This window comes from Pezoporus wallicus, unplaced genomic scaffold (genome assembly GCF_028554395.1).
Source record: "Pezoporus wallicus isolate ANWC-B61680 ecotype Strahan unplaced genomic scaffold, APGP_CSIRO_Pwel_v1 contig_7011, whole genome shotgun sequence".
Lineage (NCBI taxonomy): Eukaryota > Metazoa > Chordata > Aves > Psittaciformes > Psittacidae > Pezoporus > Pezoporus wallicus.
In genome coordinates, this window is record NW_026638234.1 from 1,171,743 (window position 1) to 1,233,113 (window position 61,371).

The following is a 61,371-nucleotide window of genomic DNA, read 5'->3' on the forward strand; positions in this document are numbered from 1 at the left end:
GTGTCTCTTTCAGATGAGTCCATGGAGAGCACGATGAGGAGGTAAACCCCTGCTGCTGCAGTAAGATGTGCCTTGTCTCAGGTGCCATTTGTAAATTCACACTTACGTTTGCCGAGTGACATATTTTAGCACAGAGTGTACTTGACTAAGGATCTGTTCTTGGGTTCTTCACTTTCGGATGGCTGTAACAAAATTCCTTCCATCCTGTGCCTCGGTTTCTGCATCTGCAAATCGGTAGTGACACTGACCTCCTTTGAGCTCCATTGATGAAAAGGTCCACAGAGAGAAAGTTGTTGTTATTGTTGTCTGCAGTTTAAAAACATGCTCATAAATCATATTCTAGGGATGGTGAAGCAGGTTTCATTGGCTCTGGAGCTGGGTGACTGAACAGAGAAGAATTTCCTTCTTTGGCATTTTCCCCTAGTTTTAATAACTTTGAACTCTTGCTTTAGATCTTGTTTACATTAGGCTGGTTTAGTAACTGTGTATTTCCCTCCAGCAATTGTCTCCTTCTTCCCCACCTTCCTCAGGTATTTGGTTTAGGTACCAAACATCTGACTCAGGTCTTCCTGGAGAACGGCTGAGCAGGGGTGGATGGAAGAAGGAATCATTTTTCCTTGTTGGTGAGTAGAGGGACTTAACGGGGAAAGAGGTGGAGGCCATGACTGTCATGGACACGGGCCCTGGAAACAAAAATCCAGGCTGTTACCACACCCATTTTGCCTCTCGATGAAATATTGAACACAAACTGTACGGATGGCCTGCGCTAGAAATGTTCAGGTCAGAGAACTGTAATGGGTCCTTCCAAGCTTTATGAGGCTGCGATGCCTGCCTTTTGGGGCAGGGAAGGGACGGGAAGCTTCTTGGAAAGCAGCAGGTCTCTCACAGCTAACACTGCGCTAACACTGAGCTATACAAGTGCATTTATGATAGTGTGGCGCACAGAACTCGATCCCCACCAGAACAGCTTAGCTGCTTCTTGTGCGGTTCGCTTTGAGAGGCGCTGGCAAGCTAAGGGGGTGGTCAGAGCCCGGCTCGACCTGCCCCGCCAGAGCACAGCCTCTGCTCCCGAGAGGCGCACCAAAGGCGCCGGCCTGAGCCGGGACCCCGGGGTTTCGGAGCAGGTAGGGAGGGCCCCTGCTGCAACGGGCGCTCCCCCACCTCAGTCACGCTGGGCGCCCGGAGGGCGCTGCCAGCCCCGACCCGGCCCCGCTGCAGGCGCCGAGGCTGCTCTCCCGCAGCCCTTACGGTCCCCAGCGGCCCCCGCCCGTCCGCAGCCCCGGCTGAGGGAAGGGGCCGTACACACGGAGCCGAGGCACAGGCCGCTAGAGGGCCGCCGCTGCTAACTGCAGTGCTGCTGGCGGCGGGACGGCCCCGCACGCAGCGCGGCTGAGCTGCCGGGGGAGTGCCGGTGTGAGGCTGGCGGCCGGGCCGGAGAGGGACTTTTTGTGAGGGTGTGTAGGAATAGGGCAAGGGAGGATGGCTTTAAACTGACAGAGGGGAGATTGAGATTAGATAATAGGAAACGTTCTTCCCTGTGAGGGTGCTGAGGCACTGGCACAGGTTGCCCACAGAAGCTGTGGCTGCCTCATCCCCGACAGTGTTCAAGGCCGGTTTGGATGGGGCTTTGATCAACCTGGTCTAGTGGAAGGTGTCCCTGCCCGTGGCAGGGGGTTGAAACTGGGTGATCTTAAGGTCCCTTCAACCCAAACAAGTCTATGATTCTATGAAAGAAAGCTTTGTAAAATGATGGTGTTGTCTACCCTGGGTGTTCGCAGAGCCCTGCATCCATGGGTGAGGCTTCCCCCAAGCGTGGTAGCTGCTGACCTCTCCAGCGTTTCACTCCCTCTCTTCTTCCAGCGGGAAGCGCTGTGTGATCAGCGGGGCTGGAAGGTGCCAGGGGTCCAGGTTTATGATTCATTCTTCGGCTGCCCTTTCGAAGAATTATCACCCTCAATGGGAAGCTGCAGCATGACAGCCGCTCAGAGCAACAAGAAACTGGGATTAAACTAATACAGGTAATTGTCAGGCATTAAACCTAGCAGTGCCTGAAGGCTGAGCCCCCACAGCATCGGTCTCCTGTTTGTCAGGGATGTGAAAGCTGTTTGATACACTGTTAAATCAATAAAGGGAGCATTTTCAAAATTTGGTGTCTGTGAGCTTAGCAGGCAGTTTCTCAGTTCACATGGTGGTGGCTTGCTGGGTTTAAACTGAGAAGAACACTATATGAAGTAGTAACTAGGTGCCAGGCTGGAGGGGAAGAACATGGGCAGGAAGGTGAAAGGGCTCTGCCATTCACTGGGTCCCACAGCAGAGCCGGGGTAGCCCTTCAGCTCAGCAAGGCTGCAACCAGGCACCACTGGGAGGAATGGATATACATTAGCAGTACCTGTAGGAAGAATAACAACATGCTTTTCCTTCTCACAGAAGGGAAATTTTAAAAAGCTATTGATCTTGTCTGCAAGACATTTTCACCTACTGTGTTCATTGCTGCTGGATGAGATTTTCAAAGCTGTGCCAAGGGCGTATGTAGCTACATATCTTCTGTGCAAATGAATGGAATACATCCATCTGGAGCTTCTTTCCAAGTTTCAGCCACGGATCCTCTCCTCCCTTCTTCATCAGGAAAAAAGTCTTGTCGCTCACTCTGCCACAGCGTGAGGGACTTCAGCAGTATGAGTCAAGGGAAGGACGGCCTGGAGCAGCCTGAAACACAGCATTGCAAGGAGAAGGGGCAGTAAAATCTGAGGAAGAAAAGGTTCAAGCATACAACTAAGATGATAAAGATTTTTCTAAAGCTTCTGACAATTGCAGATCTCTTAAAAAGAGAAAAAAAAAACAAACAAACCAAACAAAAACAACTGTTTTCCTAGAAGAGGCTTTTCTAATTAACTGAATGCAAACCTGAAGGGCAGGTAAACAGTACAGTATCTCTAGGCTTGGGTCTTCTATTTCTGGCCCATTCAGGGAGAAATCCTGACCTTTCCAGGCAGATGGGCTAGCTGCGAATGTGCTGATCAGACAACCAGGCAGATCCATAAATGCTAATGTGGAATAAATTTCAAGAAGTCTTGATCAAAACTGTCAGGAGCCATAAACACATCCAGATGGGAAATAGCTCAGAAGAACTTCCCATTGCCACATCAGAGACCTGGAAGCTTGGAAAATGTTGAAAGTCGACTGTAATACGAGGTTCAAAGCTAAGAGTCTGGGTTGTTTGCAGTATTGTGTTATGGCTGTAATCTCAGCAATGTATCAGGCACCCTGGCTGGCTGATAGGGAGACTTTGACTCCTGAGCCAGGCCAATTCCTATTCCTTTAACAATATGCAGAATATTAGTGCTCATTGCTTGCCTTCCATTCTTTCACATCCAGACTTTTGGAGTGCCAAACACTTTGCTGTCCTGGATCTGTGAGACAGCTTGAGCCCTGTGACAGCATGTTTCCAGTCACATATGATGAGCTGTCCCTGAGATTTTTGGCTTTTTTCAGGAGAGTCCACACTGATCCAAAAATCATGAGAAAGTACCAGATAACAAACCAGATTGTTCAGATGTGTTTCTTTGCTTTATTGATATTGTGTCATCTACATGTTTAGCTTCACTTCAAAAATAAATGATTAGGTAGATTGAGATTAGATATTAGGAAGGTTACAGGCTCTTTAGGAAAGACAGGCCTGGCAGGCGGGGAGGGGGAGTTGCCCTTTATGTTAGGGATAGGCTGGAGAGTATGAAACTCTGTTTGAGGACAGGTGAGCACTCCACAGAGAGTTTGTGGGTCAGGGTTAAAGGGAATATAGCTATGGGAGACATTACTGTGGGCATCTGTTACAGACTGCCTGATCAAGGAGAACCTGCAGATGAGGCACTCTATAGACAGATAGGAAAAGCCTCACGCTCGCAGGCCCTTGTTCTCACGGGTGACTTCAACCACCCTGATGTCTGTTGGAAGGACGGTACGGCCTGGCATAAGCAATCCAGGAGGTTCCTCGATTGTGTGGAAGACAACTTCCTTCTGCAAGTAATAGAGGAGCCAACAAGGAGAGGTGCCATGCTTGACCTTGTGCTCACCAATAGGGAAGGGCTCATTGGAAATGTGACTCTCCAGGGCAGCCTTGGATGCAGCGATCATGAGATGCTTGAATTTGAGATCCTCAGGACAGTGAGAAGAGCGTGCAGCAAGCTCACTGCCCTAGACTTCAAAAGAGCAGACTTTGGCCTCTTCAGGAACCTGCTTCGGAAGGTTCCATGGGATACAGCCCTAGAGGGCAGAGGGGCCCAAGCTGTTGGTTGATATTCAAGTATCACCTGCTACAAGCTCAGGAGTGTTGCATCCCAACCAGAAGGAAGTGCAGCAGGAGGGCCAGGAGACCTCCTTGGATGGATAAGGAGCTCCTGAGGAAAATTCAATTGAAAAAAGAGGCTTATAAGTGGAAGCAAGGACAGGCGGCATGGGAAGAGTACAGGGATGCTGTCCGGGAAGCTAGGGACCAGGTTAGGAAAGCTAAGGCACAGTTAGAATTAAACTTAGCTAGAGGTATTAAAGATAACAGGAAGGGATTCTACAGGTACATAGCTAATAAAAAACAGACTAGGGAGAATGTAGGCCCCCTCAGGAAGCTCTCGGGAGAACTGGCTACACAGGCTTTGGAGAAGGCTGAGGTTCTGAATGACTTCTTTGCCTCAATTTTCACTGGCAAAGGCTCTGACCACACCACCCAAGTCTTGGAAGGCAGATGCAGGGACTGTGAGAATGAAGACCTTGCGCCCACTGTATGAGAGGATCTGGTTCAAGACCATCTTTAAAATCTGAACGTGCACAAGTCCATGGGACCTGATGAAATCCATCTGTGGGTCCTGAAGGAGCTGGCAAATGAAGTTGCGAAGCCACTGGCCATCATAATTGGGAAATCCTGGCAGTCAGGTGAAGTTCCCAACGACTGGAAAAAGGGAAATATAACCCCCATTTTCAAGAAGGGGGAAATGGATGACCTGGGGAATTACAGACCAGTCAGTCTCACCTCTGTGCCTGGCAAAATCTTGGAGCAGATTCTCCTGGAAGGCATGCTAAGGCACATGAAAAACAACAAGGTGCTTGGTGACAGCCAGCATGGCTTCACTAAGGGGAAATCCTGCCTGACCAATTTGGTGGCCTTCTATGATGGGGCTACAGAACTGATGGACAGGGGTAGAGCAGTTGATGTCATCTACCTGGACTTGTGCAAAGTATTCAACACTGTCCCACACAACATCCTTGTCTCTAAATTGGAGAGACATCAGTTTGATGGATGGACCACTTGGTGGATAAAGAACTGGCTGGATGGCCACATGTAAAGAGTTGTCAATGGCTCAGTGTCCGGCTGGAGACCAGTAACGAGTGGTGTCCCTCAGGGATTGGTGCTGGGACCAGTCTTGTTTAACATCTTTGTCAGTGACATGGACAGTGAGATTGAGTGCGCCCTCAGCAAGTTTGCTGATGACACCAAGCTGTGTGGTTCAGTTGATACGCTGGAGGGAAGGAATGCCATCCAGAGGGACCTTGACATGCTTGTGAGGTGGGCTGATGACAACCTCATGAGGTTTAACCATGCCAAGTGCAAGGTCCTACACCTGGGTCAGAGCATTCCCAGGCACATCTACAGGTTGGGCAGAGAAGAGATTCAAAGCAGCCCTGCGGAGAAGGACTTGGGGGTGTTGGTTGATGAGAAAATGAACATGAGCTGGCAGTGTGCACTTGCAGCCCAGAAAGCCAACTGTATCCTGGGCTGCATCAAAAGGAGTGTGACCAGCAGGCTGAAGGAGGTGATCCTGCCCCTCTACTCTGCTCTTGTGAGACCTCACCTGGAGTATTGTGTGCAGTTCTGGTGTCCTCAACATGAAAAGGGCATGGAACTGTTGGAACAAGTCCAGGGGAGGGCCACGAGGATGATCAGGGGACTGGAGCACCTCCTGTATGAAGGGAGGCTGAGGAAGTTGGGGCTGTTCAGCCTGGAGAAGAGAAGGCTGAATGGAGACCTCTTAGCAGCCTTCCAGTATCTGAAGGGGGCCTATAGGGATGCTGGGGAGGGACTCTTCATTACAGACTGTCGTGACAGGACAAGGGGTAACGGGTTAAAACTTAAACAGGGGAAGTTTAGGTTGGATGTAAGGAAGAAATTCTTTCCTGTTAGGGTGGTGAGGCACTGGAATGGGTTACCCAGGGAGGCTGTGAATGCTCCATCCCTGGCAGTGTTCAAGGCCAGGCTGGATGAGGCCTTGGGTGATATGATTTAGTGTAAGGCGTCCCTGCCCATGGCAGGGGGGTTGGAACTAGATGATCTTAAGGTCCTTTCCAACCCTAACGGTTCTATGATTCTATGATTCTAAGAGATTCTGTACTATGAGGGTGGTGAGACACTCGAACTGATTGCCCAGAGAAGCTGTGGATGCCCCATCCCTGGCAGTGTTCAAGGCCAGGTTGGATGGGGCTTTGCACAACCTGATGTAGTGGAGAGTGTCTCTCCCATGGCAGGCGGGTTGGAACTAGGTATCTTTAAGGACCTTTCAAACCCAAAACAATCACGATTCTATGATAATTCTATGATATGCTGAAGAATTTAATAGAGCTACATGGTGATAATAATAGCATTGTAATGAAAGAAAGTTGTGATCTCAGGTCAACATGGTTTGTCAGGTTGGAGTGGGAAATAAAATAGCCATGTATCCCAAATTACATGTCATTGTTTTTGTAGTGCAATAGAAAGACCCATGAAGTTAGCCTTTAATACTCAGCGGAACCTATGTAAAACAAGCACTGAGATCTTGTCATCCAGTTTCCCAAGAGCCTTGCTTTGCCATTTAGTTTGAAGGAGTATGCCTAGAGGTAGCCGTCAATGTTGTTTCTGTTAAACTTGCACTAAAAAAAGGCAGGATCAACTACTTCTGTTCTTGGAGGAGCTGGCAGGGTGCCTACAGAAATGAATAAGAAAACCCTACGGGGGTTCTTACTGAACCCCTTATGTCCCATGTCTGAATCCTTGGTACAGACCTAATCCTCCAAAGCAGCATGCCAACACCCTGCCAGTCAGTACATAAGGTACACTGCTGGGATGCTGTGCTTCATTGCCATGCTTAACTTTTAGCACCAAACTTTTCCAAACAGAGGTGTAGTCTGACTAATAGTGTTTGCATGAAAGTATGTGTGTGTTCTTTGGCTTGGTGCACACCTTGAAAAAGAAGCTCTACAGTAAAGTATAAGACAAGTGCATTTCCACAAGTTCACATGTTTTCACAGAAAAATATATTTTTATGGTAGAAATAAAATAACAGGCAAAGATTTACATACTTACTGCAAACTGAAATTCCTTCTCTTTTTCACTTAGGTGCACCTGCCTTCAACATATAGTAAATTAGGTATCTGGGAAACATTAATGCATTTATTTTCATTACTGTCCTGGGAGTTAGATATGCATGAACCATAATCTTAAGCATTGTGAGTTCAGACTGCTGCATAGTAGCTGAGAGCAACTCTTACTACTGGTCAGTCGTACCAGATGCAGGCTTGGGCAGCTGCTTCTTCAGGAGGTTCCAGAAGTGCTGAGGTTTCTACGTGGAAATGCTGCTGACCTAAGCTATCTTCCCAGCAGTGAAAATGGCCCCTGGTGGTGCAGTTCTGTTTGCAAATGTGTTGTGAGGAGGTTTTGTTTTCCCCTTTTTGACAATTAGCAGCCTTGCTTTAACAAGTAGCCTTAAAGAGAGATCAGTGTCCTCACCACCCCAAGGAAATGCAAAAGAAATAGAGTACTCTGTTGACTTCTAGTAGAGAAGAGGGGAGATAAATGAAAGGAACCGATGTGCAGGCCTCAGACATGTTTACTTTGTGCATATTATTTTATTATGTTTGGGAGGCTTTACTTCTAGTAAAAAGAGGAGCATAATTAAATGGAGGAATGTTTGTAATTGTAACTAGGGATACAAATCTGGGCCAAGGAGCTACACTTCAGTGTCCCTGGGGTGAGTTGGTCACCCTCACCAGGCCAATAGCTTCCAGAACTGGAATGTAAAAGTTATAGCCTCAAAAAAATAAAACAACAAACCAAAACCAAAATGGCAGAGGCAAAAGAAAAAGGCTTTGACTAAAACTTTTCTTTAAAGAGTAACCCAGAGCAGAATCCATTCGGAAGCATTCTCCAAAGTGTGAGACAAGAATGGGATAAAGGGTTTCCTGAATGCACAGGGATGGGGTAATCTGAGGTGGTTCATGCAGTCTTGCTGAAGAGATCGAAAACCAGAAATTGACTGCAGCACTAGCTTGGAGAGTGAGGACTGGCGAGAATGGAAAGGAGGCACACATCCTGAATCAGACCATGCTGATCAAAAAGATTTGACCAACCCATGCTGGAAGTGGAATGTTACAGGAAGTAGGGAAGCAACTGAAAGCTGAGCTAACCAACTTCCCCCCCCAAAAAAGATGACTGTCGAATAGGAGTACACTAGGTGTTAAATATTTTCTGCTGTGCTGTTTATCTACCTTTGTTTTTCTTCCATAAATAAAACACTGATTATTAAGTCAACTGAGTCATGTTTGCAAATGAAGAAAATTAGCTTGCTGAGCACCAGAAAGTTTAGTTTTAATTTTCCCAAGCCTCTGGATGGGCATCTGTGTTTAGAAGTGACCTGTAGGATTTGAACTCAGCTCTTGTTGCCAGTCAAGTCCCGACAGAAGAGTTATACAAGTAAATGAAGTTTATCCGGCCTTTCCCTGCCCAAGGCCTCAAACAGCAGCTTCAATTCTTTTTTATACCCAAGCTATGTGGGATTCTGTCAAAACAATTCACTAGTCTCTTTCTTGTGGTTTCCTTAGCCAAAAGCATGGCAAAAATCTGCCCACACTCAGCTCAGATCACAAACAGGAGGCAGTGTCATGCTGAAATCTCAGATCACCTAAGACCAGCCACAGGTGACTGACAAAAGGCTGACAAAATATCTGCAGGAACTATCTGGATCAGAGGCAGATACTGTACTGTTTACTCAGTGTGAACGAATTTTGGGTGAAGAGGTGCTGGGCTGGAGGAATTCTTCAGAATGAAGCTACCAGTGTCCTTTTTAGGGAAGATTGGTCAAGTGTATCCTTTCAGGATGGCTGAGTGTTTTCTCTTTCAGTCATAAAACCAGTCCTTCCCACCAGCAGTGCGCTTGCAACACATTTTACATGTGCTAGAAGAAAAAGAGCAATTCTGTAGTGAAGGTGCAGAAGAGAGCTGCTCTTTGTTCTCAGCATTGCTCTCAGCCATCGTGCTGTGCTTGGGGAATGTCGCTTGGATTCCAGGCTTCTTTTCCTGAGGCTCAGCAATGCTTTCCTCGCCGGAAAGCTGCGGTTTATGAAGCAGAGAAGTCCCATTAGTCAGTGGGAGAGCCCAGTAAGTGGGCATACGGAGTTAGATACACAAACCACGTTGCAGTGTGGTGTGGCCCTGTGCCAGGACCAAAAGGTAGTCTTCTGCCCAGTCAAATGGCAGTGCACACTCCAAGCTGCCTCTCTCTGCCCAGTGTGGTTCTGGTACTCCTTTTTTTCCCCTTGTTACACTGCCTGGATTTTGGGGAAAGTAGAGCCCAGGACACCGTGGAGTTCAGCCACCATTCTGCTACTGAAAATGTCCCTTGTAGCCCTTCCTCCGGCACCAAATGCCTCTGACACACTTGAGGCAAGCTCTTGGCTATCATTCCCTGCAAGCTAAGGCAAGCTTTTGAACCAGTGGTGTATCACTCCCACTCCAACTTTGGCTGCCAGCAGTCGAGTGATTTAGCCCTGCATCTGACAGATTGATCCAGGCTGGTTTCACCCCTATGTCACACTTTAATTTAGTCCCTAGGAGCACGTGACAGAGTCTGGAGCCCTTGCTATTTCTTCAGTTCCTCACTGTTTGCTGTGCTGACAGCTAGCGTCACTGCTGTGTTTCAAATCTTGGCTCCTGAAGTAGTAGCCCCATTTCTCTTCTGTGCCTTGATGGTGTACATCCAGGTGATCATCCCTGTGCTGCTGTTAGCAGTGCTGTGCTCAATCCCAAAGTTTGCACACCCCTTTGAGATTGTCCTATTCAAGCAGGGATAGCACTCAGCTGATGTGTTTGTTCAAGTCAGAGAAAAGGCTTCTGACACTGGTGACTCTATTATTAGTGGCACAAAGCAAACCACAGAAACCAGAAAAAAGACACATCTCCAATTGTCAAAATGCAGATCGCTAAAGTGAAATTGGATGTGGACTTTGTTCTCTGGGTAATGAAGGCCAAGGATTTATAAGGCAGGGGATGGGATGGCTTGTTCAACCAGAGAGAAGCTGCACATGAAGGAGTTTTGACAAGCTTTGTAGATAGAGGCTTCAGCACCCAGAAGATCCTGTTTGATCACAATGGCAACCAACATGTTGGCTAATATTCTAATTGCTGCAGTTATTTCAAATGGCTTTCTAGCAGCTGCTTCTCCAGTTGTGCCTGCAAACCCACAGCATCCGACAGGGAGGGTCTGTTCAGTGCAGGATCCCAGTGCTGTCCTGTGATATGTCTTAGTAGGACACTAGTCTGGTGTGTAGTTGTTAAGTGTGCTGGTTGGAAGGATGAGTTGACAGATGTAAGTAAAAAGAAGGAAGAGAAGATTTTTGTATTATGGTAGGGATTACTAAAACAGAAAGCAAGATATTCTCAGGTGGAGTAACACTCATAGCCCCACTGAAGAAACTGGCACAACAAAGATATTGCATTCCTTTTGATAAATCCTTTTTATTATTTAGCATTTTTTCTTTGAAATTAAATAATGTAATTGTTTATTATACTTTAATAATATAATTACATAATTATATTTATTTAATAATATTATTTAATAATTCATTCTTATTTTGTGTATTGAAGCTGTGTAGTTTACAGCCAACCTTACCATTGAGCTGAACTGTACTAGAGATCTGCATTTTCAGTAACTGCGAGGCTGCCTTTTTGAGGTCAACAGAACCAAGAAGGAAAACTAGGTGTGAATCCATCCAAACTGTAGATACAGTTTTATATATGACATTGAAGATCATAACACTTTTTTCCCCCCAACCAAGCTCAGAGGCAGATGTCATTGGAGGTCCCTGCAGCAGATCAAGAAGAAAGGATCCTGAAATTTCTGTAATTGTTTGATGAAGCACAAAAATGTGCCATTCCCACAGCAGACCATGAAATCAGTGGAATCAAAGATAACTGCCAGCAAGTAATCGGTCTGAAAATTCATAAATCCTTTACTGGTTTTACGTAGCCAAGGCACTATATATTGTTGATTCTGTGTGTGCCTTTTTCTATAACGCGTGTAAGAGCCCAGTAACAAAAAGTGCCGGGTACCTTTTTGAATGGGGTAAGATTCTTCCTTATATCCTTGACTGTTGTTTTTAATGTGTTTTTCTAAGGAAGGGCTACCTGTGTGTTTGTCTGTGTGTTATGGTAAGATTTTTTGGGAAGGAGGGATGAAATGAGCAAATTTTCCTCACTAAAAGTTCCTGTAGGCATGCAAGTTTCCAGAATGTTGGAGATACTTCTTTGTGACGAAATCCAAGAATGGAGAGGAGAGCAAGGTGTGAAAAAACTTACTGCACGCAATATGCCATTGCAGATGGTTTTTTAGTATTCTAAGGGCACCTCATTTATCAGTGTTGGTTCTGGATGTTTTACTTGTAGTACAAGTTGCCGTGTCATTCAGCACTAATGACACAGCATGAGTCAAATACTGAAGAGATAATGATCATATCTGCAGGGCAGAGGTCATGATTCAGTGTAACTGGAAGCAAAAGCACACTCAGGGAGGTAGATGGATTTAAACAAGAAACAAACCCACAAGCCACAGAATTTCCATTGACTTCTATTTGGACCAGTGAGCATTTGCTTTTAAATCTTAGAAGAGGATAAATAATTTCTTTTACTAACACTTGTAAGTCATGTTCCAGCTTCAGAAGGTGAATGCTGTATAACCCAATTAATGTACACCGGTTTCACAGCTATAAATAAGAGTTTCCTCACTATATTCTAGTGTGTCAGTTCTACCATCTGCCTGGTAAACAAGGATCTCACTTCAGTCATAAACTTTGTGTAGGTTCAATATTTGTCAACAGTCCTCTCATAAAACTATTCCACAATATAACACGGAATCCATTGTAACTTAATGAGAGCAAATGGAGACAAGGAACAGGATTTATGTGTGCAGTTGACATTACACTCGTTTTTAACTGGACATGGTTAAATGAAGAATGCAAGTCCATGAGCATTGAACACTGCTCCAAACCACAGCATGAACATCCTACTATGAGAATGAGCATTAAATTTTAGTCCTCCATAAACAGCACAAGTTCTGTGCAACAAAACTACCCAAATAACCCCAAACCAACAAGAGTGAGTTCTGCAACTCTCAGGTCAAATTTGGTAGATATCTCAGCATAAGAGAATTTTGTCTGAATTTTATGCCTTCTCCGTAGGCATCTAAAAAGCCTGTCTGCTCTGCAGTCAGCCAAATTAGACCATGCTGATACTTATCAGTGCCAGAGTTGCCACAGTGCCCAGAAGGGTTTTCCAGCAGACGTATTTATTGTGCTTGAGCAGCTTTGTCTCAATGGCTCTGGGTTTAGGCTTGTGTAATCCAGGTAGTCTGACCTAGGTATTTCTGTACCAGGACAATTTCAAAGATCCCATTAGAGCATGGGACTGCTTTCCTGGAGATTCAAGACATCCATGTGTATCTTGACAGGCAGCTTTTGCAGAAGTGTAAAAAACAGGTGAGGTTTTTCAGTAGAAAAGCAACTGATTCAGCACAGAACAATAGAGCTAACCCCCTATCAGGGTTTACTTTCAGTTAATTTCCCTCCACTTTAGTGTTTGCTTTGGAGATCTCTGTCAGTCTTAACTGCCATGCCAGTAGTAAAATGTTCATTGTACTGTCAAGAGGTCAAATCAGCTTCCTACCCACTTTAGAGAGTCACACAACTCAGTTGTTCAACCCTAATAAGGGACAGAAACAATGCTGGAGGTGAAGCTGACCTTTGAGGGACATATGGTAATGCTACATTTATGGAAGCTGAGCTGTGGGAGGAGCCAGCTCTGTTAACTTTTCTCATGGGTGTATCTTTTTAAATGGCAGGACATGCTGAAGTGCCCATAAAGCAGAATCATTGTCTTCCGCAACAGTTTCTAGCTGTGTTCTCTTTTTGCATTTCAGCTCACGCCAAGACTTATGAAAAGAAGGTTGAAATGGTGAGAACAGGCAGTTCTGTGTTTTCTCTTGTTACTCTAGTTGTTGTCTAATACTCATATAAATCTCATCATTATTCAGTAATGTTAGCAATGCTGTGGTTTGTGTTTCCTGGATTGCCAGCGTTCTCAGTTTCTAGAGGCTGCTTCACTGCGTTTACTGACAAGTCCTTAATTTGTACTGTCTTGGGTAGGAAGGTGTAAATGAAAACCCATCTGAACTTCCATCCGAACTGAGCAAGAACATGGAAATAAATCCTTTACATGGAAGGAACTTCTGGAAGCATTCACTGGCAATCTCCTGGAAAATTAGGAAAGGTGGGACTTAAATACTGATTCTGTTCCTTGTCTAGCTACTTACTAGGTCACTTTGGTACCATAGCTAGTGCTGTAGAAGATGCTAGAAGTGACTAAAAAATGTCTATGTAAATGTAAATGTAAACCATAGCTTTCTCACTGAAACACTTTCACCTGACATATATCCATAGGGGAGGCAGCAGTGTGCTTTCTAGGGCCGTCCAGACTCTGGGCTCATGCTAATCATGCTAAGTGTTGATGAGGCCCAAAACAAAGAGGAATCTATATGGGTTGTGAAAACCATTGAACAGAAATGAGAGCAGACATTTTAGCCATTATCAAGTTGCATCAGATTTTACGTTACATTGCCAAAGAGAACAGATGCACTGCTCCCCATGTACTTATAACAAAGTCTTTCTCAGGAAAGTGCCTTGGTGATTGGAGTTGAAGAGTGAGAGACCTCACTTCACCACAGTTTGCCTTATGGCTTCTAACTAGAACATTCTCTTTGTGCCTCCTTCAGTTTTGTGGGTGTGAGATGCAAATAACAGCTTTCCTTTTGTGCAAGTGTGTTGCAGATGTGAGTATACATCTGAGGCATTCAAACACTACTGCAGTAGGAGTGAGATGGGAAGCTGGCTGAAATGAAGTGTGTCAACGTTTTTTGGTATTAAATGCTCTAGGATTATTTTTAAAAAGACATCTATTTTTTAACTGTCTTTCAAACCTTTTAAAATGTCAGCTTTACAAATTAGATGTTTTTAATCCAGATGAATGGTTTTGACTGATCATCCATTTTATAACATAATCTAATGGCAAGTTCTTAAATTCGGGGGAGAAGAAGGATGTTTGCATTCTGACTGATAGAAGAAGAATGAAATCTGAAAGGAACTGTGTGCGTGTGTGTATAAAACATTGTTTATATCCGGTGCATACAGTACAAATACTGCCTGTTGCTCCTTTACCTTGTCTGAGTTTACCCCTGAATGTTTTTTGTTCTTTTATGTCCTTTTCTACTTCTGTCTTCTTGTCCCTTCTGGTTCCTGCACTTTGGATTTGTATTCCCGGTAGATACATCAATTTAGCACCAAATAGCGGTACATAGCCCTGAGTGGCAGTGAGAATCCCAAGTCACAATTTTCTTTTTTGTGGTTTGTGACTGATCACTAGCTTTCTGCTAGTGCAGTAAAACAGGCAAAACAGAAGAAACACCTCTTTAGTCTGACACACTTTTTAAGCCGGTTCGTTCTTCCAAAGGTCTAATTCATGACTGTTGCAGTTGAAAAGATTGATAGTGGTAGATGGACATCAGTAGCTCTTCAACATTGCACAACACACATTTGATGTACTGGAAGATTCAAACAGCCAAGCAACAAGCAAAGAAAACAATTGTTTAAGTTGAAGTGGTCAGAGTAATATTTTGAAGCTTGTTACATTTTGGTCCCTCTTTTTTCACACTGTGTACTCTTCAGTCCTGCCTGAAGCTGCCCTTGGTACTATCTCCTGATTCTGCCCCTCTTACAGTATGTATGTTCCAAGCACAGCATGAGCCATTCACCTCATGTGCTTATCACACTGTAGGTCCAACTCAATTTGTGATCCCTCTGGTCTATATTTCTGTGGGGCCTGGGAGAGCTTCTAGCTCAGGGTGTGCACTCAGACCCAGCTGGCGTGAGATGCAAGTGAGCAGCTCCACTGCATGCCTTAGGCAGAGAGACTATGCTGCTCATGCCAGAAGCAAAAAAAAACCCCAAGAGTCTTTGAATAAAGAAAATGAGGACAGAGACTAAAGCATTCCAGTGCCTTCCCACATCTATCTAGAAACAACTTGTAACTCAGTGAGAACAGCCTTGCTGTGGTATTAGGGGTGTGTCTGCATGATGCAAGCAGCCTAGTGTGGGTATCCCTGCTCCACTGCGAATCAGGTACTCTAACCTGGACAGAGAACCATGCTGTTGAAGAAAATGAGGGCAACTTAGGCACTTTGGACAGCTGAACTGGGTTAGAGGTGCTGTTGCACAAGCCTGCAGAGCCAGGGTGACTGTCTTCATAAGGATGCAGGAACGTGGTCAGCTGCTACAGCCACTCTCACCTCTACAGTAGCTGTGGTTCAGCAGGCTGCTTGTCTTATCAGTTTATTGATGCGGTTATCTGGGTGTGCCTTTGCTACCACATTTCCCAAGGCACAAGCTTTATCTAGAATGAGATGAGAGAGGAAGGGAGAAGGTGGGGAGAGGCCTTCACTTTAGTTCAAATTATACCCACAATGATGTGAACTCTTTCAGAGGAGATTTTGCTGATACCAGCAGGGGAGACACCTTCAGGAGGACTCATACAGATGCAGTGGCAGGACTTGCCATCCATATCACAAGGTATTATAACTAATATCCTTACTTGCCTTACAGCCTATTGGCTCAGGCATCTCTAGGCACGGATGGGCTTCTAATGCTCTGCTTGCTACAGCACAGCTACACGTAAGGCACACAGAACCTTAGAGGGCATGTTATGTATGCTAGAGGGATTTGACATGCAGCATCCTCCTTGAAGCCTGTGTAAGGTCCAACTCCTTGTAGCCTCTCATGGGACTATGACTTCATTACCTGGAGCTATTTATGACTATCTCAGTGTCCTGAAATGGAGTGAGCTGGAAGATCTGTCCTGTGATTATTCCTACAAGCAAAGGAACATCAGAGTTTTCACCTCGAGAGACACCTTGTCTTCACTGCAGATCACCTGAGAGGAATGAAACTTTTAGGAGCTTGGTGATGATGCTAATGCTTTCAAAATAAAGAACGAGAAATTGGATGAAAGCAACATTTCAAATGTATTTCAACAAAAGAAGATACAGGTTTACTTTAGGTTTTGTTTTACCTTTTAATCTTGAGTTGAAACGCAGTTTGGTATTCTGTGGTCTTTTCTTCTCCAGCACTTCTGCCTCTCATTTTTCCCCTTTCATCACTGAAAAAAGGCAGAAGGAAGAAACCCAAGAAAAATAAATGGCCTTAGCTTTTGAAATGTAACATTTATTTTTATTTCAGTTCATTGCTTTGATTTAATCAAAAAGTTGAACAACGTTCAAATTTTGAAATAAAATTCTTGTTTCCTTTAGTTCATTTCCAGAAGAGATTTTTCTGTTTGCATGCTGCTCATCACTAAAAACATCTTAATCAGCAGGAGTCCGATTTAGACCAGGACCTGGAAAAACCTTGCTCCTTTACTTCCTTGAGTTTGCTAGTGAAGGAAAACTGAATTCTGCTCTGAGCCATGCATTAACAACCAAATTGCTTTACCCCTTCTCTCATGAATAGGGTCTGCATTTGAGTCTTTGGCGTATGAGACAACTAAGAGTAGTCAAGGGATAAGGCTGCTGACGGGAGAACATAGCATGATCCGTGTGGCAAACCTCTGCTCTGCGAGCCCTGTCAGGTGCTCAGGATCTAGGACCAGGAAACTCAGTTTGTAGGGCAGCAGCTCCCATGTGTGGTCACTAAAGTCCACTTTGTGAACCTTTAAGTAGCTTTTCAGGATCCATGGGGGGCATCTGTGTGGCTGGCAGTGATTGGGTGGTATCAGCACTTGGAATGGTTTAGAGGGGTGTCTGCTGACCTAGCCAAGGCTCTGCCTTGCTGTAGGTAGTTTCTGTTGGCTTGAACTTTCAGGGTCATGGCCAGTCTTAGCAGTTGAATACTGTTTCTTGACAGCTTAGAAATAACCTTCCTAATAACCTAAGGAAAAAAAAAAGGCTTTTAAACTGAACCTCAACCAATTTTAAGGTGCTTGTGAAATCTAGGTATTTGCTTATACTCAAAAAAAAGAACATGTTGATGTAGGTAGGGAATGCTAACTTGCTTTCATGAGGTTTATTTTTTTCATTGCTTTGAAGCTATTTAAAAAATAACGAATATGCATTGGGGAAAATATATTACAGTTTGTTACCCTTCATTTGATTTTAGCTCAGCTTGCTTTTGGAAATCATGCACTGAGCTCAAAGAGCGTTTAAACTTCAAGCTGATGGGTCATGCTGAAGACTAAGTACTAAAGCTGAGAAAGAAACCTTCCAACCTTGGAGAGTTTCCTACGCAAGTGGTTGAAGAGCAATTAATAAAGTAACTGTCTAACCATATTTGTCTTGCGAATAATAGACGTTGAAAAGGGACGTGCAAAAATGGTATTTAAAATTACAATAACATTTTTTGTACAAGCAACACCACACAGAAGGCTACTTGTGCTAATAAGCATTTGGAAATCAGCAGGTCTATCTCCACAAACATGACTTTAAATAATAGAACATGATCTCTGCCCTGGCATGGGATCAAGCACTACAAATCTGTGTCTAGATATTACATCTTGCTGCATGTCAAGGCCACCTAGACAGCTGGTGATACTATTAACACCACAATTCGCTTTCTCTTTCATCTCATCTAATTTGTTCTCAAGTAAATTGTTTTCAAAAATAATCTTTTGATAGGCCTTTGAAAATTAAATAACTCGAATGTGTACAAAGCTATTTTCTTAAAACAGCGTGTTTTAAGAAGGGCCAGACTCAGACATTTAAAATGTGTAGAAGTTGTGGACTCATTTACTGTGGGATTGTGCAGACACTTTAGCTGACCCCATCCCAGGACACATGAAGTGACTGCAGTTTTCAGATACACTGAATCATTTCTGTGACACCTCCTCCCTGTGTTGCCAGAAATATTGAAACACCAGCCCTGGCTTAGCATCATGTGCACCATGGACTTCCTTTGCATGAGTAAGAGAAGTAAGCAAACCACAAAGCATTAGATTTCAGAACTATCATCAGTGGCCACAAGCACTTAATCAAATATCCTTCAATGTCAGTTTTTAAGGAAAAAACACTGTCCCACATGACATCCTTGTCTCTAAAGTGGAGAGACATGGATTTGATGGATGGACCACTCAGTGGATAAATTGGCTGGAATGGCTGCATGCAGAGCACTGTGGTCAATGGCTCAATGTCCAGCTGGAGACTGGTGACAAGTGGTGTCCCTCAGGGATCAGTGTTGGGAGTGGTCTTGTTCAGCATCTTCGTCGCTGACATGGACAGTGGGATTGAGTGCGCCCTCAGCAAGTTTGCCGACGATGACACCAAGCTGTGTGGTTCTGTTGATACGCTGGAGGGAAGGAATGCCATCCACAGGGACCTTGACACGCTTGTGAGGTGGGCTGATGCCAGCCTCATGAGGTTTTAACATGCCAAGTGCAAGGTCCTACAGCTGGGTGGGAGCAATCCCAGGCACAGCTGCAGGTTGGGCAGAGAAGAGATTCAGAGAAGCCCTGCAGAGAAGGACTTGGGGATGTTGGTTGATGAGAAAATGAACACAAGCTGGCTTCAGTGTGCGCTCACAGCCCAGAAAGCGAACCGTATCCTGGGCTGCAGCAAAAGGAGTGTGACCAGCAGGTCCAAGGAGGTGATCCTGCCCCTCTAACTCTGCTCTCGTGAGACCTCACCTGAATATTGTGTGCAGTTCTGGTGTCCTCAACATAAAAAGGACATGGAACTGTTGGAACAAGTCCAGAGGAGGGCCACGAGGATGATCAGGGGACTGGAGCACCTCCTGTATGAAAGGAGGCTGAGGAAGTTGGGGCTGTTCAGCCTGGAGAAGAGAAGGCTACGTGGAGACCTCATAGCAGCCTTCCAGTATCTGAAAGGGGCCTATAGGGATGCTGGGGAGGGACTCTTCATTAGGGACTGTAGTGATAGGACAAGGGGCAATGGGTTAAAACTTAAACAGGGGAAGTTTAGATTGGATATAAGGAGGAAATTCTTTCCTGTTAGGGTGGTGAGGCACTGGAATGGGTTGCCCAGGGAAGTTGTGAATGCTCCATCCCTGGCAGAGTTCAAGGCCAGGTTGGACGAAGCCTTGGGTGGCATGGTTTAGTGGGAGGCATCCCTGCCCATGGCAGGGGGGTTGAAACTGGATGATCATGAGGTCCTTTCCAACCCTAACTATTCTATGATTCTATTCTTAAAAAAAAAAAAAACAAACCAAACACCCAACACCTCTGTTTGCCGAGTGTCTGAGGCTTTTTCCCCTTCACCTGACAGTACTGTAAGTGCAGGTGATTCTGGTGAAGCCTTAGTAAAGAAGACAGGTCAAGGGAGGTTAAATGAATGATCTGGAGCTAAAAAGAAGTTTCATTATGTCTATAAACAAAAAACATGGGCATACCACAAAGCAGCCCAGGGTGTTTCAGGCAGATATTGCTCTTGCCCTTTCCAGTCAGTGAAAAATAAATGGTAATGAGCTGAACAGCTCCTGAGTTACAGCAGCACATCAGCTCCTGAGTTACAGCTGACCCCCACACAGACATGGGTGCTGTGATGGGTATGGAAAGCAGGGAGGGTGAGGCCATGGGATGGTTGCTACCGTGGCTCCAGGGAAAGGAAACTAGAGTGGGACCTTGTGGAATCAAAGGGTGATGTTTTTTTCTGAATGGCAGGTACTGCTCACTGTCAGCGTCCCATGGGTCACCTGCCCCCAGACACCCTTCCCCTCTGTGCGTGAGGTGGCAGGCCAGTGCCACCTGCTGTTGAGCCCTGGCACAGCTCTTGGGTTCTTTGCTGGTGACAACCAGCTGTTTTCTGGATGTGCCTTTTGTACCCTTTAGGGATCTGTCAGGATCTTTAAGTCAAAGGCAAACTTCCTGCTTCCTATTGTTCTGTTTTCCTTATCAGCATGTTTTATGCCACTTCTCCTGTTCCTCCTCATCTCTTTACCTTAGCTTGAGGCTTGTTTGCTCTTTGCCTTCTTGCTACCAAGTCCTTTGAATGAATTTACTTCTACAATGCCCTGTAGCAATGACTCTATTTTTTTATTCAACACTATTCTGTTTCTTCCAGTGCTTTCACATGCACATTTTTATTCATCTTCACTAACCTCAAGACTTCTGTTACAAATACTCTGACCTGTGCCAAGAGCATTGTTCTCACTGATGTCCAAACATGATTTGGCCATAGGTACTGGTCCACACAACCAACATGGCCACCCTGTTTCCAGGAGGTAGAAAAGAGTAGTAGGGATGTGACCCACACATTGCTATGTGCTCTTAGGGCCACAGAATAGCCCAGGCTTGGGGTTATTTATTGAGGATAAACAGAGATACCTCTATTTAGGGAGAAGCCAGGAGCCCCCTCATGCATTTTGCATTTGGATTACTCAAGAGCTGCCAACCAGCGTGGACAGTCCCTGGTGGTTTTGGATCATCTCAAGTGGATCTCTCCATGACCAAGCAGTTACAAATGTGGACAGCCCTAAACCAGCATGGATGTGGGACAGTTTGTGCTAGGCAGTTCAGCCGTCAAGGATTTTATTCTAGCCCTTTGGTTTCTTATTCACCAGTAGTAGGCACAGTCAGTATGTATTGCTCCCAAGATCTCACTGCAGGTCTGTAACATACATGATTCCCCCAAAACAAATGAAAGCTGGGTTAAATTTTGCCCTGTGTTTCTTAAAATCTAGGCCACTGTTTCAATGCAGCTTATGAGGAAGTTACCAAGAAAATAAAGACAGAACACTGTTCAAATTACTTATGAATTTGTGTATTTTCTATTTAAATTTGTAAGGCATACGAAAAGAGTATACAGGTTTCATTTTTTATATTTATATATATATGTATGTATTTGAAAATACAAAGTAAGTGTTAGTAATAGGTGATGAGTGATTGCTCAGCTATCAACCCCAATATGAGAGTTCACAGTGGAGGGTGGGAGGGGAAAGTTATTGTGCCTGTTTTCTCTAAAGGCAAGCTAAACTAAAGCCACATATTCGGCACTGCTTACAAATACTTGTGATGTTAGCACATCTGCATTAGAGCTGTGCAGTGTGTAAGAGGAAGACAGTGCAGGCACAGTGCATCTAACACCGACTATTACCATTAAGTAAAGCTTTGTTAGAAAGCAAGCGTATGTTTGACATGGGAAAGGATAAGTGACTGACCTAAAAGAGTATTTTTGTGGATGTAGGTGCTGTAAAGCTATTTTTAGCCATTTTTACATCTATTTTGTACACAGGCAAAATCCATCAGAAGAAAACTTCCACGTGACCCTATGACTAAAGCACTGCACACTCTGCTCCTGTGTGCTTGCTGAGGACCTGCTCAGCAAAAAGCAGCTGTGAACATCACTTATCCCAGCCCATACATCTCTTATGTCCATACATCGCGTGCTCCTCAGTGCCAGGCTAGAGGGTGCTCCCGAGTACTGACTGATTTAACAGACACAGGCAAGTCTGGAGGGGTCCATCTAATCCATCCCCCGCCTACTGCATGAGGTAGGTCTATGTTGTCTAATCAGCTGTAAAGCTCTCAGCAATGAAATCCTAACAGCAGCCTTGGGAAAGCCAATACGTTAGAGCTCAACCAGGAAAAGGAAGTATAGGAGGACTGTTTCTTTCTTAGACCCTCTCCTCCTCTTTGCTTTCCAAAACCAGATGAAAGCCACGGAAGGATGACAAAGAAATTCTACATCAGTAGCAGAGGACAGATGGTCACCCCTTTCTTATGTCTACAGTGAAAACTGTGTTTCTCCCCCTTCCCTCATCAAATATCTATTATCAGACAGTCCATCAGCCAGTGGCACTCTGCATTTCTCTCTTTGGGAGCACCAGGAGGGAAGTTCGATGGGTTTTGCGGCCCTGAGAGAGGAGAAGGCAAGATGGATTAATTTATTTAATTATTATACCAAAGAAGACTCACACAATGTAAAAAGGAGTTCTACTTCCTTGACCTGCCCTGCAGGTCTCCAGCACAGAGGAGAGGGCTTCTGGGACATGAGGTGTAGTCCCACCTACAGGCTGCCCTCTCTCCTGGGTTAAGCCAGGTGCTGCATGGGCACCAGCGGCTGGCTTGGGGCCCTCTGAGGCTTGCAGAGAAGCAAACAGAAACCCTCCCGGTAACTGTGAAGTTTGGCAACAACTGTGAAACAGAGATCAGAGGCAGCGATAACAAGAGGTTAAATGTGTGTTAGAAACAGGGCTATTTCTTCTCAAAATTCAGCAATTTACCATAAGTCACTAGTTTGTAATATTGCTATAATTGTGTAACCTACACTGTTCCCCTAACCCCAACAGATGCTTGAATATTGACTTATGCCTTTAACTTGGAATGCACAACAGATATTCATGTGTGCAGACATCTGTACAGACACATAAACATACACATACATAACTTAAGAATGAGCAAATAAAGCTATACAATCATTATAAAAGAAGGATTGGCCAATAGCAGAACTTAAAATTACGCTGCAGAATGCATACTTCCATCTTGGCTGCTGCCCATCTGAATCTCGGAAGCAATAAAGAACAGAGGCATCTTCTGTTTACTTCATTCTCTTTGCAACATCCAAGTACGCATACTCGATTTCTTGATCAGCAGGACAAGTGTTTGTAAATTCATCTCTTGCGTATGCATTGTTCAAGTATCTTGAAATCCCTGTCATTTCAGGTGGAAAATCAAAATTTCTATATTTTTTTGCAACAACCTTTTATTAAAAGAAAAAAGAAAAATATAATTACATACATGATCTGAAAAAAAAAACAAAATCTCCTCTTTGTGCATAGTTTTAATTTTCAATGTGCAAGTCTGTTGTTATATGCAACACAAAGGTAAAGAAATGAAGAAAGCTAGCTAACAAGCTAACTCACTTACAGGGTTTATTTGGTATAAATACTCAGCTAGAGCTATGCAGATCTATGTGGACCAGTAGACCACACCTGGAAGAGACACAGCTTAAAACAGAAAAGGAGCTAGCATAAACCAGAATTAACAGATCATCTTATAGTAACAAACTGCCCCACACTTGGATACTTTCAGTGAAAGAAGAAACTTGAACTGAAATACTAAATTTCAAATGGCTAGCGGAAACAACTATTGGCTGATACCTAACCCCTCCCCGTTGGCCAGCAAAGGATGGTGTATTGTTCATCCTCCATCATCCTTCAGGCATTCACCTGGCATAAGGTGAGTCGCCCCATATTGGCCCTGCTGACCCTGCTACCTCTGAGCTTTGCTGTGCCTGTAGTCAAAAAGGACACTTTCTAAAGGGACCTAGTTTGTTTGAAAGCCAATGAATTTCCAGTGCAGCCATTTCTCTGCCAGAGCTTGGTTGGCTTCAGAGTAGCCCAGTGACAGACATCTTGGTCACTAGGACTGTTAGGTAAGTGTAGATGTTCCACAGCCCTGCAAGAGGAAGCTGAGAGCCTTGGCTGGAAGGCAATGGGTGATTGTTACCTTGCTAATGTTATTGATACTAGCGGTGATATTCAGCCAAGCAAGAGTTTTGGATTAAAAGTAGGAGAGACAGGACTGAATTTCAGTTTTTGTTGGCTTCTTGAATTGGCATGGACAAAATAATTTAACCTTATTGGTCCATGCTCATAATCATTTTGCCTATGAAATGGAAATGAAAACACTTCTCTACAGCACTCATTTCATACTTACGAGAGGCTTAGTGAGTGCACTCATAGCCCAGATATGAAACCAGATATTCTAGCACCCGAGTCAACAAATTGAGGATCTGCCTCACTGTGCTGTAATGAAATGGCCTTGTGCACTAGCATACAGTGTCTCAACACAACCACTGTGTGGCCTCAGAACAGATAAAAGGATTCCTCTGCATTTTAGAAAAGGACTTGAGCTTCTGGGCCACTCTTCTCTTTAGGAAGCTAAAAAGCAAATGCAAACCTTGATTATATGGAGCTTTGGTAGGAGGTTGCAATCTGCTAAGGTGAGATCATCTCCATCCAGGAATTTCCGACTGGAAACAGTGATCTCCTCAGTGCTGTAAGCATCAATTTCATCAGGCAAGGGGCTATTTAAATAGTTGTCCAGCTTCCTCAGGGCTTTAAGCAAAGATTTTTCCAAATCTAGGTTAAGACAATAAAAAGGTTATTCAAGCCTGTACCAAGATCTCTCTGACACCAAACAGAAAGGCAACTCCTGCATCCTGTCTCCTGGCACCAGCCCAGCTCACAGACATCTGGCCATGCCAACTCCTGCAATTCCCTTATCCTAAGCTTAAAACTTAATGCTGGGATAAGAGCCCTAAGTAGCTAAATGGGGTTCTGAGAAAAAACAGAATGGGGCTGTGCTACCAGAAATGGCTCCTCAAACACCTCTGTGGAGCATGCTTTTGCAGAGTGACCTGGCAGAGTGGCTCTGCCTTCACACTGACTTCTCACCTTGGGAGTCATGGAGCAAGTGCCTGCCCACAGGCAGGGCAGCGAGGCTGGGAGCGATGACAGCAAGTGTACTAGAACTGTACAGCTCTGATTTCTCCCAGTAACTACTAGGTCTGACTAACAGACTGCAGCACTCACTTTCATTAGCATCTTTTCTTGGGTTCTTTATGAATGCAGAGAATTTTGCAAACACATCGTTTCCTGCAGAGTTAGACTCAGGGTGGTTTGGTGCAAGCTTGGGATACCTGGGGAGTTGAACAAGAAAAGTTATATGACTAGCCTTTATTTTCATCTCCATTAATTGACATAGATTATTCTTACACTGCAGTGTCACAATATACACAGGACTCTCAAAGGGAACCATCCTGAACTGAAAATCATTTGGAAATGATTTTAAACATACCTAAGCCATGTGGATGACCACCTTTACCTGAGGGAGATGGGAAACAACTGTTATTACTGCAAACACTGCCCAAACAGAACAGTGGCTCTCCTAGGAAAAGCAGAGGGAAAATCCCTACTCACACTAGCTGCTGCTCCTCCCAGCCTCCTTGCCTGGACAGCTCAGGTGTCAGCAAGCTGAGAGCAGCCAGCCCAGTAGCTATTGCTGCTAGGGGCAGAGAGGAAAGGGAAAGAGCAGCCGCTTGCCTGGTTTAAGTCAGGATTGGATGCTTGAGAAGGGATCATGAGGAGACAGCTTCCCCCATCAGGTACATGGTAGAGCGATGGGACAGGATGCTGCTGATGGTGGGACAGCAGGGTTTGGGGCAAGGTGGAAAGAGCTGCTGGGGTGCGGAAGGACAAGTCCGCACATGCAGTTCTAACGCATAATGAATGAAGGCTTGACCCAGCAAAACCAAATGGTTTGGTCACTGAACCCCCATTGAGGACCATGAGGGGCTGAAAGCAAGAGAAGCAGCCAGGAATACAGTACCGGGGTGGAGACAGCTTTTCTTCCAAGAACTCTTCAATCTTGTTGACATCAGTTTTCACTTCACCATCAAAAGTCATGAAGGGAGGGTTTGTTCCTGGGGCAAGGTTCTGCAGGTCAGCAGGCTTTCTAATGGGAGGAAAGAGAAGGGGTTAATCAATGCAGGAACCACATTTGCAATTTCTACACTTAATTGCAACAGTTTCACCTTAAAACAACAGGCTGCTCTACATCCTTCTCACAAAATAAACCTTAGCCCAGCTGCTTCACACCAGTGGTGTGAGAATCCATTAGCCTGTATCTGAATGTGCTCTGAAATGCCTAAAACATACCCCAAAACTTCTGCGTCATGTTAGAGGCCTGCTGCAAAACAGGTTAAAACCTCAACTGCTTCAAAGGAGTTAGTCCACCTTATACTAGTGAACCCTAAAGAAGAATCAGGCATCCAGACTTGACACAATGCCATGCCACGGTGCCGTTTCAAATCTATCAAAAGAAAGTCAGCCTTTAAAATCACCATTTTGGAAGAGCTGTTCTGAAAAGAGAACTCTGGTTACAACCTCACCTTTTCAAATCCACAGTTGTAACATTGAATATGACACCTTTTAGCCACAGAATCATAAAGAGACGCTGAGAGAAGGGGCAATTTCCGATGCTTTCCCCATCACTGCCAGCCTGTAATTAAAAAGAAAAGGCACATACATCTGTGATAATAGCAAATTTTGATAGCAGATGCAGAAGGAAAGCAGAAAACCCAGGTCTGCTACGAGTACATATAGCATGTTACCCGTCTCTACCAAGACATATTTTCATGCAAAGTTTCTGTATATCCTTCTCCAGACATGCACAGAGATGTGACGAAGGATCCTGTCATCTTGGAGCTGTAGTTTTTCATTAAAATGCATAATGAATATTGCTGTAAGTTAGAAAACAAAATTGAAATTACAGCAGTCCTTCCAAAGGAAATAATCTCCACCTCATTTGTCTATGTGAACATAAATCTACCTAAGTCACTGCGTGATTAAAACCAGTTGAGTCATTTAATGATCACAGGAAACAAACAGAGACTTACCAACATAAATTGAGATGTAATGGCCAAAGCACTTGAGGGAATGAACAGAATAAATCAAACAATTAAGAATTTCAAAGTAAACAACTATGGGAGCCCCAGAGAGAAGGAAAGTTGAGTGCTGAACCCACCCGTCTGTGCTTTGCTGAACTGAGAACTAATGAAGCACAAGTTCCATGTCCCCCTGTGTAATCCCTCCTTGTTATAGTCCCAGGGGTCTCACTTTAAGTGTGAAGTGTGGCCATACCCAAGCCATGTAACCTCTTTTTCTGTGTGCCCCTCTTTCTTTTTGGCTAAACATATCATTGGGTGTCAGTATAAAGCACTAAAGGTATAACTCACTATACGTGTGGCCACAGAAGTGTTGCTCTCATGGACTTTATATTGCACTTTGTTAAGAGACTTTGTTAAAATAAGGCAGTCTTGCATAGTTGCTATTGGTTGAGTTAGGCTTCACACAGCATTGCTGGAAGAGATCAGAGGTCTAATTTTTAAGCCCTTCATATTATTCTCCTAAAGCACAGTTTCAAAACTTAGATTAAAAGTAAGTGCACAGAAGTAAAAAACCAGGTGTATCATTTACTCAGTTAATAGGTTAGTCCATTAAGTTTTGCAGACCTTATAACCAAACAACACACATTAATGAAACCAGTTCTGCTTGCTGTTTCACCTTCCTCAACGCTATCAAATGAATCTCAACTACAGTAAAAAGCTCTCCATAAACAAACATTGCCATTGGATTGCTTTACAGTGCTCACCTTCACAAAGAGCTCTATGTCTGGAAATGAGCACCTGGTCTGGAGCAGGCAAGTTTCTGCCATGGAGCTTGAGGGATGCATGAGAAAGGATGCTCCTGCAGCTTGATAAACCTTCTTATTCTCCCTATCAACCTGAAGGATTTTCCTCTGATAACTCTCTGTTGCTTTCTGCCTTTGGTATTGCCACAGCCACCGGCTTTCTTGTTAGTGAAAACCGTAATAGCTTATTGTCATAAATACTGCCAGGGGATGAAGACTTTTAGAAATGTGAAAACAGCTGGACTGCTGTGTTAGAAAACTCTTGTTTCGTAGGTGGCAAAAATGAAAGCTGGTCAAAGCTACTATTGTATTTTTCTTCCTACTCAGAGCACTGCTTTGCAGTGCTGTACAGCTTACAGCAACAAGAAGACAGAAAACTACTGTGCATCTCGTAAAAATAAGACTAGAAATGCTGCTAGCATGTGCTTAAAATAGAGCTAAATACTTAACACCACCATTTTGTCTCACCCTGCCTCTCATGTCAGGTTTTACCTACTCCCCCAAGGAAAAAGGGGGGTGATGGTTATCACTGTGCCCCTTTTCATGCTAGTAATGGGCATCTGCACCCTGCACCAAGCTGCAGAGGGGAGAAGCAGCAGGCAGGGGACATTGTTTTGCCTGTGCCATGTCTAGAGGAGTCAGGCAGGCACATCTGGCTCCCTCTTTTACTGTAGGAGTTAAGGAAACATGGGTTTTGCTTCATTTTGTCTCCCACCAGCTTGGTGACGGTACACTTCAGAGCAGCCCCAGCCTGCTCTTCTGGGGAAATGTCCATAGGTAGAGCCAGGGATCCAGGTCAGGGCAGGTGTCTTACCATGAGAAACACAGGCATGAAGCAGGCACCAAGTTCCAGTTTGTCTGTAGCTGGAAGGACATATAGGCAACCAGGAAGCTGAGGGACTGTCAGTCCTGGAAATGTTATAGAAGCAAACTCCTGTCTTGTTTCTAAGTGCAAACTTTTTTACGTCCATGCCTACCTGGGAGGAAAATTTGCTGCAGCACTACTTTCTATTTTGCACTGGATAAAACAGCAAACAGCAAATCTCTCAGCCTTTTACCTTCATGGCTTTAGCCTGCTAGCAACCTAGCAATAAAAAAAACGAGGACTTGAATAAAACAAGGGATTAAGCATTAACATTACAGCAATGCTCTGCCAACTGCAATGACTGAGGTGATCAACTGTTTATTTGGTACTTTTTGATGACTTCTATGGGCTAGTTCTGATGGTGTTAAACACACTGACGAAAGCCAAAAGGCATCTGACCTTCACATCCTGTGCTGCCTCCTTTCCCATGCTGCTTACAAGGAGCACCAATAGCATATTGCTCTCTTAGCTGTGTCCTGTGCAAAGCAGGCATTACAGTCTCTAGTGAAGTGATGCAGTGTTTGCCCAGCTTTGTTGTCTCCAGTGGTTATGGAAAGCACTTGGCTTTTACAGCAGAAAATAAATTCACAGAGATTAGGATGTTTCCCCATTTCTGATGTGGCCATGATCCTTCTCACAGGCTAAGAAGAAAATCTGATCAGTTTCCTTGTGCAATCACTGATGAACTTTATTGATTTAAATCCATTCTAAAAGCCCACACTATCCAGGCAGTGTAGTACACCCCAATGTCTTAGATGGGGCTCTGTGCTGTAGGGTTGCTGTGCCTGAACTGAGAAGAACAGTCATAGCTTTGGGAGTTCTTCAGTCAGACTCAGCTGCTGAGGTCCTACGGTAAAGGAGGCAGCAGCCATTCAAGTAGAGACAACTGAGAAGCTGGTGAACTGCATCAGGCTTTAGGAAGCTGAAAGCCATTTAGTCCCCAGGGGCTTGAGCTCTGGGTGTGAGGTGAAGGGATGACAAATCTCCAGGTTTGCCACACCAGGGCTAGTGGTGGACACTTCCAGGTTTCTTTCAGTTCTGCAGAACTGAAGGCAGATTACAGTAGCCCACACAACAGCACAGGCAGTGATTAAACCTTTCCCTACTGTAACAGTGACCAGCAGTCTGAATGACTACAAGACCCTGAACACCAAATCTGATTCAGACTTTGACACAGTTTGACCTGGCACCTCAAAGATGCTACAGTTTCCTATAACCTTTGCTGAAAGCCCAGAATGGGGATATTTTGGCCTACTGTGGAACACAGAATGAATACAGCTAGCTAAATGCCTTCAGATACCTCAGCTTGCATTTTGGCTTACAGGAGACAACTCTGTTCTCCTAACTCAGCTCACCTAATCTGGGGGGCTACAACTCCTACTGGACATAAAAGCATCAGTGACACATGCCAAAAGTGTTTGTTCAAGTTTCCTAAGAGAGGGTCTGCCATGATGACACCAGCCACTCAAAAATCATGAGCTGGGACACTGAAATAGCTTTATAGCTGTGTAATGAGCAAGACAACAATACCTGAAATATACCATCATTGTATGATAATGTACTTTCCAACAAAGCAAGGGTGCCCTTTTTACAGAAGTAAGACTGTGTGTCGATATCTTACCTAGCAGGACACAATGCAGCAGTAAGAGAATCAGAGAAGATCCATATTTAATACCCTCAGGAAGATAGCGCAACGAGGGGCGTTGCAGCCTGGGAGCAAAACTCCCTGCATTTTTCTCCACACCACCTCTCAGGGATGTGTAACTTTGAGCTGTGCCTGGTACACACGCAGAATTTAATTACACTTCCTCACCACTGTGCTTAGTGATGATGGAGGGTGAAATCTTAACTGCGGTCAAGTCAGCTGGAGTCCTTTGTTGTTGATTCAATGGAGGATTGTGTTTCCAGACTGGTTATAATCGTAATAACCAGGCAAATGCTGCTGTAATTGTAGGTAATACTGCATGATGGCCTCCACCTGCAATTGTTGTGACATTCTCTTAACATTCAGATCTTGTGGGTGAAGTGGGCCAAGTCCCCAAAACACAAAGCTGTTTTTTTATGCTCTTCTGCTGCTTCAATAGATGGCAAACCAGCATCTTGAGCAATTGGCATTTATGTTTTAATTGTGATTGGTCAGGAGGTCAATGTGCTTTTTCTAATAATACTGGGATTTAATGAGTTCATTAATCAAACAATTAAGACAGCCCTTGCTGCAGAGGAGAAAAATGTCAGGCCGTGCACAGAAGCTTTAATTCAGAGCCATCAGAGCCCTAGGCAGCAATTGTGACAGTATCGACTTCTGACAGCTCTCTGTAACGATGTGCCATTACTTAACAGGATTATTAGCATGCGCTCCCTGTTTTCATTTATTTTTCACTGTTCCATGCTCTTCAGTCTATTTTTCTGTTGTTGTTCCAGGTCTTCCTCAAAGATGCTGGGAAAAGGAGAAGCTGTCCACACCCTTCTTCCCACCACTGCTTAAGCTCCTAAGAGTAGGAGAACCACCGTGCCTTAGGCTAATTTCACTAGGCAGCAAGACCTTAGGCAAAGATATCAAACAGGGTCCTAAAAGAACTATATTCAGTTTCTGGAGCAGCAGCTCTGCTTTTCTAGGTTGCCTTGAAGAGGTCACTTGCCTCCATGTCCTCATCCACAGCAAGAGGATAATTATAGTGAATTCTCTCAGGAGTCACACACTGTATGTCATTCTTAAGCCAGTAGTTAGGGCTCTCCCTGAGCTGGAGGTGCTCTGCCCCTAGAGCTGTTGTAAGAATTTGTTTTGTAACTGTTTCTGTTCAAACATCTCAGGAGCCAGGTTTCTGAAGGTTCTTCTATTGACCTCAAACATTCTGTGCCTTTAAAATCGTGATGAGTCGAATTTGTTTTTCCTGGACTTTTTCTTTCCTTTTGAAGGTTAAGCATGGAAGAAACAGTTCAGAAGGAGCAAAGCAGACTTTTTTATTTGTTTTCATATAATTATATAATCCCTTTGAAGCTACAATAAAAAGAACAAGGATCATATCTTTTTCTTTTTCCCAAAAGCTGAACTGCAATTCCATTTTCTTCCTTCAACACAAGGGAGCTAAGTTACCTTCTTTTCCATATTTATGCTGGCTAAGAAGCAGGTTTACCCTGCAAGTGGAGCAGAACTGCTGCTACTGGGAAACAACCCATCCACCTGTGACCAGTACCATGGATCTGCCCCTGCCTGTTCTGCTGAGCTAGCTGTTTCAGGCTGAACTGGGACTTGCCTCTAAGTTTTCTTATTCGATCCTCAGCTATGAGGCAGTTTGTGCGTGCTCTTCCTTCTTATACCACACCAACAACTCCCCCCTCCTTTTTCACAGCGCATTTCATCTTCTGTCAAAGAATAGAACCACAGCAACTACCTGGAAACTACTGCCTGAAAAACTACAAGGAGTTTGCAAGCTTGGGCCTCCTGTGGGAAGCAACTTTAAGGCTGGGTGCAGCTTTCAAGACCGATAGTTATTTTGCTCTAATTCCTTCTAGAGACTCATTTGTTCAGCACTGGCATGGATTAACTGAACCCACCGCATTCCTAGCCCCAACTCTTGCCATAAACTAAGCCCTGCAATGTCAGCCTGACAGCAGTAACTGCTCTGAGTAGCTACCACTGGCTCTGCACATGCAGCAGCAATGCAAGAAAGACCCCCTTTGTAAACAGCTCTGCTTCCTGCCCTTCTGCATCACTGGGACCAGCCATTGAACTTGACCATACAATAGCCAAGGAAACAGGAGAGGGGAGCTCCCAGTGCCTCCCTTCTCCTCCTCATCCCTGAGAAGAAACCCCACTGCCCTCTGGTTTACCACGAAGTGCCCAAACCATTTTCTTAAGAACACCTTTTTTAAGATCCCAGGCAGAAAGACAGAAAATCACAGTTTTCCAGCCATAACCATGTTCTGTGAGTGTGCTGTGACAGATATATCATTTTAATTAAAACAAAACAGCACCTGCTGCTTGAGGATACAAAGTGCATTTTACGTTCTTGATGCCTGCTACAGTATTCATGCAGATTCCCACCGTATCACAACACTGACAAAAAACCCTAAAATTGGCAATATTACTTCTGTTATGAATGCGATAAAAATATAGTTACTACAAGTCATTTTGCTTCACTGACGGCAACTCTAATGCACTTAATAAGATACGATATTCTGTGCTAGGCACAGGAGCACCACAGGCATGTCATTTGGGTTAGATCACATTCAAAACAAAGCTTTTTTGTGAGGGTGAGACAGATTACCTGGATTTTTCTCTAGGCACTGTGTTTATTTTGTGGCTACAGCTAGGACACGAACACCTAAACACTAGATTTTAGAGAATTCGTTTGATGCCACCTACTGGGCTTGAAATGGAAATCTTGATTTGTGCTCCTGAAGCGATGAGCAGCAGCAGCCTCAGACATTAGTATATCTCATCATGAGAAGTTCAGCTCAGAGCCACCTCTGCAGCAAGAACCCTTGCTTTTCGCTAATGGCAGTTATAAGAATAGTTAAGATGCTGAAATTGTGCTTCCAGGTTAAGTTCTTAGATACGGCATCTGCAATTTAAAATACATTTTAATGGACAAAGAAAACTTTTGCGACTTATTATTCCAATACTTTTGAACAGTCATGTAGCTCTGCCTATCCGATAATACCCAACACTTAAAACAGATGTTTCCAGCTGCTGTTTAATTTCTCAGCCAAACAGAAGGAATAGTCATATGCAAATGTGGCTGGTAGTTGTGATTCCTGCTCATAAACTGTAATTTTTGTACTCCCCAGGGTAGACTCTTGCTGTGTGTGACATCCGCAGTAGAGAAGTTCAATGAGAAACCTGTGTTAAACAGCAGTTGGATGCTCCTTCAGGTAAAATAATTTCCCATTTCCCCTTCCTTTTCTCTTTTAAGAGCAAAATAAGCACCTTGATATTGAAAGTGTGCCATAAGGATTTTTGTTTTTAAAACAAATATATCTTGTTTTATATTTAGAAATACTAATAACATCTATCTTTTATCTTGAACAGTATTACAGGGTTTAGAGAACACCAAACATACGTAAAGGATTACAACTTTTAACATGCAAGTTCATAGCACACTTTTTGTCCTAAACCCTAATTAAGTTTTCAGGTTAAGGAGGCAACAGTAAACATAACCACAAGCATCCTGCTGAAAATAGATTCTTTCTCTTTTTAAGGTGCTAAGACACAAAAGCATGCAGGGGAAGGAAGGAGCAAGTATACTAAAATGTTTTCTCTAAAGAGAGAAGAGGTGGTTTGACTTCCATCACCCTCTCCTATGATGTCACTCGTAAGACCCCTTTTTCCTGCTAAAGCTGGAAGTCTGCCCCTGCTGACTCAAATGCAAATGGGGACAAACCCTGAGCACTCTCTTTCCAATGCAAACAGCTTCTAGTAATTGAGTAGCTAAGTCTTCCCTCAGAAGAGTGTCCATGTTGAACTCTGTAGGAAGCATGGCCCTTTCCCACTTCAGCAGGAATGATCCCCTTTACCCATCACCCCCTACATAAGAACCAAGTTAGGGCTGCAAAGACTATCACAGCTGCAGCCTTCGGCTGTATCGCAGTTCTCACTCTGTACACCCCTCCTCAAGCACGTGTTTGGGTGTTTCATGAGATAGCCTCAGTAGTGAGGTCATTCAGTGCCAGGGTGAAAGGATCCCCATGACCACTCTTCCAAGCTAAAACATGCCAATACATTGCAATAGATCTTACAGAGCATGCAAAATTTCTAATCTGGATGGTCAGCTGAAAAATGGACCCTGGGGTCTCTGGTCTCTGGATGTCTTCCACTTTCTCCCCTTTCTCCCACCTCTCATTGAAGTCACAATCAGCCAATGCATTTAGGTGTGCCTGTAACTTTTAAACAAGCATGTTAGCTCACCAACTGCAAATGGATGGACAGATTCTTTAAGTTTTGTATCTGCTAAATATCCTCTTGAATGACAGCACGAAGTGCAGCTAGTTATCCGCTCAAGTGGATTTGATTTTGGCTTTAGAATAAAGCAGACTCATCATAAGTCCTGTGCACTAAGTAGTGGAGGGGAAATGACAAAGTAGAGCACTAGCTGACTTTACACCTCAGTAATCCAATCTGCAAATTGAGGTGCTTTGGGAAGAGGACGTATTAAAAAAGGGTAGGTGCCCAGATTAGCAAGATGCACAAAACCTGAAGACAGCTGCAGGCACAACTGCAGGAAGGAAACCTGGGGGAGAACCAGCAACTCAATTAGTGTGCGCTAGGCTTGACCATTACCTGCTACTATACTGGTGGGGAGAGCCTGGTTTTGTTACAGAAACACGAACCCTCTCCATCCAGGTCAATGGATGCCGTGTGCCACATGGACAGGCAGCAGTGCAGAGTCCCACTGCACAGAACAGAATGGGATTAACCAAGAAGCACATGTCTTCTAGAGCACCAGGGTAGCTGGAAGTGTTTCAGATCACTGGGTATGCCAGCTTTCCTGTTCTCTTCCTCCACCTCACAAAAAATGGAAATGCACAGTGGTCCAGGAGGGAACCTTGGAGGTCCTGTCTGGCATTTCAGCAAAACATAAGGACAAGTTTCAGCCAGAGACATGCTGGGGAGCTATCTAATGATAACAACCAGACCTGCAGATGGAGCCTGTGACCCAGAAGGAACAGCAGGAGCACTTCCAGTGCTTTTTGAACAGAGTGAATACGCCACAAACTGATAACCCTGAGTTTAAGATAGTGGCAAAATGGCTGGTGATAAAAAGTGGTAACTTTCAGACAGGTCTAAGTCACTGAGTTCATGGACCAGACATCAGGAGGCTGCTCTGGGTGCTGAAACCCATCAGCAGTTGTCTGTACTCATCAGATGTTAATAGCCAACCACAAAACAGGCTACAAAGATGAGATCTTAGGAGTCCTGTTTTAAAATGCTGTCAGCTTGTGGAGCTCCAGGACACCAAGCAGCTGCCAAACTGATGCAAATACAAAACTATGGAAAAGGTGTGGCTGGGATCCTCAGACAGAAGGATTTCTTAGCCCTGCTTTCCTTTTTTAACTCATGAATACAGGGAAATGTAGACCATTATAGAAGCATCTAGGCACTAAAAATTAAGTACTGTACAAATATGTATAAGTACAGTGAAAATATTAACTGAAAGACTGCTCCTAACTTAAAAACAAAAAAACCAGAAAACTTATATGTAGACCATTAGTGGGAATGCCAAAGGATTTTTGGAAGTCTTTTTACAAAACACGATGGAGATTAGACAAAGCTAGGCCAAAAAGAGATGTCAAGAGAAAGAGAATGAAAGGAAACACGTGCAGGTGCAAGGCAGTAAAAGGAATTAACTTTTCACCTCCACATCTTCAACTGACCACAGAACGCCATTAAGCTGTTTTTTGCGTGACCACGATTATAAGGTAAAGGCTGAGTCTGCCTACAAACAGGATGATAATTTATGCAATTTAGGGTTCTTCTGGAATTGACAATGAGTTCAGGCTAAGTCCCCACCTGGAGAAACAATGAAACTCTTGTTACCTCATATTTTAACATTTGAAGCTTAGGCAATTTATGTCTCCTGGCCTGGCCACTCATTCGCATTTCATAACATCTTCTAACAGTTTCATTATTAAGGCTTTTCTCACTCTGCTAGGCTTCTGAAATTACACTATACTTTCTTTCATGCAGTGCTTGCATTGACTTATGATTATTTTGTTTTATTAGATTTCATAATTCAAATGTTCAGTACGACACTTTGCTAGAAATGGTTCTTCAAATGGTCTTGGTCCTCAGTTCACGCTGAGGGATTAACAGTGTGTTGGAGTTTCTTTATGGGATATTTCCCTCAACCCTGTTTTTATGTAGTGAGCAGTGGTCACAGCTTAAAAGGGTTATATACATCTGGCAAGTCCAGTCTTCTTTAGATGACAGAAAGGTAAAGAATTCTGAAGCTGTAATTTCCTCTGGTTTCAGGTCTCTCTCTCCCCTACATGCCAGCAGCCATTTCAGAGCAGAAAAAGCCTCCTTTATTCTAACTTTAGCTGCATTATGTACTTACGGTCTGCTGGGTAATTATTGTTGAAATTAACTTGATTACTTAGTAAGCAATTAAATGCTTTTGATGCATAGGAGGAAATTTTCCTTCATTAAGAAGGAACTTTGTAGCAATAAACTTTTTACCTTTGTCCAGTTACTTTATAAATAATGAGAAACAAAAGGCTCAAACTCACTCCTGTTACGTAGATGAAACCTGTTTAATTTTGATTTCAATAGCAGTCTACCCAGTACTTCTGCTGAACAGTAGGTCTGCCTGCACCCTGCCCTTACAGTTCTGACAAAAATTATAAATAAAGGAATCATTAAATGATAATACTGTAAAGTGAACAAAACACAAGAGACTGTGGGTGAAAATTAAGATGTGCAATATCTTGTAATACATTTGTAGAGGCTGTGGTTCACAGAATCACAGAATGGTTTGTGTTGGAAGAGACCTTAAAGCTCATCCAGTTCCAACCCCCTGCCATGGGCACGGACACCTTCCACAAGACCAGGTTGCTCAAAGCCACGTCCAGTCTGGCCTTGAGCACTGCCAGAGATGGGGCAGCCACAGCTTCTCTGGGCAACCTGTGCCAGTGCCTCACCCCCTCACAGGGAAGAATTTCTTCATAATATCTAATCTAAATCTACCCTCTTTCAGCTTAAACCCATTCCCCCTTGTCTTGTGACTACACACCCTTGTAAAAAGTCCCTCTCCAGATTTCTTGTAGGCCCCTTTAGGCACTGGAAGCTGCTCTAAGGTCTCCCTGGAGACTTCTCCAGGCTGAACAACCCCAACTCTCTCAGCCTGTCTACATAGCAGAGGTGCTCCAGCCCTCTCAGCATCTTTGTGGCCTCCTCTGGACTAGCTCGAGCAGGTCCATGTTCCTCTTGTGTTGGGTGCCCCAGAGCTGAATGCAGTACTGCAGGTGGGGTCTCAAGAGAGCAGAGTAGATAGGGAGAAATCACCTCCCTCAACCTGCTGGCCATGCAGGTTTTACTAATATTCACTCTTATTTGCACTAAAGAGATTGAAGATTAAACTTATGTATGTATGCAGTCTTACAGAAAGGTAAAGCAAACCAATTCTGTGATGTTACGCACACTGCTGTTGCTGGCCTTAGGCCGGGCCCTTCACGTGGCCACAGGTATTCTCATCTACAGCTGTGGCTCTCTACAGGGCAATTAAAGGCAGTCAATAGAGGTACTTAAAAAAATGGCTAAAACCAAAAGAAATCACAAAGGAAAAATGCAAATTACAGGTTTATTTTCTCAGATATCTTTCAGCTGCCTGTACTAGGTCTACACATAAAGCCACTCTGGTAGCTACAGTATTTAGCATAACCTGGCACAGTGCTGAGCCTGGTTTTAGAGCAAAACGACTGGTGCCTCTCATGATGGGAAGGCAACTAATTAAACATAGAAGATGCTTGCATATAGCTACCTGCCATCCACAGAACAGTAAATATGTGGCAATCACGCAAAAGCAATCAGCAACCAGGAATCCACTGCTTTGTGAGCTCAACAATCATTTGCTTAAATAATTCATAAATTGTTTCAGTGATAAGTCCTGGCCAAGCAGAGCTGTCTGAAGGAGGCTCCTTGCACAAGCAGATCCTCTCCCGCTGTGGAAAGGGGAAACTGGATGCTCCTGTTGCAACACCAGCATTTGAGAGGGCATCAGAAAGAGGTTCTCCTGATGCTGCTTCGGCTTTGATGGGGAAATCTTTGTCTCATGCTCCTGCCAATCAGGGGTGCCCACCTGGGCAGTGGCCTGTGGTGCTTCACATTCTGTGTCTCATTCAGCTGGCAACTGAGGGAGGAGGCCAGCAAGCCCTGGTAGAAAGCTGGGCAAAATTCAGCATTTTGCCAGGTTTCCATCTCTGGTTTTAGTGCAGCAGTCATGCACAGTCTTTCCGTTGCCAGATATTAAACGCTTAAGGCAAAGTAAACATCCTTTCTATGGTTTTTTTAGATGTCTATCCCCCAGCAACAATACATGAATACAGCAGCCCTTTGTGACAGTTTACTTTTTCCCTAAAACAACTTGGAAAATTATTTCAACAAATACTACTTTATCCCACCATTATTATCAATGAGTTATTACTTATCTCTTATTTTATAAGACTTACTTAGATGACAGCGAAGAGCAAGCTTCCAGGAACTGTGCACGGCCAGGAGAACAGAGGCAAGGCAAGAAAAATTAAATGTAAAAATAAGCAGGAATATGAATGTGTGTATAGCAACCACTGGAAAAAAATCAGCTATAATATAGTAGGGTATAAATTAGTCTTGCCCAATTTATGGATATCATTCTTCTATACAAGTAATTGGCATATTGCATGAACTATACTTGTTTTGTGTCTCACTCAAAATAGCATTACTTGCAGTCACCACCACTTGTTTACTTATTTATTACACAATGATAATGAATTATGTGTATTACACACAGTGACCGAGACATCTCAAAGCAATGTAAAGAATCATTGCCACTCCTCCAATACAGAAGCCAGTTTATTTTAACGTGAGACGTGACAAAAATCTCCATTGCTTATTAGAGAAAAAAAAAATAAATCAAAAAACTAATCAAGCGGTGTATTCAAAAGGGAAGGTTTTAAGGAGAGGCAAAGGGGAATGGCTGCACAGGTGCCCAAGCTCCTCTCCCCCTGCAATTGAGGGGAGGGAATACCATCATCCACTTTAACCACAACAGAAATATCCTGGCTAGTAAATAAAAATACACAGTATTCAAAAAGATCACACACACACACACACACACACACCCCCCCCCCCAGTTCCTATCCATTCCTTATGATTCAAGATTATCTTCAAAAACCTGCAAGTATTCTAAGGATACCAAGAGCCTTTTAACTGAACACAGGTGAAAATCTGAGCTGGGAAGCACCACTCAGTTAGAGACCACTGCTTTAATCTTATATCAAATAGTTCAAAACCAAATTTTCTTCTGCTGGGAATTCTGCCTACAGAGCTTGGGCTGTCTGTGTTTGTTTTAATGGGAACATTACCAGGTCACAAGCACACAAGCAGCAAACCAAATGCTATTAGCTATTTATCCTGTTACAAGAATTATGCTTAAATACCTCAGTGCTATTTCTAATCCGTATTTAATAACATGGCAAGATACCAGCTGAACATTCTACATGGAGACAAAATTCTTATATCCTTTTTAAAGTCTTACAGGGAATTACTTCAACAAAAGAGCATTATATTTTTGAACACATAGGTCTGGGAAAAAAAGATTAACTGGCATTTCAATGACACATCCTGTTTTATACTTCATCATATAATACTTAACCTGTGAGACACAGACATGCTGTTTCAATCTAAATGCAAAAACTATATATCTGTGATTTGTGTTGTAAACAAATAAATAAGAAATACCCAAATAAATAAACTATTTAATGTAGCTTCAGGGAGTTGGTCACTGAAGGCCTGAGAAAATAACTTGCCAATGGCATTCCAAAGTCTAATGTTTAAATCAAGAGGTGAAAGTGAAAGATTACCCTCCAACAATTTGTGATATTTTGGTCCACATAGCACATAATTCAAATAACCAGGTAAAATATCATATAAAAAACCTGCCAGCTCCAGAGGGAACTGGCAAAGATGTGTCCTGAAAGAGCAGTTGAAAACTGGACATAAGTACCAGCCAAACCCCATTAGCTTGACAGAGAGGGTAGCTGAAACTCTATTCCTTCCCTTCCTGGTGCAAATTCTAACTCGGGGGTATTCTTCATCTGGCTCTCCCCACCACCTCATTTCTATTCACAGGCTTTGGGAAAATATGGGATACACGGTATTGCTAATTAAAATACAGGTTTTAAATAAATACAGACTACATGAACCATGCTGCAAACCAATCAGCTATAACACTGATATTCCTCAAAATAAAGACTGTTTGTGGTCCCTGCCCCTGGGGAGCCCCTGGCCCCTGCTGTGCTCCTGGCAAAAAGGAGGCTGATGGACTTGCTGAGAGGTTGGTAGCGTGTTTGCTTCTGCAGACAGCATAGGCCTCAAAATCTTTAGGTCTTCATGGTATATTTGGATCCCATTTCAAGTTTCATCTGCCACCATTACGGAAAGAAAACTACTCAGGTTATGTAACAGCTTTTAAAAATAATTTCAAAAATAACTATCAGGTAAATGTCAATGATTCTCCAAGACACAAATTAGCATTTTTCTGAAATCTGAGTAAACGTTTAACTTCTTTATAACTACCCCATTTGAATAACTTGGAAAAGGGCACAAATCTGCAACTCCAGTCCTGCTGTATGTAGTTCACTCTTAACAACTAATAATTATATTTCCAGTCGATTTTGAATATTCACATATGTGCTAAAATTTCGGCATATGAAGAGGAAACAGACAAGACCAGAGATGCCACGCTGGCATCTCTGCCTGCCTGTGAGGTTTCACCATAACCACCTCTCTGCACATGGCACACCAGGCAGCCAGCCGGTGTGCCAGCCCCAGGCTCCTTGCAGGCAGGAGGCTGTGACAGGCACCCTCTTCCCAGGGAAAGCCTCCAGCAATGGGGTTGGTGGCAGGCTGTACAAGTTACCGCTGTTTGCTTTGAGAAGCTAAATATTTTTATGAAGGAATTAAAACACTTCAGCGCTAACAAGGCACGTATTATTGAAAGGAACTGGAACGGAGTCACTCAACTTGTTCAGGCTTTTATCAGTAAATAATCAGACATTGCAAATGGAAATGCATACAAGTCTTTATCACAGTGTGCCATTTTATTATCCGAGCATGAAAATAATCATTTAACCTTCACATGGCATTTACTTACACTCCTCGGGCAGAGTTCAAGGAACATGCAATTTCTTACTTTTTAAAAGAAGCAACAGGACTTTTTTAGGGGAGACATAGAGAATAGAGTCAGTGATGGCGCTGGAGTCATTCTCCATCCTTCACCTCCCCTTTCATGCAATATGTATAATATTTCTTTTCACTACCTTACTCCCTTTCCTACCTCTAAAGATGAGAGATCTGTCTCTTGCTTAAAAGTACACGTCCGCTGACAATTCAAAGCGGCTTCACCAGAGGTCAGCATCCTGAAAAAGTGTGGTCATATTAATAATTTCCATTGTCACTCCTGCTTCACAATATTTAAACTAACTTCTAAAAAACAGTCACAAATATAATTTGCATGAATCCATACGAGACCGCAGTAACACATCTCTTATTCCATAAGCAATTGCAAAATCCACAGAAACCAGAGGCTGCTGAATGCCATTGAAAACCTATATACTGCTACAATGGGAAATAATAGCAAATAGGCCATATATTGCCTAACAGTATGATCACTGGATATTCCTGGCTCCTTGCATTTTATCTTTCTAATGCTGTCTCACTTTGCAAGCAATTATTGTACGTTGATGGTGTCAGAGAGAGAGCAGGGATAAGTCTATGTGTCTATGGCTCTGGCATGACAGAGGGACACACACTGATCTTCCACTTATGATCCAGGTAACATCACAATCTCAGTCACCCACATCCGACATCCTAAGTACAGGGCAGCTATTGCTGTCTCCTGCATTTTGGCAGCTATGCCTAAACCCCTTATGAATGAATATAGGCCTAACATTGACAGGTAATATTTCCCCCAAAAAAGCTCTTAATTTTTATTTAATGAAGACCATTTGTAAAATTTCACCTGAATTTTCTAATAGTTTAATTTTAGTATAGTTGTAATTTTTAACTAATTGGCTAAATCCCTTTCCTCCACTTGCCCAGAAAATCATTCACCACACACTTATGCTTCATATTCATCCCAGAAAATCATTCACCACACACTTATGCTTCATATTCATGAATGCCATAAGTCCTGTAGATTGGTTTGTTATCCATCTATACACAAACAGGAATCAAGCCTCAAATTAAACAGACAGCATGAAAATTCCCAGGCACAACTGCACGATAATCATGCAGCAATCATCAAAGTTTCTGAAGAAGGCTGCAGCTCTCCAACCAGATTTATGAAATGAAGGTTCACTTCAGACAAACAGGGACCTAAGACAGAAAGCAGACAAGGAAAACTTCCATCCTTGCCCCGGTCTCTGATGAGCACAGGTAAGACCGGCCTTTTAACAAAGACAAACCTCAAGGAGTGGAGGCAGTATGGTTGAATTTTGGGCAGCAGGCTGATCTCGGCAGAAGCTGCTGCTGGATTCAGCCAGCAAGAAATGCAAGCTGTGCCCTACGGCTGAATCAGGACAGTCTCTCCGCTGTTTAGCGAACAGCTTAAAATAGCACGTGACTTTAAGCTTGTGCTTAAAGCAAAACACATGGTGAGGTGCTTTACTGAAGCAGTGAGCTCAGAGTAAGGAAAGATGGGAAAAGGTCTAGGAATGGAGCTTTGAAGAAATTTACTTTATTTCAGAACTTCTTTTGACTAAAACAAGCCTGCAAAGTGCAGAGATCTGCAGTCACACAATAAATAGATGCTTAAGGCTTGTACAGTCCTATGGCACATGCAATTTTAGGACTTCCAAAGCATGGACAAAAAGATGACTCCAAGAAGCATGACTAGATTACACACACACAGAGCACATTACATGCAACTTTGCATTTCTCATCACTTACGTCTATCTGTTGCTTTGTGTCTTTCTGAAACAGGACTTGGCCTGTCAGTTGTCAGAACTGACACTGGCATAAACAGAGCGCACCACTGCTCTGCTAAGAACCCCTCCGGGAGCAAAGCAGCAAAACTGTTTTTGCTGTAGCTTTCAAAACTGCTCTGTGTCAGCAGTTCCAAGGATCCTTGTTTCTCTGTAGCAGTCTAAGCCTTAGAAAGGTGGCAACGTGAATGGCCAGAAAGCAAGCATGAGAAGTACAAATGAAAAAGACTGCACATTCAAGAAACCTGCATAGCTTTTCCAGAAAAAGGTTGGTATTGCTTTCACACCAAAGTCTACCAAGCACAGTTTAATTGAAGACTGCTGGAAGAGTACTCAGCTCCCAGAAAAACTGCTGCAGGTGCACCCAGCACACACAATAACCTAAAGAGTTATGAAAGGAATTCGTAATGCCAGTTCCTCTTAAGCTGCATTACGGAACCCAAAATTGCCATATTCCATTTCTGAATAGAAAATAAAAAGGGCTGAGAAAGGGCAAATACCCACGGGAAAGAAGCCAGCTTCCTGCTTTGTGCTACAGTCTTGGGAACAGACCCACAAAATGTCTTTGAACAAACACACCTCTGCTGATTTGGTACTTCTTGTACAGCTGTAAGTAGTCAAAGAATCAAAATCACCATACAAATAGCTCATTAACCAGGAGCCAGAAAAGAAGGGCCATGCTGGTTTCGCTGGGCAGCCTCATAAGGCTCAGTCCTGAGCAGATTTGGTTTGATTCTGGTTTCAGCACATCTAGCCTACACCGTGCTCCTGCTACGCTCCAGGGATGGGGCTTTCTCCTGAATGACTTTTCCCTTGTTCTAGGTTAACTTTCATGACTACTCAGTTATAAAAGCACACAGGTCTCTTAGCCAACTGTAAAACAAAATAGTTGAAAGTGGTGGAGGGAAACAATGTATTTTAAAAAGTGACAGAATTTTACCGGCAGAAATGTCATGCTTGAAGAAGGTACACAAAACGGAACTTGAGAAGTATAAAAACAGAGGGGGAGGAGAAAGGAGTAGGTGTGTTCCTCAAGGAAAACGCAGTGTGGTTTTGACAGAAAGTGAAATGCGGCAGCAGTGGTTGGAATGCAGGCAAAGAGAGGCTGGCTGTTTTCTACCACTGCCCAAACCATATCAAATGGTCCCCTGCTCATTTCATGGCAAACTGTATTCAGTGGCATCACACTAAGCTAATGTGCTCACCTTTGGCAAGCTCTGTAGAGCTCCCTTTGCTTGGATAAATATTCAATAACTAAACTTTTCCCCAAAACTCTTTTAATCTGTAAACACGGAGCTAGCGCGACTCCGCACATAGAAATCTTTACTTTCCACTTTCCCAAAGTCATCTAAACATGGGGCTCCCATGGTGAACCTGCACTAAAATAGGACAATAAGCATGTGTATACTTGCATTTTAATACAGGATTCCATCCCTGGCAGCGTTCAAGGCCAGGCTGGACAGAGCCTTGCTTTAGTGCGAGGTACCCCTGCCCATGGCAGTGGGGTTGGAACTATTCTATGACTGACTATTCTATGATTCTACATCAGCTGTTCTCCTTATAAACCATACTCACCTAACTGATTTACAGACTGATTGCACCAGTGAGCAAAAGTTAAGATTTTAAGCACAAATACTTACTGTAGATGTTTACATTAAGCATCATGCACAGCAGAGTCCACTGAATGGGCATTACAGGCTTTTTTCCAAGGATCTGAGCTCCTGCTGCCCATGGACTTTTTACCTACAGCACTCAGAGCCCAGAAGTTCAGTTTATACCTTAAATATATATAAACCACAGATCCATTGCATCACAGAAAAGGAGATTCTGTTTTGTGCTCTAGTATAAAACACCCATTGCCATTTAAGTTGGATACGTTAGCTGCAGTGTTTGGAGGCACAGATGCAAGCACTTGTTATTCCCGTCCTATCTCCTGTCTCTACTCGCAACAAGGCTTTTGCTTTCTCATTTATTAGCACTTTTGATAATTCAGCACAGCTCTAAGTATGTGAAATCAGTCAAGCACATCTCAGGAATGGTGCAAGGAAATTCTGTTTCAGTAAAGTAACCTTGGCCCCTGGCAGGAATTAAATAACTCTTTGAATCAAAATAAATTACTTTGATTTAGAGACCAAGAATGTCATGAAATGGAATATGTTATGAAAGTCTATTACTTTTCATTGAATAAAATCTATTCCCTGAGGTTCATGGTCAACTTCTACTGTATACTCTTTAACCCAGAAACTAAGCAAGTAATGTTTTGGAAGATGAGCAAAATCTCAGAAGAAGATTTTCAGAGAAGGCCTTGTGCTCAAGCTTGGTTGTTTGGCTGACTGTTTGTGTTCAGCAACTACAGATAAATCACTATCCCTAGAAATCTCTGGAATAATGAATTACGCAGTTCTGACTCTGGTGTTTATATTTCCTATCTGTAAGAAAATTTGAAATTCATCAGTAGATAACCCTGGAGGTTTTTGGTTGTTTGTGTTTTTTTTTTGAGGAGCGTGGGAGTTTTATGATTGACTGTTTTGGGGGGTTCTGTTTGGTTTTTTTTGTTGTTGTTTTCAGGTTTAGGTTTGTGGGGGTTTATTTCATTTAGAAATAAACTCTTAAGTCCTACATAAAGGTTTCAATTGCTTAAAATTAACTGACTAATTTTAGTGAGAACTCCATTTCATTCAAATGTTATGATAAATATGACATTTACAGAAGTTTCCTGGCAAATAAAGGTCTTTTACCACATAAGGAAAAAGAAAAGCATACCTATACCATTGACCTTAGAAGACCAGCTAGCAAGCTTCAACATCCACGGGGTGTCCTACCCAAGGTCCCACATATGCTTGGTTGTATTACCAAAGACTGACTGGAAAGTGTATCTGGATGATATACTTTGCAAACATTTACCTTTGAAACACCAGCAACACACAATGTTGCTATCTAAAGGAAATATATGATAGATACTGTTTCATGGTAAAATGGAAACCAGGTAAGCACCTAAGTGAAAATCTCAAAGCAATTCTGATACGGCTTTGTCCTTACAACCAGAAAGTCTTATGTAGCTCAGCTTCATTAAATTCAGTCACCCAAACACAGTTGTCTGCTGTCTTTGAGATACCCTAGTGTAGCCTGCCTGGCATTGAGCTGCTGGTCCAGAAGGACATTATCTACGATAGATGCTACTAACCCTCTAAAAAGAACAAGCTTGATCAACAATAATTAAAACAAGAAACACTACTCGTCATACAGTTACTTCTTAAAAGTTTCTTTCTGATGGTCATGCTTCTGTTTGTTATTCTTAGAACATTATTACCAAGTACTTCAGTGTTAGCCAAATCTAGTGTAATGCTCCCTAGCAGGGAAACCATGATGATCATTCAATCACTATTACTGTATTATTTTCTTATGAGTTTTCTCTAATCATGGGACTTACTCTTAAAATTCTTCTGTATTTGTATTATGCTATCAAATCATGGCACAGCCCTCCTATTTCTAGCACTGTGCATGCAGGCAGAGACAACAGGCTGACAGTCCCATCCCCCCCCCCCCCCCCCCCCCCATCTTGACCATTTATGAATAAGCCAAAAATCAATAGGCAGGTGAAATGAACAGCAATAGGCATGGCAAAGAAATCAGAAACAGGACACACAACAGTCTCAGTATTTTAAACAGCCTAATCACTTCCCTGCTTCTAGCAGTGCTGTAGAATGCTACTTTTAAACAGATGTTTGAAGAAGGTCAGGGAGCTGATGGATAGCATATTCATAAGGAAACCCCCAACTGCACAGAGGAAGCACAGAAGGTGCTTGTGAGAAAGGTAGCAGAAGGGTGGAAGAAGTCAGCAGCACCTGCAAAGTAGAGGTGGGTGTCAAAATCTCAAAAGCATGTAAGACCTAATAGGCAGACATAGAGTAGTGATATTATGAAGCATAAGAGGGGTGACGATGTCCATTAGAAACACACATGGGAAGGAAAGCATTAAAGGCTGAAAACAAATGTTTGCATCCAGTTTGGATCACCTTCTCACTTCCTTAACCCTTTAGTTTTAGCAATGGCTCAGAAAGGAGCACCATGTCTGTGGACCACATGCTGTGATCAGATACAAACATTCAATAATCCCAGAGTTCATGGTTTCCCATGCTGGAATCCACTCTCCCCTTTTTCCCCATCAAAATGTATCAGCAGCTATTTAAGCACACCATTACGTATGTTAAAACCTACTTTAACATACATAACAATCTCCCTCTTTTTATACTCCTTTCTTGCTGCCAAGAGAAGAGTGGAAAGATAGCGAGTGTGTCTCAACATGACAGCAAGAACAGTATGTACATGAACTTTTCTGACAGCAGGAAACAGAAGTGCTTCTCATTCCCAGGATGGTGGCCTGGAACATTTTGGTGGGTAGGGAGATGCTGTCTTGCAGGTACTTTTTTCCTCCATTAAACTGGAGAAATTTGTGCCAACCCCTAAAAAACTAATCCAATCTCAACTAAACCAGCCTCAGCTGAAAAAAAAAAAAAAAAAAATCTAGCTGCAGGTGAGGTAAAATATTCAAGCTTTGTAACATTTCTCCCCTGAAATCATTAGAAAAGCAGCTATATTATTTTCTAGGCATTCTTAAGTGACTAATGCTAAGTCAATCATAAAAAAATACTCCTTCTTTGGTCTTTATTAATTCACAGATATTTTCAAAAACTGTGCTTAATCCTAGTATTTGGGGACTACAAAGTCACAACAGCTCTACTTTTGACCACACTACTATTCCATGAAGCATGCACCCAAGTGCAATAATGCACACATAGTCCTTCTGACTTTGGCCTCTGCCACTCTCCAGCATTCCCTGATGAACGTAAGAGCATACAACAAGAATTTAGCAAGTTACAAACTGGTCCTTGCAAAGGTAACCTAACCTTGCAAAGGTAACCTTACCTTGCAAAGGTAGCCTAACCTTGCAAAGGTAAACCCAGATACTCGTGGAGAAGGAGTATGTTTATCATAATTCATTCGAACTACTACTGCTTGAAGAAAATTGCAGACAGCATGGCTGTCAACCACAGTTCATGTTGGAAAATCCCAGTATCACATTTTAAATAGTATTTTCCAGTTTATTCTACCTCAACCCCTTCTCACTGCATTCTGTGGATCTTAAAATCCCTTGAGAACTCATGTCACAAGTCCCAGCTAGCAAACGGATGCTGCTGGGTACATTCCTACCTCTGCTCTCGGTCCCAGCCCCACGGTAAGGAGGGCACAAGCAGCATCCCCGAGTCCACAAAAAACTGAGATCCCTGCATACCCTTTCCATTTCAACCTAGAGAATCCTCAAGTAGACTAGCACAGGGCCCATCAGGGGAAACTGGGGGAGACCGTCATATCTGTGCTTGAGCAGCCCCACCAGCTCCCAGAGGTGAGGGGAGGAGTAGGGACTGACCTTCAGTCACCATGCTGGGAGCCCTATACCATCCTGCCTGCTGGAGGAACGAGGAGCCAGTAGTAAGTTTATTACAGGCGTTAATAATCAAGTCATCTTTGCTAGGCTGGACTTCTGCCTGCCAGATTTAAATGCTACCCATCACAGGAGCTGTCCAGGGCTCCTGGAGGAGGGGAAGGTCGCGCACCCAGGTTTCCGCACCAGCACCTTACCTTGACGAAGAGAGAGATGTCGTGTTCCTGTTTCTCCTCATCCTCCTCTTCCTCCTCCAGGGCGGCAGGCGAACCTCTCTCGTTCTCGTCCTCCGCCCGGCCGTTAAGGCTCCGACCTGCCGCGTCCCACTCGCGGCCCTCAGGGCCCGGGGACCCGCTGCGCTGCTCCGCCGCTCCCCCGGCCCCTGCGGCCTCGCTCGCCTCTTCCGCCACCGCCGGGGCACCGGCTCCCTGCTCCGCCACCGCTGTCTCCACTCCGTCCTCGCGGGCAGGGCCGACCGACGACCGGCGCCCGCCGTCGGCCTCTCCTCCGGCCGGCAACGCCACCTCTGCTTCCTCACCGCTACTGGGAGCCACCTCGCTCCCCGCCGGAGCCACCGCCTCCTCGGCTGCCATCAGGGCTGCCTCCTGCACGGCATCTTCGAGGTCTTTCCCAGCCGGTGCTGTCCCTGCAGGCTCCTCCGGGTCTGTCCCAGCGGGGGCTGCCTCCCGCACCGCCTCTTCGGGATTTGTCCCCGCCGGATCTATCCCCGCAGGCTTCTCGGGGTCTGTCCCCGCCGGAGCTTCCTCCCTCACCTCCTTCTCGGAGTCTGGCCCCGCCGCCTCTTCGGGGTTTGTCTCCGCCGGGTCTTTTGCCATAGTCTCCTCAAAGTCTGTCCCCGACGGGGCTTCTTCTCTCACTGCCTCCTCAGGGTCTGGCCCCGCCGCCTCTTCGGGGTTTGTCTCCGCCGGGTCTTTTGCCATCGTATCCTCGAAGTCTGTCCCCGACGGGGCTTCTTCTCTCACTGCCTCTTCAGGGTCTGTCCTTACCGGGACTGTCCCCATCTCCTCCTCGAGGTCTGGCCCCGCCGGGGCTGCCTCAACCTCCCCGGGCTCCGTCCCCGCCGGGGCCGTGGCCGCGTCCTCGGGCTCCGTTCCCGCCGAGGCTGCCTCTTCGGGCTCTGTCCCTGCTGCGGCTGTCCCCTCGGGCTCCGTACCTTCCGGGGCTGCCTCCTCAGGCTCAGTGTTCACCGGGGACACAGCCGCGCCCTCGAGTTCCACCCTTGCCGCCGTGGAGACGTCTACCTCCGCGGCCTCCTCCACCGGCTCCCCTCCCGGCAGACCCTCGCCCCCCAGGCTTTCCCCATCGGGAACTCGCTGCTCAGCCCCCGCCGGAGGCCGCTGCTCCGCACCCGGCCGGCCTGACCTCTCCGCCGCCCCGTCGGGGAATCCGCTCCCCGTCCCGGCGCTGCCGCCCGGGGCCACCTCCGCCTCGGCGGCCTCCTGCCTAGCCATCGCCACCCCGCTCAGCCGCGGCGCCTCGCAGTGGAGGGACCCGTCCGGGGACTCCGCCGTCTCCTCTGTGGACACCCCTGGCTGCGGCTCCCCGGCGGCCGCTTCCTCATCGCCTCCTTCCCGAGGGACACCGCTTCCCTCCGGCGGCAGGGAGCCGGGCCGTCCCGGGCTCTCCGCCATGCCGGCCTCTCCACCGGCCGCTGCCCGAAAGAGCAGCAACACGGGCGCGTCCGGCTGCCGGAACAAACGGGAACGAAAGGGAAGCCGCGGATCAGCACCGGGCACCGACGTGGGGGACGGCGGCGCTTGCGCAGGGCCAGCCCCGGGCCCGCTGCGAGTGGGGAGGGGGAGGAGGGGAGCAGCCACAGGTGCGTGCGCTCCTCCCCCTGCAGCGCCTTTCCCGCACAGGACAAGGCCAGCACGTCCCTCGCCCCCCGCCCCACACTTCGCCGCGGCAAAGCTCCTCTCCACTGATTTCGGCTATAGCTGGCTCGGGAAGAGGGGCGAGAGCCTAACCGTGACCGCGACCTCGGTGGCACCAAGCGCCGCCAGCCTTCTCTCCTCTAGGCCATCTCTTGCCTACCTGCCGGCTGCTTGCAGGTGCTCGGCGGGACTGGAGCCTTTTCAAAGAGTGCCCCAAAACCTGTCCCTTCCTAGCAGCCCCACCGGGTCTGGACATGCCTGCTAAGCACCTGCTGCCGTCCTGTGCTTCGCCTCCCCCACCCCCCAAAAGCCCCCCCAACTCTATTTCTGCCCTTGCTTTTCCCCTTCGCTGCTTTTCACAGCCACAGGCACAACGTCACTTGCAGCCCCCCAGACGCCCTGCTGCTCTCCCCAGCCAAAAGCCTTGTGGTGCTGGCAGGTGGGACAGACAGCTACCCAGGGGCTGAGGGCTTGCTGGCCATCAGAACAAGGCGTGGTTGCCATTCCTCAAACCCAGGTTTACAAAGGGAACCACTAATCCCCCTGCTGCTGCTGATGCACTGAAACTGGCAGAGCCCCGACAGTTTTGCAAGGGTTTCTTAAAAATACAGATGAACCAATACCTCATCTCTGCAGGTACTCAGTATCTGAAGCGTATTCCCAGGCCTCTTCAGGCTGCACCAAACATTGTGAAGAAAGAAAAATATCCTGATCGGCTTGCAAAAGTTGTAAGAGGAAACTTCCAAACTCTGTGCAAAAAAAAAAAAACAAAACACCTAGATTTGCATACTTTTAAGTAGCTTTTCTTCATATGTGACCAAGTGAGTTCACTATGTGCCTCTGTGAGTTTGCATTTAAATGTGATGAGAAATAGCATGTTCTGTGCAGAGAGGGTAGCTGGTGTGAAAGAAGCGCTAACTTCTAGCTTGGGTAAGGCAGCTTCAGGTTTATCCCACAGGCCTTCTGTTCCACACATCACACTTCTGGTAATTTCTCTGGCTTCTGGAGGCCCTTTACAGAAATAAGGACAATCAGCAGGTTCTGGTGTGAGGATAAGCTGCGGTAGATTTGCTTGTAAGAAAGAAGACATTTTCTGGGAGATACAGCCAGCTCTAGTCCCACTCTTCTCAGAAGTGATTTACGAGAAAGCATTACTTAAGCTATTGGAATGGAAAATAGTTTTCTAGGTGCAGAGACAACAGTGGATGCAAAGTTAGCTGAGAGGAGTTAGGTATCATATTTAAAAAACATGCAGTTAAACAGTTTTATGTATATGTATGTAAACCCACATTTTTATGTCTGAGAGTGGAAGGAGCAGAGACAGACTGAACACACGGGTTTGGAATGGGTGGGAAGGGAGAACACACAGCCAACAGGAGATGGGAAATACTATAAAATAAATCATTCCATCAATACCTGTTCTGAGAAAAATAAATAGACAATAATACAATAAACAATCCTGAAGCTAGTTTTCATCGAACTTATGCTTGCCCAGGGGTGCACTGCCAGTGAGACAAAAGAACAGGAGCAGTTGTGTTCAAAAGAGATGCGTCTTGAAGATTTAGGAATGGAGGCTTAGCATCTGGCAATGGAGGTATTGCAGCTGGACCCATTGTAAGGCAATTATTTCACTTGTCTTTTATGGGTTCTGATATTAGTAGAATGACACATCTCAGTCACCTTATTTATACATAGAAAATATTCGTTTACTTGTCCTAACCCTTGCTGAAGGGTTCTAATTGCAGAGCTTATTCATTAACATCAGTATCCTATTTTTCTTTGTCTATTTCCTGCTCTGTAGCTCATAGTAGGAAACAAGGTGAGGATTTCAAGGCCTGCAAAAAACCTTTCAGTGATAAACACTGCCTCATAGTTAACACTGGGCAATGTTCAAGTGTAGCAAAAGATTAGCTCTTTAAATACTCATGGAAGTCTGACAAAGGAGGACCAGAAAAGGATCAGCAGCTGTCAACAACACCTTGACAGACAAGGTGTTGTTATCTTTGTAGGACAGAGAAAAGTTTAAGGTATAGTGCTTGATACAATTACCATTTTTCTGCAGTAATGATTGCTAGTTTGTAACAGATCTTGCTGTGTTTTTCCTCAAGAATAGGAACAGACATTTTTGAATTCTGCTGGAGTTGACACCTAGCAGTGACACGTGCAAGCACTGGGTTAATGTCACTGATCTATCAGGTCAGTTTGCTGGTCCCCGTGCAAGCAAGACAAAGTAGGAAGTCTGAGAGGCAAGGACAAGGTAAAGGGTGGTGTAGGCGCAGTTCAGAGGAGAGCTGACCAGTCAGCTTGACATTGCTCACCCTTCAGTATTGTGGTTTCACAAAGGCAGTTTTGAAAATGCACCATTAAAACTGGATCTGTCTCAGTGAAATCCCAGAGCTTTGGATATCTGTTGTTTTGTGCTCACTGCATTCAGCACTCTCCCCCTCTATCTCACTTACTTAACAATTAATCTCTCCAGGTTCACACTCCTCCCATACACTACCTTCAAGCTCTTTACACCCCATCTGTTTCTAAAATAGGTCCTTAGCTAATAAATACTATTTTCTCAGTTCGGCTTCAGGAAGGATTACGGCAAAACTTCTTAATTTAAAAGATGAGTGCAGGTAATTAAATATCACAGATGTTAGACATTAGTGGACAACATGAAGATCCCTTTACAGTCTGTTAGTGAACAAGTTATATCCCTGGGGGAATATCTCAATTAGGCTGTACTTGCTTGGATTATTGTACCTTCTTTTCCTTTCCTGGTTTACAGGGAGTTGCAGAGAAACGTTGTAGTTTTTGCAGCCTGAGGTAAGGAAAAAATGCCTATGGAATTACAAGGGTCTCAGCGAAGCCCTCTCCACCAGCCTGCCTAACTCCTGGGACAGGTCAGTCTCACTGCAAAGGGAGCAGACTAGGGTATTTGTTCATGCCTCTGAGAATCCAGTTCACAGTCCTGTGCTGTGCCAAACACACATATGCCAAATATTTAATGCTTTGCCCTAAAAAAACTGGAGTTACGGACTCAGCAAGGCTTTTTTTTTGCCTCCCTGTGCAGGCCACTGACTCCCACAGAAGCTTGCTCTGCCTGTTCCTTGGTGCCTGCTCTTATTGAAGTTGTGCTATTTCATCAAGCATATGCATCTGCTCTTCTAGAGTTTGCTGCATTTCAGAAGTGAAGCTACATATTCCCAGGCCAAAAGCTGCCTGCACACCATTTGAATTCTGCTTGTTTCTGCCAGATGCTGACTAACTACTATTTCGCATTGAAGCCAGAGCGAAATAGGGGTGAGCAGAGCTTCCAGAAATCAGGGGGTATTTAACTGAGTTCCCCACCATGGGATGGAGGGAGGGATTCATCAGAGTAAACATAGACAGGTACAAACTTCATGTCTGCAAACCCTGAGGCCAAAGAGAGAGATCTAGTGAGCCGAGTAAATGAAATGATTCTTCTCATCCCAAGGTAGATGTCTAAAGCAGACCAGATGGTCCTTGACAGAAAAGTGCCTATTTCTCTACACTGATTGTACAAAGACCTGAGGGTGATTGGCTCAGAGGGGTGATGTCTGTGCTAAACACATCTAAACTCATATGAGAAGAATTCTATCCCAGGTGATTCCCTTACAGACTGAAACTTGAAAATGGACAGCCAGCAAAACATGGGCCAAAGCCTGATTACTTTTTTCTGCATTATTGTTATTGCAGCTGGTGGTTTAACTGGAATTTCCACAAATTACTTGTGGTATAAAACATTATTCCCTATCAGAATACAACTGCCTAGCCCAAAACTATATTAACATTTGTATGTAAGCCAGTTCTGTATTCTTCTATTTAAAATGTTGTTTCAACTATGGAAAAGACAAAATTACAAGTGAAAAATATAGTATTGGAGAACTATAATTTTTAGTGCTTCCAAACTACATGTACGTTTGCTATGTTAGTCTCTGGTTTCTCAAACTTGTGTCAAGAAATCGCTGTGGCATTCTGTTGCTTCATGGTCAAAAGGGTGTTTAGTCTAGCCAAACAAATTAAAAGGGAGAGATGCCTTGTTGAAAATCACAGCAGCATGCTGCTTGTTGCAGTGGGTGTGTGATGCCATCTGTATTTAGTGTTCTGAGCTTCCCAGCACTAAGCTGATTAGGGGCAATTGGCTCCCTTCCCAGCTGCTTAGAGGCAGTCTGCTTGGGAAGAACCTAGGGATGTACACACGCAAGGTGGGGAAAAACCTGGTGGTGGCCTAGGAAGCGCAGAAAGCCAAGCCACCTGTAACCAAGGTTGAAAAAGCAGAGAGAGCAGATGCATCTTCTTGCCAGATACTACCAGTCCCTCTCTTCCTGCAGTTTGTTACTCAGTTCCCTGAATTCCTGGCGCCTCACAAAGCCACAGGCACCAAAGCAGCCTGTACTTAAATTCTGAATAAAACATACTGAAGTGTGTTGGAAAAATAGAAGAATATCAATAATAAAGCTTTCAGGGAAAAAAAAATAAATAAAAGGTACTGCTAACTATTTTAGGTACTTAAAATCTGTTCATTCTCTCATTTTCCAAAAGAATCTTTGACTTTCCTATTCTTGTATTTCACTTTTATTTTTGCTAGTAATACTATTTTAATGAAGCAATTATGTCCTCCATCTGTGGCAGGAAAGATAACAAACAGACGTTATATGTAGTTTTTTTTATTGTCAACTATCATCTCTAATTCAATAAAATAGTGGTTTGGAATTAACTTTAGAAGTGCCACAGAAGCATCAAGGTCCTAGAAAGTATGATGACTGTCCTGGAGCCTTGTATTATCTTGCTTGCTAGCTAAAAAAGGCCAGCATGGCACTCAATTGGTTGTTAGCCATATGTCTGGCTTGAACTCTGGACCTGCTATCATTTTGGACAACTCTGGGGTCTGCCCAGGCTTTTTATTCCACTTGGGAAATCCCCGTCAAATTATTTCACTGAACCCCATCCTCTCCATCACTTCAAATGCCTTTCCACCATTTCCATCCCCTACCTCATGCACCATTGCTTAGGAAAGGGTGTACACACAACGCTATTTAAAGGACCATTTGATTTGCACATGATTCAATAGGATTACCGATATGTTTAAAGCTAAGAGTCTTTACCAGGATCTGGGTCTTATTAAGTAACTGTGATTTCATTATTGTCATCCTCATAATTCCTCCCTCTATTTTCTGACACATGCTGTGACACTGAATTTGGGGTGTAAGTTTAAAAAAAAACCCTAAATTCTCCAACTTCAGCTGAATTTCATCTGCTCAACACATCTGAAAGCTAGTCCTTAAATTAAAAGCTCTTTTGGAGAAAAAAACCACACCTTTACTTGCTTTGCAAAGTGCCCAGGAGAGATTTATACTCACAATTAAATGGATAAATTATATGCAGCATTTAATGTTTTCTATGTTACAAATGCTGCTTTTCTTACATCGACCTGGTTTACAAAATTGTATATGTAATCCTAGTTAGATCCATCACAGCATTTTACTGTGGAACCTAAAAACCACTCAAAGCTTTTCCTAAAGTCCAAGAGATTTTCTTCGCTTTCAATAAAATGTCTAGATTTTCTTGAACTCCTCTATTATTTTGATTCCTATTACATCAAACTGACATTTATCTTAGTTTCCTATTTTACTGTGCCTGATGCATCTTGAAATAATTTCTTAAAATATAATCCCTAATCACAGCTCTTTTGATCTCTTTCATATCCTTGTTTCTTTTTTAAACCTCAGTTTACCTTCCACAGCTCTTAACAGCTTCCTCTCCCCACCCTGCCATGTAAAAATCCCATTCTGTACCATTTGCACCTGAACTTGGCTCTTAATACAACTCTTCTTTGCAAAATTCAGAGCTGGTTTTTCAATTATTAGAACTTTAAAAATAATCACAGATTTTGAAAATAAATATTAAAATATTTCAAAATAGTCATAAAATTATTAGAGTTAATACCTAGCTGATATAGAAGTCACATGTGCAATCAAGAAGTATAATGATCATTTGCCTTTTATTACTGATGTTGCAGTATTTGCAATTTGGCTGTTACACTTACTGTTGAATGACTCAATTCATTAAAAAAAACAGACCACATCTACACGTAGTTATCTGTTAATTAATGCATAGCTTTCAATTCAGCAGAATTTTCTGAAATATTCTTATAAAATTTAATAAAAGCCTTGAAAATACCTTTTTTTACATCACCAATAAAGAAATCAATGTTTTTACAGCCTTGTAGTGAGAGGCTGCAACAGGTGATCTCCAGAGGTCTCTCTTCAGCCCTGCTTTCCTTCTTTTGCTTAGTTCAAATGTGAGATTCCCACAGCATCTATGCAGCTGACTTTTTTCTTTTTTTTTTTTTTTTTTTTTTTGAGGAGGTATTTAATGAAGCAGGTTTTGGTGCATAATGCTCTAGAAGTGATGATAAAGGGTAGGAAAATGTACAAAAAGGCAAACATTACCTGCCTCCCAGATCCATTTTTCACTAATGTTCATTTCATTTTATTTACGTGCAAGTTATACCACAATCTCTCTCTTTCTCTTTCTCTTTTTTCTGTTCTTCTTTTTCCCCTTCTTCTTTTTCCTTTTCTTACTTTTTCTTTTTCTCTCTTTTCCTTTTTCTTTTCCTTGATCTTTTTTCTTGGTTTTATCTTCCTCTTTGATTTATTTTTCTATTTTATTTTTCTATTTTTTTCCCAGGATTAGGAACCCAACCCTACTATTTCTGTGAACAGCTTTGACACACTTTTTATTGAAATTGTATCATATATATTGTTCCTTTTCAGAAGTGCTTACTGACAAAACCCATTTGTTCTGCAGCACTTATAAATGAGCTTTACAGTAAATAAGTAACCAGGCTTATTACTGATTGCTCCTGAAATAAATGGCTCTTTTACCTCTACTATGTTTTAATGCTTCTCTATTTTAGGAGCTGACCTATCAGAACGTAGTTTAAAAATCTGTAACAGGTACACAGTAACCTGCTGCCATATTACAATGAAAAGCATATCATGAGATCTGAGGTGCCATCCAAAGGTGGCAGTGACCTTGGGAGTCCAGCCCTACCAGGCACAATGGAAATATAAGATGCATTGCCATCTAACTGAGAACAGTGTCAAGGAAGGAGCATAGTGAACCTTGGAAGAAGGGAAAGATAGGTACAAAAGAGAAGAGATTGTGCTGATAGGCATTTAACAGAGCAACTGATCTGAATCAGTCATATGAGCTTTGTGTACATTACCTACTCCTTAGCTTGTTAAAAAAATTCCCAAACAACTGAGGACTTGTTTCTTAGCCTCTTACCAATACCAAAATAAAGAAAACAACTTCACTGTATTTATTTTGTTTAACAGCATTTTATTTGTATGTTTCTTCTCTGCTTCTACTCTTCCAAATATTAGGAGTGCTTCTGAAAAACACTCCAGCTAATCCTACCTCTCCTGTGGGTGCTAGGCCCTTCAACAAAAGCACAACTACACAGTATGGAACAGAGGGGCTATCACTCTGATTTCGCATTCTTACTACTGTGGTTTTGAGAAAGAGGATCAGTCTGCACAAGTTCAAGAAGTTAAAAAAAAGGATGGTTTATTCTACTGTCAAATGCAGTGCCCCAAACTGCTATCTAAAATAACCCTTTAGGTTGTGCTGTTGAAGACATTTTGCTATGAGAGCCAGTCATGGGATATTTCCAGTCAATATAGCTGGAAATAGCTAATGTAGATACTTGATACAATACAGGCTGCAGCAATTCCTTGAATGTTGTTGTCTACAAAGACCAAAAAACGTATATAAAAGTGATCTGTACACATTTTTTTCTAAGCAAACACAAAAATTAAACCTGTGGTAAGGGTGTTTTAAGATGTATGTTTGCATTGGTAAAGCTTGAGGAAGGCTATCAAGCTGGAGTAAGTGCACTCAGGACACCTGGTTACTGTGGTCGCTGTGGTGGACAGAGGCTGAGGTAAGCAAGCAGGAGGAAAGGCAGGGAAGAACCATGGTGCTGCAGAGGTACTGCAGGAGCTTAGCAAACAACAATGGATGGCATCTGGACCCTCGGAGAGCAAGGATAATGATACTCAGAAAAAAGAATTCCTTGGTATGTCTGGATTAAGTCAAGAGAAGGAAAGGGAACATGATGGGGAGAAGTATGGACCAGACATGAAATCACTTTCAGCAGCTCTAAATGGAAAAACACTTGCAGGACTGGATTTGCTTAGCTGAGCAAAAAGAATAGTGAGGAGGGACTCCACTGTAAAGGATCAAACACTGGGAGACTTTTTATTACAATTGAGAAAAACATAACAAGAACAAATGGCTATCAGTGAGAACCAGACAAATTTAAGCTAGAAATAAACCATAACTTTAATGGCTAGAAAGATAATATAAAGAAAACATTTAACATCAGAACAAACAGTTAAATAAGGCTGGGGTTTTCCTTTATGTTTATTTTATTTTGAGGCATGTGCTTTGCTCAGACTGAGTTTAAAGTAAATGTAGTGAGATTTTGTGTACTTTATATATTCACTTTAAGATGACTGGCTTGCTTTAAAGAGAGTCAGAACTCTGTCTATGTGAGGATGCTTGAAGGAGAACATATCTATCTGTGAGAAATTAACCCAGAGGGGCTCCTTGGCAGGTAATATGCACCTGAAAGAGGTAAACTGAAGTCTTTACAGAGTAGGATTTTCAGCAGAACTTCCTAGAAAACAAGGCATTCCGGATGGCTGCAGGAAATGTAGGAGGCAAAGCTCTTTGGGCAGCCTGTGAAGGAGCCAGTACGGCGTGGAAAGGTCCTTCTGGCTCTGGGAAGGCATCAGGGATGGGCATTTCCCCTCCAACAAAAGAACTAGATTAAGAAGTTACTGGTACACTTCGGGTATGCACTTCTGCATGGGATTTTGAGAACTCCAGCTTCAAACCTTGTTAATGAAGATCCCCACAAGTCAGTGCTGTTGAACGAGTCAGGCTTTTATGAAGTTTGTATGATCTACCAAGAGAAATAACTATCTAAAATACTGTATCATACACTGCTTGACCATGGGGATAGCATGAGTATAGATGAAGTTATTTCTTTGACCATCTTTTAGATTCAATAGGATGGTTGGGTTGCTTTGAGCTTGGATGTCTGTGAATGTGTTGGACGTTGGACATTTTTTAATTGTAAATTTAGATGGTTGTTTGGTTAAAGTTTAAGACATCAATATTTTCTATTGCATATATATGCAAATAACTGATAGTACAAATATTTCAGTGTTAATGTAAGGAAGCAACTGAGCACACATGCTTTTGTACATGCAGGATATGGAAGTAATGAAAGAAAATTTACTTTAATGAAAACTAGGCTATTGATAGCCAGAATTAATCTTCAATGTTAATATATGCATTTTAGATATGCATATCCTTTGTTAAAGTCTATAGCCAATGAATGATTGCAGTACTGTTTTGTAAATAGGCTTCTATGAAGGAAAAAACCCTCCAGGTCTTCTGAAGTACTGTCACTGATACCAATGCCCTGTGTTTAAACTGCTAATTATATCTACTTATGTACAATGAAAATCTATTCTGAGGAATATTAAATAAGGCAGTGGAAATGAGTGTTTAGGATGTAAAGTTGCTCATAGGGATGCATGTTCAGTCATTCTCCAAACGTTTTCCATCTAGTTATAGTTAAGTCCTGTACAGGATCGATTTGTGGTGGTTGAATTTTTGTTTGTTCTCCATTGTGGTTAGCTACTTTTGACTTGAGAAGTGAGGATCTTTGTTGCAAATGGAATAAAAGTAGCCCTCTCGAGATCCTTCGTGCTTTTCTTTCTACCACTAGATGGTAGTGTGTGTTTAAAACAGTTGAGTGGCGCTGCCTAGTGTGCCTTAAGCTATTTACCCGAGGAATCTTTCTCCCCTGCGTGTAAATAAATCATTATCGTTAATCATTGTCACTTACATTAAAAGATACACTCTGTCTACAGAGTTGAACATCAGGGTGAAGATCTATTTTTGTCTTATTTTACCAACTTCTCCAGTCAAAAGTTTACCTTACATTACCTTCCTAGGTAACAAAAAAGAAAGGCTGAATCAGTCATTAAAACCTGAGATGAGTGAGATTAAGGTTTAATTTTTCTTCTGAAGTCTACGATTGAATTTAGCTGTAGAAAGTTGCAGCTTGCTTATATATGTGACTTTTCTTTGAAGGTAGCACTTGTCTGATTTTTTGTGAAAGCTGGTGTGAGAACATACTGACTTAATGTCACTTAGCACAACTGATCATGAAAATATCCTGTACCTAAGATGACAGCTTATCTCTCTGAAAAGGCTTAAATGATTAGAGAGGCTGAAGAAACTTCTAACAGGAGGGAGAAGGCAAACTACTATCTGTTCACATGGTATTTTTCTTCTTGTTGTACCCTGCAAGATCTCATTAAAATTGACTAAAACCAGTAATCCATCGGTTCAAAGTCTTTGATCTGTTGGAAAAAAAAGGTCAGCAGTGCTTAAGTGAAGACAGGGTAACAATTGTATGTCAAGGAGTGAGGCTGCTGCCTCTGCTGTAAACTTTGCACAGTGCAAAAACCAATAGGTGTTACAGCATTAAAACCTGTTAAAAATTAGTTTTACACCTGGCTCAGTTTTTCATGTTCCTGTATTTTGGAAGAAAATATCTGTAAGAGTATTTTACTTCAAACACTATTGAAAATATTTTCTGTGTCAGAACAAATGACCTACCATAGCCTGCATCAGTATGTCTATAGAATGTTTGCAAAATGCAACCTTGTATTTGACACAGTAATGTTTTCCAAGTACACACTAACATGTGTTATCTACAAACATGACAGTTAAAAAATGGACACCGAGAATACCAGACATTATGAAATGGAAGAATTTTTTCAGTATCTGGATAGATGGCACCTGATGACAAGATCACTCTGTGATGAAATGTTGCTTTCTAAGTAAG

General features: G+C 43.5%; 1 protein-coding gene across 1 annotated transcript; it reads right to left on the minus strand.

Annotated features, from left to right (window-relative positions):
• Window positions 1-22,812: 22,812 nt before the first annotated feature.
• On the minus strand, window positions 22,813-50,235 carry CLIC6 (chloride intracellular channel 6). The gene is made up of 6 exons (XM_057410089.1): window positions 48,723-50,235; window positions 26,235-26,344; window positions 25,673-25,798; window positions 24,877-24,983; window positions 24,242-24,423; window positions 22,813-23,039 (listed from the first exon to the last, which is right to left on the minus strand). Exons 1-6 carry the CDS (start codon window positions 50,175-50,177, stop codon window positions 22,878-22,880), a joined length of 2,142 nt encoding a protein of 713 aa, XP_057266072.1. The 5' UTR covers window positions 50,178-50,235; the 3' UTR covers window positions 22,813-22,877.
• Window positions 50,236-61,371: the final 11,136 nt, after the last annotated feature.

Excerpts from the sequence above, each read along its gene's own strand:
- CLIC6 (XM_057410089.1), bottom strand. The coding sequence starts at position 50,177 with ATGGCGGAGAGCCCGGGACGGCCCGGCTCCCTGCCGCCGGAGGGAAGC. Across the intron at positions 25,799-26,234 it reads ACAACTGTGGATTTGAAAAG|AAAGCCTGCTGACCTGCAGA; the intron begins GTGAGGTTGTAA and ends TCCTCCCATTAG. Across the intron at positions 23,040-24,241 it reads CAAAGCTCCATATAATCAAG|GTTGTTGCAAAAAAATATAG; the intron begins GTTTGCATTTGC and ends TTTTAATAAAAG.